The sequence below is a fragment of the Saccostrea cucullata genome, unplaced genomic scaffold (assembly GCF_032062105.1).
Source record: "Saccostrea cucullata isolate Sc308-1 unplaced genomic scaffold, CSIRO_AGI_Scuc_v1 ctg10592, whole genome shotgun sequence".
Lineage (NCBI taxonomy): Eukaryota > Metazoa > Mollusca > Bivalvia > Ostreida > Ostreidae > Saccostrea > Saccostrea cuccullata.
The window spans coordinates 11,832-83,920 of NW_026938179.1; the positions used below are offsets into that span (position 1 = coordinate 11,832).

At 32.2% G+C, this 72,089-nt stretch overlaps 7 protein-coding genes and 1 long non-coding RNA gene across 10 annotated transcripts in view; 2 read left to right on the plus strand and 6 right to left on the minus strand.

The window, feature by feature from the left end:
- Positions 1-4,281, minus strand: part of LOC134249569 (uncharacterized) — a 6,518-nt gene extending 2,237 nt beyond the window's left edge. Inside the window, exons 1-2 of the mRNA XM_062731900.1 lie at positions 4,098-4,281; positions 2,947-4,005 (exon numbers count right to left, since the gene is read on the minus strand). Of these exons, the coding sequence (XP_062587884.1) occupies positions 2,947-4,005; positions 4,098-4,281 (1,243 nt within the window). The remainder of the gene's footprint in view (positions 1-2,946; positions 4,006-4,097) is intronic.
- Positions 4,282-18,006: 13,725 nt separating this feature from the next.
- On the minus strand, positions 18,007-27,711 carry LOC134249564 (uncharacterized). Its single transcript, XM_062731896.1, has 4 exons — positions 27,489-27,711; positions 26,644-26,715; positions 20,986-21,072; positions 18,007-20,908 (listed from the first exon to the last, which is right to left on the minus strand). Exons 1-4 carry the CDS (start codon positions 27,709-27,711, stop codon positions 20,367-20,369), a joined length of 924 nt encoding a protein of 307 aa, XP_062587880.1. The 3' UTR covers positions 18,007-20,366.
- Positions 19,702-20,298, minus strand: LOC134249571 (uncharacterized). Its single transcript, XM_062731901.1, has one exon. It carries the CDS (start codon positions 20,296-20,298, stop codon positions 19,702-19,704), a length of 597 nt encoding a protein of 198 aa, XP_062587885.1.
- Positions 27,712-28,266: 555 nt separating the features above from the next.
- LOC134249566 (uncharacterized) lies at positions 28,267-29,907 on the plus strand. Of its 3 annotated transcripts, none has more exons than XR_009988312.1 (3): positions 28,267-28,378; positions 29,081-29,218; positions 29,530-29,907. It is a non-coding gene; the product is annotated as an uncharacterized LOC134249566 (long non-coding RNA). The 3 variants fall into 3 exon arrangements; XR_009988311.1 differs by lacking the exon at positions 28,267-28,378 and adding an exon at positions 28,726-28,926; XR_009988314.1 differs by lacking the exon at positions 28,267-28,378 and adding an exon at positions 28,726-28,821.
- A 1,781-nt stretch (positions 29,908-31,688) lies between these two features.
- LOC134249565 (ATP-dependent DNA helicase RecQ-like) lies at positions 31,689-37,572 on the plus strand. Its single transcript, XM_062731897.1, has 3 exons — positions 31,689-32,859; positions 36,821-36,962; positions 37,211-37,572. Exons 1-3 carry the CDS (start codon positions 31,960-31,962, stop codon positions 37,570-37,572), a joined length of 1,404 nt encoding a protein of 467 aa, XP_062587881.1. The 5' UTR covers positions 31,689-31,959.
- Positions 37,573-39,582: 2,010 nt separating this feature from the next.
- Positions 39,583-43,548, minus strand: LOC134249562 (uncharacterized). The gene is made up of 3 exons (XM_062731895.1): positions 43,471-43,548; positions 42,711-42,855; positions 39,583-41,284 (listed from the first exon to the last, which is right to left on the minus strand). The coding sequence occupies exon 3, from the start codon at positions 41,257-41,259 to the stop codon at positions 39,583-39,585; it is 1,677 nt and encodes a 558-aa protein (XP_062587879.1). The 5' UTR covers positions 41,260-41,284; positions 42,711-42,855; positions 43,471-43,548.
- An 11,188-nt stretch (positions 43,549-54,736) lies between these two features.
- On the minus strand, positions 54,737-56,526 carry LOC134249567 (IgGFc-binding protein-like). The gene is made up of 2 exons (XM_062731898.1): positions 56,339-56,526; positions 54,737-56,249 (listed from the first exon to the last, which is right to left on the minus strand). Exon 2 carries the CDS (start codon positions 56,085-56,087, stop codon positions 55,002-55,004), a length of 1,086 nt encoding a protein of 361 aa, XP_062587882.1. The 5' UTR covers positions 56,088-56,249; positions 56,339-56,526; the 3' UTR covers positions 54,737-55,001.
- An 8,991-nt stretch (positions 56,527-65,517) lies between these two features.
- On the minus strand, positions 65,518-66,511 carry LOC134249568 (cerebellin-2-like). The gene is made up of 2 exons (XM_062731899.1): positions 66,309-66,511; positions 65,518-66,017 (listed from the first exon to the last, which is right to left on the minus strand). Exons 1-2 carry the CDS (start codon positions 66,400-66,402, stop codon positions 65,608-65,610), a joined length of 504 nt encoding a protein of 167 aa, XP_062587883.1. The 5' UTR covers positions 66,403-66,511; the 3' UTR covers positions 65,518-65,607.
- Between the last annotated feature and the right edge of the window lie 5,578 nt (positions 66,512-72,089).

Below are 72,089 nucleotides of genomic sequence, written 5' to 3' on the forward strand. Positions count from 1 at the left end.
TTCATACCAAAGCATTTTTTGTTTCACGGGGAGTGGGGGCATATACTTATATGCAAAACCTACAAAAATGGTAATTATTTCATCGCTTTCAAGGCGGTTTACAACTAATGTTAAGGAAGGTCAAAGTTCACATTCTTGGTACACCGTATTGGAAATCTAATTGTGACGTCATTGAAATTTAACAAGTCACAAAAATTAATTAACAACATTATCATGCATAAATAACAACTTGAATTTATTATTTTTTTATCAATTATATATAAAATCTTGTAAAATTGCAATACTTGATAGCAAAACAGTCGAATAATAGAAGAAAGTTTTTCTTCAAATATGACGTCAACAGCCTTGATATAGCGCAGCACAGGTAATCCAGAGGACTAAATTCATTGGTTTAATAATTCCAAGAATGCCTAAATAAAATGATATAATCGCTAATTTTTAAACCTAATCATTAATCCTAAAAGAACATTTATTAAATACAATTTGTGTAGAATAGGAATTTATCTAGTAGCATTGGTGCTACACAGGGAAAAGGAATGAAGAGAATATCGCTGAAATTTGGAATCCTTATTGCTTAGATAGCGTATGTTTTGTAAAGTGATGAAGGCTGATCCTGGTCTGCATGACATTATTTTTATTTAAACAGAATTTATGCGGAGTTGAAATTTTTATTCATTATAAGCATTTTCGGCAAAATTTTTAGTACTTCGCAAAGAGCACAGACTAGCTCCCAGCACGTTTTGGATAGAGGAAATAAACATTTTATAACGCGTATCAATTTTGCTCTTGAAAAACAAGCGTATACCCTTGCACTATAATCATTTCCTACGTTGAGCTTAATAATTCTGTTTTTATACAAGTCACGTGACAAACAGCTGATACATGCGATATAACTGTAATAACTACGGCCCATTTCTATCCATTATTGATTGCTGTATTACATTTTATACAAGTATTCAGTTGCTTTGTCACATTTTTTAAAAAGAAATATTACATATTAAAACGATGCAAAGGTCACATTTTCCATATCGGTCCTTAACATAGCTGAGATATATGTTTAATATTATCTGCGTAACACATAAGAAAAGATTTTAGGAACAATCGATCATATTCAAGATTAATAAGCTTCCTGTCACCTTGTCTTTATATAACCAATACCCTACTATTCCCGCATAGTGTTCTAAGGATTTATATAGCGTAAGCACACTATGCCGAAATAGTGCACGCTTTCCATTTCTGAAGATAATTAGACCACGCCCACGCCGGGGAGCAAACTCACGACCCCGACATTGTCAGTCTGACGCGCTACCGATAACGTCACGGGAGCCATAATCTTCATAATTATACTATAATATATATAAACTTGGTTTCAAATATTTTACCAGTAAAGAAGAAAAAGGAATAAAATAAATTTCTAAAATGGTTTCTGGCAAATTTTTTTCCTTTGCTCAACTATGATTCTCTAAAACTATATGTTCATTGTACCAAATGCTTGAAATATTCAAAATAAAAGAAAACAGTTTTTGACGTATATGTAGCACAACATGACGTCATAATAGGGCTGCACAAACGAGAATGTGAGAGGTGATGAAAGATTGGAAACGGAGAAAATATTGTTGTTTTTATACAACAGTCAGCATAATAATAACAATAGTGTTGTGTTTTGCGTGCACTATGCCTAAATAGAAGTCAGGGTTTGACACATAGTGCACTCGCCTCCGGCTTGTGCACAATGTGTCAAACCCTGACTACTATTTAGGCATAGTGCACGCAAAACACAACACTATTATATTATTAATTCAAAATAAGCTGATGCTTGAAAAACCGATAGAAAACATAATCTACCACCTTTTTAAGGGCTAGAATTTGGGATTATTTTTTATCTAGCGCTGGTTTCAAAATAATTAATTAATTATCATTGAACAATTCTTCGTATTAAAGAAAGATTTAATGGCAATAGTGCTATTGATATTGATGTAAATGGGTGCAAAATATAGGCAGGAATCTCGAGATAGCCTACGTTTTCCAATATTGCAAGGGCATTAACAAGTTTAAATATTTATTCAATTGATAATTCTTCTCAACACTGTATGTACTTTGTGAAAAGTGTAGCGAACCTCTAGATCCCACTATTTAATTGCTAAAAGTTCATTTGTAAGACATCAGGTTTAATATTTTTATTGTCAACTTCATTGAATGTAGGTGTAATTAATTTATTTGCACGAACTAATTCATGAGGTTCGCAGCGCTTTTCAAATACCTTAATGCTTTTTGAGTTTATGTGTAAAAACTTGGCACGATACATTGAGGATATGCCGTCGCAATATCGATTTATATACATGTAGGTCTTTTTAAAACTTTTTCAATATATCGGTATACAAATATACGACTGTCACAATATAACTTTTCTGGAGAATATGCAGACAGTATATCAATAAAATAGTTAAAAAAAAGACATTGCATCAAAGTTTATTATTTACACTCTTTATGTTAATGATAAAAGTGAAAAATGAATATTATATCAGGGTATTCATTCCGTAAGTAAATCAAAAAAAATAAACTGAGTAGTGACATTTATGTTAATTTATTCAAGTTATCCAAAATAACTCTCATGATCTTTGACCCAAAAAATCATTTTACTCCGATGAATTTTTGTTTTCAGTTTTCTTATCTGTCTAATTTGATACAAGACAACAAACTACTTAAATGAATCGATGATTATGCGTACATTGATACATGAACAAAGAGTAACGGATGACTTCAATTTCAAAAGTTAAGAAGTCTAAGTAAGTACGTAATTTCCAGCATATGCATATCCGTCCCGATACTTATGTCCATAGACAATAACTCCAAATTTGGCATTATTGGTTGTTGATAAAACTATTGTTCCATTGTTAACTGTAAATGTAAGGATGCTAAAAGTATTTTGTGAAATGATTGAACTACTCTCCTGCACAGTTAAATAATTTTCTGTAGAATAGCCGTTCAACAGCAGGTTGTTTTTAAACTTATGCTGTATAATCACACAAAGATAATTATTTGTATATCCGTCTGGTACAAACACCTTATAGAAGTCGAGATATTGATGGACACCTGGAATACCGGTCATATAAGGGCTGTTTATGCTCGAACCCATTCCAAAACCAGTGACCAATATAGGATTTTCAGACTCTAAAAGAGTTACTTCATTAGACTTTATTTCCAAATTTCTGTATTCGTCAGTCATGTTCCACGTTGATACGCCGGTACCGATACTTACATTAACTGAACTATGAATGTTACTTGCAACCTGAATCAACGTTGCCACATTATTGTAGAAGGGAGGCACAATGTACTGATAATCAAATTCGTTAGTAGGGGGAAGCTGAGCTATCATGTGACCATAGTAACTACCTTTTAGATACTGATATCGATTTCCAGAGAATACAGCGATAGGCTTTGTAGACACAATTAAGGTTCCACTGAGATCACTAGTGTGTCCTATTTGAAAAGTTTCCAATTTTTCTAAAGTAAGTGTGAAAACGTCTTGATTTTTGTATGTTCCACCAAGTAAAGCAATTGTAGCTGTGGTTTTTGTTTTGAATTTAATGTTTATATTCGTTCTGTCATACAAGGCTGCAATAGCAAACTGACTATAATAGTCACTCTTTGATCGATATGGATTTGTTGCAATATATTTTGTTGACAATTTGTTTGTTGGAAAAACCAGTGTTCCATCGTTCCCATCAAACATGGATATGGTGGACAATTGAGATATGTGCAGCAGTATAGCTTTTGACTCAACTTTGAAGTAGTCACATGACAATTTAAAAGGAAATGTAATTTTTGAAGACGTGGTAATATTTGTTATTCTGTCTGTTTGCAATTTAATGGCTGCATCTAAATTAGGTGAAGTGGAGATCGTTACAGATGAATTACTATCTGTTGTAATTAATACTCTCATTGGTCCTGATGTTGTGGAAAGTTTTCCCATGAACAAAATAAGAAATTCTTTGCCTCTGCTACCTAAAAATATTATATTCAAAATGTAAAAGCAGATAAACAAAATTTTCCTATTAATTTCCTAAGAATCTTGAGGTAAAAGCACAAAATTTTACCTATTGTTTGTGTGGTTGATGTTGCTCCTTTTGTCGCAATCGTGTTTGTTTTCTGTGTGATTACAGATTCAAGCTTCGCTGATGTTGTGTATATCTTTATTGTTGGACTGGTAGAGAATTTTCTAGTTGTTGATAAAGATGTGGAAGTTGGAATGTCATCTGCAAATTCGATACCCCGATCCATAATTTTATTTATGCATGTTTGTAATGCTTTTAGGAAGCAATATTTTGTATGACGTGAAGTAAGTCACATGTTCAAGTTACAGAAAATTTTATCACGTACAAGCTTCAATTCAAATCCAAATGAAACATTAAAATGTCATCATATTTCTTATATTTATATCATTATTTACGTAACAAAGAAAATCAAGCAGAGTCAAGTTACGGTCAGGTTATTCGACCTGCCTTTTGTTTAATCGACACATAACAACCACCAAAACCGCTATTAATACAGTAGTTTTTAATAAACTTTACATTTACCGTAAAACTGAAAGAAACCAATTGTGCAATTTGTGTTTTTTACCAGTCAACTTTACGTTTTTGTTCCTTTCACTGGCGCATGCGCAGGTTGTTAGATCAATTTTATCGTGTGGTTCTCATGCTCAATGTAGACAGGGTATGAAAGATAAACACTCTGATAAATTCAATGACAACGAAAATTAAGGCTGTGACAAGTGTGCAGTGGAGACATAGAAGATAATAAGTTTTTAATGTTTACGTTCATGGGGTATCGTCATGGGGTATCGTCATATGAGTTTCAATAACTTACGAATTATAAGACAAAATCAAATTGGATTTTGGTTTATTTTTCTTGAAATTGTTTTGAAAAGTTAAATAGGAATACTGCAAAAAAATGAAAATAAAAATAAATTTAATTCACCTTAACAGTTTATCATGTTTTTTATTTTCTTTTCAGCATATATTGCATGTGATTGAAGATTAAGGAAAGTTTTTATACTTAATTTGTTAAGCTTAAAGTTTAAATTTTTTATGTAAGTTTTTCCATAATCTGCAAAATATAGTTTCTTTTGACCGAAATGTAGATTTTTGTCACTGCCAAACTATTCATAAAGCTAATGTGATTTACTTTTGGTCCTAATATTAACGTACCAAGGAATGATGCACGTCTTTGACGCTCATCATACTTTATAAGAACCTGTTTCGCTTCCAATATCATACTTTCCATATATGAATTCTTTTTTATACATTATTTTTTCAATCAACGCTTTCTATAATTGAAAATGTATGAATGGTAGAACAAATCTCTTGATTTCAATGAGCAGAATAGAATTCAGATAATTCGGCAAAATAAATGTGAAGGCAAGTCGGACATATTTTTTGTGTAGAGATTGGAAGTAGTGTTTCGACAATTGGCATTTCGAAACAATATATAAAATGGGTTAGGGAATTATCATCGATTTAGTCACATTGAAAGCAATTTTCTTTGATGACTAGTTATTGGGACATAATCAGTTATTGGGACAAATTTAAGTGTTAAAGTTCGAACCTAAAAGGACATGTCAAACTGCAAGTGATAGTTCATTGATTTCAAGTTGCTATAGAAATAGAGCCCATCTTTTCACATGTACAAAGGGGTTTGGGAATGTAGAGTCTAGTTTGGTTCAAATCATGTAATCATAGGATGGTAGTATTTTAAGTACTGTTAATGGTTCCTTATCGTTTCCATACACAAAAAAAGATCTAACGCGTTATCTATTGACATTAAATGACGCTGTAAGTAATCTATCGTTGCGTTTATAATATAGGGACGAATGCACATTTTGAAATTCAAGAGGACTAGCATAATTGTGTTTTAACCAAGAGTTTATGCATATTAGTATTATATAAGCCTTTCAACTAATTTTTCAAGTTGCACATATGGTAAAAAACATTGTATAGATAGAGTTATAGGTACATGAAATTATCAAAAAAGATAATTACTTATGCGAACCTTTAATTACATTATTAAAAAGTTTAATAATTTATAATTGACTTTTCCGATGTTGTGTTTAAGGACAGGTAACTCAGGTGTGAAAAATGACCATCTTAGTGCCGATTTTTGAGTTATCGTTTATAGGAATGACATATAGGCTGCTTCAGCATTGGTATTGTTATTATTGTTATATACACAAAAGGGTTCCTTCCATTGTTTTGTACACAAAACGTTTGACCAAGAGAAAGAGAATGTCTTCACTCTACCTGAAATAAAAGGGTTAAATGAATGGGGAACAGAGTATATTCACTAGTTTTAACTCTCTTTGACGATTATTATGAAGAAGAAAATTTAATGTCATGTTTTTTGTTTTCGCGCTTTTTCGCTTCCTGTGTAGATATATATATATATTTACAAATAAATGCAACAATTGATCATCTTATTTGTGTTACTAAGCACGAAGGGGAACGACCGAGTATAAAACTTTAATTAGTATAGAACTGAGAAGGAGGGTAGATTTCACTTTTTATTTTAATTTAAAAATTTAATTCTATGCAGTAAACCGATGTCTGCAACTAAACAGTAAATAAGTTTAACATTGGTGCTAAATTTTAAAACCACTGGATTCTACTGAGAGCAAAGAAAGACTTGAAAAATGCTAAAAACTGTCTTCCGTGTAAACAGGTAGATACCCCGAGCCTGCTCTAAACAAGTTTCAGCAGCGAGTTATCGTTCATAACATCGACCCCTAGCGGCAATTGAAAGGCCTATATTATAAGTACGCGATGACATTCTGGTAAATTTTTACCAGTTAATATCTTTTTTCTTTGGAGCTAAAGTAAGAGTTGCAACAGACTCCGAACAACAATGCGCATATAAATGTGATTACTTCTTCAGATTTATAAAGTCTCAGAAGCATAAAGGATATGTTTTAACTTATGGCGGATTGCTAATTTTGGCTTATTTTTTGTTTTAATGAGAGTCCGCTTAAATTTTAATCGCTGAAATAGTCAGTATTTTTCTTAGTGTCCATCTGCAATTATTGAAATCCTTGCGTACGCTAAAATAAATTTCGCCAAAATTATCAGCATGCTTAGCAGTGAACAAAACGCCAAATTTAACGCCCGCAAAGAAAACACGTCATACAGTATCATCCAATGGAGTTAACATATGCAAATTAAGATACATGACGTAGCTGCATAATTTATATATGTTAAACTTTCAAAAACTGAACCATGTGCTCATGAAGTTACATTTTAATATTGTTATTATCTTTTTTTTTTAAATTTAAAATTTGGCAAATTAAAACTTGAAGCTTAAACATAGTAAGAGTTTAAATAAAGAGAATAAATTCAATGTTTTAAAAATTAGAAATGAATAAAAATAATAATAGTTATTTAAAATAAATCGATTTTGTACTTACTTAAAGAAAGTATTTGATTAATGGAGTAAAGTTTTTCCTCTAGAATTTGCAATTGAATTGCTTGCTCCTTTACTACTTTCTGCAAAGCAGTAACTTCTTTTTTTAAAAAATCCAATTCCTCTGTCCCAGAACATGTTTCACCCACCAGTACATCATATAGTATTTGCCCTTTAGTCAAATTTGTCCATGATATTAGCAGGGTAATCCAAATCAAAGTGCTTTTTATCACAACTTTTCCCATTGAATTATTAACTTGGATGACAAGTTACCTATAAAAAAGAAAATAGCTAAAATATGCAGTAATATTGATTGATTGTAAACGGTAGTTCCATATATTCCAAATTTCTGTCAAACTGATAATATATTATTTTGAATACCTTGAATAAGTCATGAACTAATTAAAACACCCATTAAAGACATCTCTTTTCAGGTTAATTTTCTAACAATATGTCCAGTGTACCTACCTCTAAAAATTCAACGACCAAATTGAAAATAAAGATATGTTATATAGAGAATAATACATGCACATTTCCATACCACATCCTGTATCAGCCCGAGACACCAATAACAGCCAGAGGACTGAAGGCTGATATTGGTCGAGGGCTGATACAGGATGTGATGTGGAAAAGGGTATGTTTTATTACATTTATTACATACCTAGTAATAAAATAGAGAACACAATAAGTCGATAAGGAAATAAGTACATAATCATTCACGGACTTCTTAAAATGTACACAGTCTATTGTCTCATACAGATTCGGTTTGTTTCTGCATGTACTTCTATTCCAAATGTCCCCAATCCGTAATTTTAAAATAATCTATTCTTTATCAGTTAGATTATCATTACATTCAAAAAGTTGAATTAATAAAATTAACAGAATTATGGTACCCCCAAAATATGTGTATGATCACAATTACAGATTTTAAGGTTTAATTTACTAATGTGTGATATTGATCCGTATCAGACCTGCACGCAGCAGGGCTGATAATCTATATCAGCCCGGCAAATCAATATCAGCCCTGCAGGGCTGATACGGCTATTTTGACGTCAGCCATAGCGCATATGCAAAAAATTATATTTATTACTAAGTAAGTACAGTTTATTTAGCTATGCACCAAATCACCTCAATTTTTTGTTAAAATTTATGAATAAAAAAAAATATCATTTTTTCAAGAGAATATTTAAACTCTTTATCGAAAAACATGACTAATTGATGTTGAATCTGTTTATGTCTATCAGATTAAAAAAATCTTTATTTTTAGTAATTCTCAGAAATCCAATTTTGTAAATTCATTTTTTTCTGTACTAGAATAAAGTTAACAAAAACACACTTCATTAAGGTTGACCAGATAACACAGGCTAAAAAAATCAATAAAAACTTATATCAAGTTACTCTGCATGAAGAAATTTAAAAAGCTTTAGGTCCATGGAGAAAATTGAAAATTGTGTGTCTGTGTAATACTATGTAGTATACATGTAAAACATATATATCCTATGGACAGCGTGCAAAGTGTTAATTTCTATAAATAATATAAGTTAAATACTTTGTATCTACAATGTCAATTATAACCAACAAATATAAAAGAGATTTATTTTTAATCATTTAGATAAATATAATTCAGTAGAAAAGTGATAATCAGAATTTTGGATTTGTGAGTAAAATGAAAACAGGATCGGTAAACGTATGGACTTTCCTTAACGTCCCATTTTCCATCGTTGCATTCAAACTGTTGCAACGCTGGAAAAGGTAGCCATGGACTGCATAAAAAATGAATAGAATGCTATTAAGAACATGCTATAATGACAACATTTAAAAAAAAAATATTCATTTCCACACCTTTATTCAACACGAACATTAGAAATATAACAAAACAATACTTAGTTAAAATGTACATTGTAATCACATGATTAAAAACATTTTATCTATATTTTTTTTAAATGTGATTCGAAATTATTGGTCGAGTAGGAGTTAACCGAAAATAGAATAGTTTATTATTTTGTTTTTCTTAAACATGTAATTGACTACTTCCCTGTGTGTTTTTATACTTTCACTCTAGTGATGTTAATGTAAACATAATTTTTATAATACTTGATGGACCTGAGAATCATAATAAAGTTTATTTTACTATTTAGGGATAACAGTTATATCATATGATTTTTTACAATTAAAAAAATATATTTAAAACTAAAAAAAGGAGAAAAACTACGGATTTTTTCTTAACTTTTCAATTTCTGTTTAAACCTGAGTTTGCAATTACTTCCTAATTTTTTTTCCATATTAAGTTCTCCTAAACAGAAACAAAGAATGATTTTCCGGTCAAATGCAGTACCGGTATTCTAAGCACAACACATATTTACTATCTGTTTGGAATCGTCACGTATTAAAAATTTAATAAATACTACAAATGATACCTGTAAAGGGTTGTTCATTCCCTCACTAAGTTTCAAAGTCAGCAGTCATTTATACTTTTAATGAAGAAACAAGCAAAAGAAATAATTACATAGATTTTCCTTTAATCAACAGATAAGCTATACAAAAGGCATACGTATATTAGTATTTATACATAAAATAAAAATATAAAACTTAAAGAACACTTCTTACCCAAAATCAAAAGTTAGTAAGTAAGGAATCACAGTGGTTCCAATTTGAATAATCAGGTTTCAAAAGCATTTACGCAATAAGCTCTAACAAATACTTGTGGTTCTGCCTGCGCTATGAGGTTTGTCACAACATTTAAAATATTTAGAGATTTAATTTTGTGTTTGTTAGAGAATTAATTTTGTGTTTGTATAGAAAGAACTGTTTGTTTGGATAGTGTTTTTCTTAAACAAACTACGTACATGTAATTCTCATACTACTAATTTATGTCACCGTTCTGTGTATTGATGCAGTAATTTGATATGTTTAAACAGAGAACAATGGCAAATATTGAACTCTTGGTTTTGGGTTCTTAAAGTCACGATCTAGTAAATGAAAGATGCCTGCAGATTTCTAAAACGTTTTTTTCAATGTCAGAAGGGAGAAATATATCGGTTTTGCCTACAATCCCTCAGAATTTTTTTTTTACATTTCTAACGTTTTTAAAAACTATATTTATCTCAAAGGTAAATACTGGATAAACAAAGGATAAATAAAGGACTGTGTGTTTATTGTATCCTCTTTCTTATGAGACAGATCTATAAACATTTCATTATCGTTTGTCTTTAAGAAAACACAGTCAATTCAATAGTGAAAAATTATCCGTATATCGTTATGATCTTTGCAAACGTGCATATTTTTTTTCCTTCTTTTAATCATGTCACGTGACAAACAGTTGATGTACGTTAATTCGTTATGCTGAACTCGGTTCAAACCCAATACATAGATATTCATTAGTACAATTTCCCTTATATGAAAATCCATGCTAGTAACAAAGATATCAACACATGTCTATTCTATGGTCAATTCAATGGGCTTGTAAGCAAATACAATTTTAAATTAAGTACAATACTGACTGATGTTTTTCAAACTAATTTTTACGCCATTGATTACACAATGTATAGTCGACAGTTTTTTTTTTCCTGCTATTTCCTGATCGTTACAAGGTGTACACGACAGATAGGACGGGTCGGCAGGTGGTGTTCATTCATCCATGGCGCCTCATTGATGTTATTTTCTCATAAGCTGCCATGGATGAGCAAGACTATCTCCGTTTTTACGTCATTTTGCCATACTTGACCTCAAAACTATAGAGCCAACTGTTTGTTTGTTTGTGTTTTTTTGGCTGCTTTAAAAATGACATTTTTATGACATAATTGCGTGGCAACTAATGAGGAATATAATGTAAATATAAGAAATGAATTAATTTTTGAAGATTTATGCGGTATATGTTCTTCACATCGGCATATTTATCATATTGCTTATAAATATGCAGGTGCGAAGCGCCATAGTTCATAACCTCATAAATAATCAAAAATTAAAATCATTTCTTAAATTGACTATTGAGCTTAAATACTGTTTGCTCTATACATATATTTCATTTTGCCATATTTCAAGTTTAATCACCATACATTTCCTACCGATATTGCCAAACCTTTGAGCCTACTTTTCAATTCTAAACGAAATTAAAAATGGTCCGTGTAACACTTAACAATTCAAATTTCTAAATCGATTTAGAGTTTTAGAATGTTAATATATTAGTTCAAAAATCTAACTTTCAAAAACTCAAACTGATTTGGTATATTGAAATTTAATATTTTAGTTCAAAAATCTAAATTTTCAAATTTCCAGATAGGTTTTAGAATTTTAATATTTTAGATATTTACCTTAAATTTTCAAAGTTCAAATTACCAAAAACGATTAATGGAATTTAATAGTTTGAGTTTTTAGTCTACCGTTTGTTCAGAAAGTTTACACTTAACAATCTAAAGTTCGGTAATATTTTTCGTCTTTCAATTATTTGAAATTAGCTTCAAACTTCTAAAATTCTACTTTGAAACGTTTAAGATTTTTAGAAATTTGGAATTTTGATTCAAATGTTCAAATTTCTAATAACTTAACACTTTAAGTTTTTAGAATTTTACTTTAAATATCCAAAATTTAAACCAGGTATAGAATTTTTTATTTTGGATATTTAAAGTAAAATTCTAAAAACTCAAAATGTACAAACGTGTTTTGTTTATTCAAAAGTTGAGTTTTTAAATCAAAATTCTAAATTTCTAAAAATCAAAAGCGTTTGAAAGTTGGAAGTTTGAAGTAAATTTTAAATAATCAAAAGACGAAAATGTTATAGAATTTTAGATTGTTAAGCGTAAAGTTTCGAAACAAACGGTAGATAAAAATCTCAAAAGTTTAAAATACAAAATTTGTTTTTGGAAATTTGAATTTTAAATATTTAAGGTGAAAATCTAAAAACTAAAAATGTTGAACCTGTTTTGAAGTTTGAAATTTTAGATTTTTGAACGAGAATATTAAATTTCAATATACCAAATCAGTTTGAGTTTTTGAAAGTTAGAATTTTGAACTTATATATTAACATTCTAAAACTCTAAATCGTTTTAGAAATTTGAATTGTTAAGTGTTACACGGACCAAAAATTTCGATCTAAAACTCAATCTTTTTGATTATTCTTATGTGTTTTATTCTTTCAGCCGGACACACCATTACTAGTATTTTCATTAAAGTTCTATTGAGTCCTTAGATATTTCATTTTAAATGATACAAAATACGACAAGCCGAAATCTTCAGTTGGCGAAATAACTTCAATTGCATTATGAATTTGTTCCAAGACTATGCAACACTTTCTCAGAATGGATTAAATGGTCATGTCATTTCTACGTCGATACGATATATCATTGAAAGTTTGAGATAACACCACAGAGTCCAACACAACTGTTTCAAACTTGGATATTTTACTTGAAAAACACGTTAATGGAAATCTAACATCCAAGCTATATGATACACGTGATGCCTTTAACTTTTCTAACGTCAACTTCCCTTACTTATGCAGCAATTAATATACCTTAATCACCTGCATATGGAGTATATATAAATATAGTTGAACTGATATGCAAGACATGCTCTACGTATGAACAATTTCTAAAACGAGGTAAATTATTGACAAGCAAGTTGATGAGAAGAATATCAGCAGTGTCGTATAAAGTCATCATTTTGTAAGTTCTATGGTCGATACAACGACATTGTCATTAAATACAAATGATCCTTTGTTCAAATGCCGACCGACGTTTTTCATACTAATTATAAGTCCATTATTTTAACACCGAATCGACTACAGATTTTTCAGTTATTTCCCGATCTTGACAAGCAGCACAAAGCGGGTGTGACCGGTCAGCAGAGGATGCTCACTCCTCCATGGCACCTGATCCCACCTCTGATGTTTCGGAAGTCCCTGTTTGCTCTGCTACTAATTTGTATTGTTTAATATATTTAATGTTAAATATTTTAATACTTTGAAATTGAATACTGTTCGTTATCTCCATATCCATGTTTTTTAAAAAGGTATATATGAATCTTTCTAAGATATTAAGACTGATTTGCGAACCATGTGTTATTTCATTTTAACTGAATCGAAGAATTGAAAATGCCATTTTCAGTAGTTTGTCATGGTTTGAGCTAACAAGTCATGTTAGAATATCGTTTAATTTTGAGTACATGTGCTGCTAAGTGATTTTGAGACTTCTTGGAATTTCCTGAACTTTTTCATACGTTGAATTTCTTTATCAGGCATTTGCTGAAGGGGATTTGGTCCTCTCCAGTCGATTCTTCGTGAGCTGGGCCCGATATTTCTAGGCTAAATAAATCTTCGTGTTTTCCGAACATTTATGCAAGGAATGGTTTATTGTTTTTACTAGAAGAAGCAAAAAACAAATAAGCACAAATTCATTGCTTCTATTAAATTCACTTTCAGTTGAAAATTTTACTGCGTAAACCGCTCATAAAACACGCAGCAATTTTGTTACGTGAACCTGGCTAAGTATTTTTTAAATATATTTTATCCGAATGGTAATGGTTGCTTATAGGGTATTTTGATATCTTAATTGGTCAACTGCTACATTGAACAAAAATTATCTTAACATTTCTCATATATTTTCTGGAAAAAAAAAATCTCTTCACACTGTAAGCTTCTTCTCGCAACACAGGAAGTAATGCAAATCTAATGGAGAAACGGCAAATTTTAGGATCTCTAGTTACATACCCTTAAAATAAAATGAAGAAACATTTTCTCCCCATTGCCAATGATTCATTTTTCCTTAACATTTATGAAAGTCCAAAGAAGAAATGTAAAACATAGAAATGAAAGATTAATATTAGTAAGAAGAGTTAATTTTGTAAGTCACGTTACGAAAGAAAATAACCATGGGTATGCTCTGCACAGGAGAAAAACAAAGTTAATAAAAAATAAATTAAAAGATAAAGGAGTATATATGATAAGATCCAATTCTGGCCCCCTAAAAATCGACATTTTAGAAATTACATTCAGATATGTTTAATTGATATTTATTTTGAAGAAGAGATTATGTTAGAAATATTTCTAATATATTTTTCATATTTATAAATGTATGCACTCTCTAGCTGTAAATGACATGAGAATTAATTCTATTTTTGCTTTTTAACAAAAAAGCCAAAAATATGCCTTTTTCTTGATGTTTTTTCTTATGGAAAACATAGAGCGCAGTGAAGAACATACATAATTTTTCTGTCAGTAATCAGTATTGGATAGATACATCTTTTGTAAAAATATAAAGCTTATTCTAGGCTGCGCTCTATATTTTCTGGAAGAAAAACTGCTTGGAAATAAGCAGTTTTATACAAAATATGCTAAAATGGCGTGAAAACGTGATCTTTATGATGTTATATTTCTAAAATAACGGCATTTTGATAACAATGAAAATGACCAATAAAGGTCGCATATATAGCTGTACAAATTAAAACTATATATAAAGAAAAATTACGGTATTCATTTTAAGGGGCCAATTCAGACACTTACCATATATCGCTCTTTAAGGATGTTTTAGCAACTAAGAAACATTTTTATTAAAGGAGACTAAATAGGTCTCTTGAAAAAAACAAAATCGACGTTCTGCAAAAAAGTAATCAATAAAAAAGTAGACTATTTATTTATTAAATAGATAAACACAAAGATAAGACTGACGGTATTTTCTTCATAAATGTTATGTAAAGCAGTAATATTTTACAGAATAAGCCTGAAAGAAACAACGAACAAGGTTTCATCAGAGTTAATCGTGCATCAAAACAAAAAATATGTTAAGGAATTGCAAGTCAAACTAGATATTACAGAAAGTGTACAAATAAAATCATTGCATGATAAATTTTAATGTATTAAAATCTTTATCCGGGATTTAAAAGAAAATTAGTAGATTAAAAGTGAGATACAGTTATTTGTACATTAGTTTTAACAGGGGATTGTTACCTATACATGTTGTAATGAAATTAAATTATTATTTATCAAGCACATTTTACAACAACTCTTAAACTAACATAACATAACCTAACAAATAATTGTATCTCACTTCTATTTTCAATAACCGTGTAGTGTAGGACAGCGCCGCGAGAACTCCATCGGCATCGAAAGCAAGTTTTGTTTTAACTTGCCTAGATAGCCGAGCTGTCTAGCGCGCTGTTCCTGCACTGCTAGGAGGCATATTTCGAAGGTTGAGAGTTCAACGCCGGGCTGGGGCGGGAGTGGGTATCCATGTAAAAGTGAATTTCTTTGTGCTTTCTATATTAATATTTCTTCACTTATGTTAGTTTAAGAGTTTGGATCAAACTTTGCAACTGATGAGATAAATGCAGTTGTCAGCATGACAGGACAAATTCCCTAGTATTTTGTAGCTGCGGTCTGTAACAGGGCTGTTAAACTGTCTGTGTCAGTGCTGTGCTTACAAAGAAGACATCTTCTGTCAGAGCAAGTTTTAAAGCCCCCGTAAGTTAATGGGTTGTCCAGTCTGGTTCTTACTACCATGTCCTTTATTTTCCTAGGGCGTCTGTGTGTAGCAAATGGGGGTTCCTTAAAGATCTCTGCCATTCGTTTGTTTGAATTGATAATTGGTAGATTCTTTTGAAGGAAACCGCTAAGGTTATTAAGGACGGGATGTTATGTGGTTTCCAGAGGGACCCTGTCGCTATTGTCTTGTTTTCTTGTAGCGTAATAGGTTTTGCTTCTCATCAATAGCTGCTTGTACGGTGCGGGCATTGTAGCCTCTTTTGCATAAGTGGGACTTAAGAAGATCACTTTAATCCTGATATGAGGCAGGGGACGAACAGTACATATGAAAATACAAAATTTGACCAATTCTTACACTGACAGCAAATTATGAAATCAGGTAATATTATGTGCAGAAACATGTCGAGGTTTACAGTGCAATTATGTAAGCACTAAAATAATGTCATACTGTATACAGGGTTATTTTTGCCCCGTGTTTTTTTTCGCACTTTTGTACTTGTGAACAATTTTGCCCCTTTTTAAATTCGCCCAGTCATAGTTATGCCTAAGAAAGTATGCTGTGTAATTTGAATTCGCCCCGTTTTAAATTCGCCCAATCAAGGAGAGGTCGAAAAGGGCGAAAATAAAACGGGAAAGAAAATTTCCCTGCATACAGTATTCATATGTATGTGAAATGCATGCTTCGCATACGCAGCACAGTTAAGGTTACAGTAAGGAGGCGGGGCCTAATTTGTACGGGAAATGTTAACTATGACGTCACACATAATAGAAGGTCTTCAAAGTACCACAAAATGAAATTATTTGCTATTTCAAACAGCTGGATAGCTGTATACTACATAGAAACTTACTATTACATGCAGTTTTGTCGTTTGTTAAATCCCACACAACAGTATATAAACGATGCATCGATTGCAATGCACTTGTCAATGTGACGTCATCTCGCAAAAATGACGCAGTTTGTACACAGTGAGAGGCTGATCAAGTCACATTTTGTACGATGAAAAATGTCTTTTTTTCTCAAATAAAATATTATTTGCAGTAAAATAAAAAGCCGTGAACTTGCAATGTCTATTTTAGTATTTTATTTATAAACTGCACGTGCATTCTCCAGACAAGCGATACTGTCGTGTGTTTGTATGCAGTTTCATTGAAAAAGTAATGGAGGGGCCCTAATAAATCGATTTATTGCAAGGGCATACCCTCAATGTATCTTTTCAAAATTTTACACATAAACTCAAGAAGCATTAAGATATTTGAGAAGTGCTGCGAACCTCTTGAAATCTTGCACATAAATTAATTATAGCTATATTTAATGAAGTTGACCAGCAAAATATTCAACCTGCCGTCAAACAAATTAAATTTTACCGATTAAAAAAGGGAATCTATATAAGTTCGCAACACTTTCACAAACTACAGATAGTGTTGAAAAGGATTATAAATTAACTAAGATTTTTAACTTGGTTATGCCCTTGCAATATTGACATTTATAGATGACCTCTAAAATGCAAGTATAATTGCCAAAGTCATGTGACGTCGACATCACATGTGAAGTCTAAATAAAAAATCTAAATGTCCCCAACATGTAGATTTAAACCACGTTACATTTTTTTGATATCAGAGAATTCCTAAAAATAGTCGCCCATCCTAATAAAGTATGTATTTTTCTTAAAAAATCGCCGATATTTCCATTTGTAACCCTAACTGTGCTGTGTACATATGATGGAATCCATTGGTTATTCCAAAACTTTGACCAATATTGACACTGACAGCAAATTATGAAAAAAGGTAAGATAATGTGCAGAAAAATGTTGAGGTTTACATTTAAATTATAAAAGCACTAAAATAATCTCATATTTAAATGTAACATGTGACATGATATATTGTGGCATTTACCAGAAATTTTATCACATGCATTTAGTGTTTTCCCTAATAACCGGCAACCGGTCAAATTAACCGCTTCAATTTACAAAAATGCGGCTTTAATATAACAATTTGTTGTAAGGTCCACAGGGATTTTGTTCATACACCTCATACCCTAGACAACTGATCTCTAATCCTTTACTTAAAAGGAAAACACTGATGCACAACCATATATCATCATATGTGCAATGTACTACTTATCCTTATTATCCCATTCAATCAGATGGGAGGCATGGAGGACAACACTTTTGATGTTCTGAAGGTACTTCTTCATAAACCGGTGGTCGTGGCGAACCCATCGTGGCTGCTGTATTTTAGGTGAACCTCATCAGTGGCCAAGTATTTCATGTCTGGGTTCCACGAACTGCAGTGGTGCCAAATTAAATTATTGCTGGTGAACTGGTGACATTGATCATGTGGAAGATTATTGTTGTCTATCACTTTAATTGTAGGGTCGCCTGCTTGGATGGATGTCTGCTAACCAACTTACATAATTCTCTTGAGCTGGCTAGCTCGTGGCCCCAATTAACAATTTAAATGTATGTTCATTTAGCCGTGAATTATCCAAGTATGTTTCTTTTAGTCATAAACACCCAGTAAACTCTTCAAAGAAGTAGAGTGTGCGGTTTGGGATATCAGGTTTTTACCTCCATGCCTAGTTATTGATTGAGACAATTGCACAATCAATCTAACTGTTCAAACTGGCAAATCATCTGAGGTTGTGTTACAGGAGTAGAAAATATAGCTTCAAATGAATTTTATTCATCTCTCAAAATTGACAACAACCTCGTTTTTCCGCAAAATTAAATTAATTGAGCACTCGATCCCGATCAAGCCGAACCCGATCCAAACATGAGTTCGATCCCGATCTAGTCGATCCCGTTCTTAATACATAAAATACATAACAACTGCAATTTTAATCTAAATATGTCAAAAACAATGTAAAAAAGTGTATATAAAACATTTTATGAAACATAAAATTCTATTTTTCCGTTATAGTTTGACTTTGGGGGAAATACTGTTTCTTACCGAATAAAATCCTTTGAAATCTGCACAATTGAGAATGTTCCCACATAAGTTTCAAATTTTCTGGCACATTACAAGGCGTTCTAGAAAAGAATATTTTTAAAATATGCCACTATAATTTTCACTATTTCTTAAGTATCTCTCCTTCAAAGAGGCTGTAGCCCTTCCTTTGAACAAATTTGAAAACCATCCACTCAAAGATGCTTTGTGGCAAGTATGGTTAAAACTGGCTCATTGGTTTTTGAGAAAAAGTCGAATATTAGAAAGTTTACATACAGACAGGCAGACGGGCGCACTGCAGACAAAATGTGATCCGAAAAGCTCATTTGAGCTTTCAAATCAGGTGAGCTAAAAATACTCATTTTTGAGCTGCATGATTATGATAATCTCTTTCAAAGTAGAGGTGCGTGAATAATTCTGATATACATACCCGCATTAATGATAGAAATGATCAAATTTACATTTGCTGTCGCCTTCCAAAATGAACAACTTTTTAAATAAATAAATTAACCCAAAATTTAGCGGAACAACTTGGTATTGGGTGATTAACTTTTTAACGTATTGTCACTGCACACTGCTGCGTCGTATATTCCATTCAAAAATAATTTAGTAACGGTTTCAATTTTCATGAATAAGCTTTTTTGTGCGCGTCGAAACTGCTAAATAATGGAGCTTTTTTTTTTTTTTTTACATGCAATGTACACATAAAGTAGCTTAGTATTAATCTTCAAACAAGACACAAAAATACTTAACATCCTTGAAATAAATTAAAATACCAAAAGAAAAACGATACAAAATTAAGAATTCACAAATTATCCCTTTTCATTAGAAGCTTATCAATGAACAAAATTTCCGGCAAAACCGTAACCGTCATTGATTCGATGACCATTAACAATAAGTCCAAACTGTGAAGCATCGGTTGTTGACAAAACAAATGTTCCACTTTGGATTTTAAAGATACGAATACTGAAATGTTTAGTTAGGGTCACTGCGGCCTGGTACACAGAGGTGTAATGAGAAGCTGAAAATCCGTTAATCCGTAGATTGTTCAGTGATTGTGATTGAACAATCACGCAAATAAAATTTTCCTGATATCCTTCTGGTACAATAATCTTATAGTAATCGAGATACTGATGAATTCCTGGTACGACCGTCATGTACGGATGATAACGATTGGATTTAGAACCCATTCCGAAAGCAGTAACAAGCACAGGCTGATCTGATTCTATAACTGTTGTCATATTTGAAGTAACTTCAATGTTCTTGTATCCTTTTTCATTTAAAAGAAAGTTTGAAACACTGTTACCGACACTGGAGTTAATGGAACTACTATTCTCACAAAGTACTTGAATTAATGTCCCGTCATTGTTATAAAAAGGTGGTACAATGTATTCAGTATCTATCTCGTTTGTCGGAGGAAGCTGTGTTACCATGTGACTGCAACCATTTCTCAAAGTTTGACATCGATTTCCAGAAAAGACTGCAATAGGATTTGTTGACCTTATAAAGGTTCCGTGGTATGTGCGATTTGTAATGTTTCAAATCTTTCTAATATCACGGTGAAATTATCCCCGTCACTATATGATTTACCCTGTATAGTGAGAGGAGTATTAGCCTTAAATTTGAATGTAATCTCTACAGTTGTCCTGTTATAGAGTGCTCCGATAGCAAATTGACTGTACCTATTTGGATCTGTTGAAGAAATGATATATTTGTTGGAGAGTTTCTGTGTTGGAATAATCAGAGTCCCATCGTTTGAGGACGTATAAAATCTATCAAAGATTGTTACAGTTGATAATTCTGAAGTCTGTAGTATTAGACCTTTAGGTTCAACAGTTAAATATTCACAAACAATGTCGCGGGGAAGGGTTAGTGTGAAGCTGGAGGTAAAATTATTCACCAATTTAATGTTTGTATTCAAATGAGGGGATGTTAATATTTTAACTGTTGTTTCGTCGATTGACGTTAAGTAAATAGTCAAGTTCCCATGTGCAAAAGGATGATTCATCATAAATAGGATAAGAAACTCACTGCCTCTACTACCTGTAATTGAATTTTAAAAAAACGTAAAGTAGATAAAGTATGTATTTGATTGAATTTTCCAAATTAAGATATTTTACCAATTATCCTTGGTGCTTTAGTAGTTGATGGTGTTACTGTTGTTGTCGAGGAAGTTGAGGTTGAAGAAGGAACTGTCATATCACCGCCTACACATAAGAAAATTGCGTGTACATTTTTTTTTTTGAAAAAATATTAATTATTAAACTACCTACAATTCAGCGAATTTTACGACATTTCAATTCGATTTTTATAATTGTTTAAAACTATTTAATTTTAACAATATAATTTTGCATTCAATCTATCAAACGAGTGAGTTCCATGTATCACAATACTCACAAGTGTAATATTTAATGCTTGTACTAATTATTATTATTATACTTTCATGTTAAATACTAAAATCTGATTGGTTTAGACACCGTTAACAATCTGTTGTATTACCTTCAGCCTTAGCAACACACGTGACAACGGGTAACACAACGGTAATGCAACATGCGTGGAAATTATGCGCGTACGGTTCACCATAGAATTCTCAAAACGTCAGATGCGCGTTTGAAAGAACCGGAATAAACATGACGTCAATAAAAGCTTGCGTTCGATGTAGCTTACTGAAAACAACAAACGCCAGACGAAACGTACTTGCAAGTGCAGAAATAACAAAACTTTTGATGATAAAGGACTCGTAGAGTATTAAATAAACAATAAAGAGGTCAGTAAATCTTTTCCAAAGTAGCGGGGAGTTTGAAAGCTTTCTAAACGTGAATGAAAAGGCGATCGATGATTTTTATTGCTGACATAGTAAATCAAGAAGACGTCATTCAGTATAATAAAATAAATGGTGCCTGTTTTGGAGGGAAACAGTTGAAATTGACACCCCTCGGAAAACCATTCTCAACCTCCGCTGACGCGTCGGTTGACAATGGTTTTCCTTGGGGTGTCAACTTCAACTGTTACCCTCCACATCGGGCACCGTTTATATAATGTATAATACGAATTGTATTGTATTCCTGCTTTAACATAATTAAAAAAAAACACTTATGTCTCCCTATTTAAACATGTTTTCATATTGATAAAATTTATCACAACCCTCTTGTTTTTCTGAAGAAGTTTTTTTCTATTATAGGTATATAATCTCTTTAAAGCTTAGCTCCCCTATCTAGGACCGATTCTACAATCAAGGTCATGATCTGAAATAAAAAAAGAAACTAATTGACCTCTCGTATTAGAATATACAAATTCTAGAGATGGTTTGGGGGTTTTTGCAGGCACTTTATCACTGACATGTGTACTTTAATGGAATATTACTTTTATCAAAATTAGAAACGTAATTTGCAAGATATATATCTGCTTTGTGAGTATGGGTAACACATTAACATCTAAATCCCATTGCATTCTGAACTCGCTTCAGTTAAGGAAGCCCTTGAAAAATGTAGATTAGCAAAAAAATCAGCAGGGTTTTGATTTCGCTCTGTTTGCCATTCTTCATTTTTCGGCGAATTTAAATCCATCGAGAATATCACGATTAGTTTTTAAAAGCGTTTTAATGTTTGTACGAAATTTTGAAGTTATTTCTTGCAGCATGAAATTAAAAACATTGCAATTGGTACTTTTTCAGATATCGTGAAATTTTAACACCATGGAATTAAAATGACTTACAGAATAAGGACTTAAAAAGGTACATTATTTCGTCTGACTGGTTGCTGTATTTTCTTTTACATAAACTTATACATTCAAGGGGAATATTGTTTCTAACTGCACTAAAATGTTCAAGTGGTGATTTAGACATTGCCTAATGATTAACAGATTGACGATATATTTATTTTTAACGTAAGAATAAATTAATAGCATAATTGAGACACTGACGATACCTTCCGATTGACCAATTAGGTAAATGAGTTAATTGCATAACAATAGAGTACCCCAAAATACGAAATTTTTATGCTTAGAAAAAAGGCAATTTTAGCTTTTATCTGAGAAACAGAGTCTAATGCTGACAGACGTTTTTCATACCAATTGTTAGTCACCTAGGTTTACAATGAATTGACGACGGATTTTTCCGATGTTTCCCGAACATGACAATGAGCACACGGCGAGTATGACCCGTCGGAAGGCGATACTCACTCCTTCATGGCACCTGATACCACCTCTGATGTTTTGGAGGTCCGTGTTTTCTCTGCTCCTGTTTTGTATTGTTCTATGGACTTTTGATCTTGAATATTGTTCGTTATCGCCATACGTTTCATGCAACACTATATACAATTTCACTGCTAACAATTATAACAATTGATTTATAAATGTACTTCGTTCAAAGTTTTGTAAAATCTTTGGTTTGCAACTTGCTTAGTCTACAATTTTTCCGAGAAAAAAAATTGAGGTCAAAGCTTATTTTTCTATTGATCCACTTAGCTGAAATTTTCAGTAAATGTTTATTCATCATATTTAAGTTCATCTTCTTTGTCGTGAAGAAACTAAAAAAAACATTTAATGCATTTGCTGGTTTTGGGGCTATTTCCTAGGTAGTTTGAATGAAAAGTGGTAAACGAAAAAAGGCGACGTTTGATGACGTTACGGCGCACCGGAAAGCAGTTCATTTAGATGTAGTAATGACGTCCTAAGAAACATTAAACGATGTCACAGTGTAAACAATGTTACAGGACGATTCACTAACTCAGAAAAATAAAAAAAAAACTCCATTAAAAAATTTCGAAAGGATTAATTCATTATGTAGACACTTAGAGGGGTAATATGGAAATATTTGGGGTCCTTGAAAAAATGCATACTGGGCGAGGCTTATATGTTTTTTTTTCAAGGACCCCACATATTTCAATATTACACCCCAAAGTGTCTACATAACTAATAATGTCAGGTACAAACTTACCGAAGACATGTTCAAAACAACAAGATAAACCATCACACATATAATTCATAAATTCCATTTTGGTCCCGTGTCAGAGACTTGGATACGGTGTATGTTTATCCATGTAATGTTTTACTGATACACGTTGCAGTAGATAGTTCCCGATAATTAAGGAATGTTTTTAAGTTTTATGAAAGTGTGTAGATCACACAAACTTGTCACGTAGGCATATTTCATAAATCGCGCTAATTCACATTTCATAATTCATATTTATAGTGATTTAAAAACATTCCTTATATTTACATTTCACATATTTAAAAGCATAAGTAATACACTCAGTATTTGGATTTCTCGCTGCCCTATATCGTTGCATTTTAACTAACGTCGATGTAACCTTATTGTGACGTCACGTTGCCGTGCATATTTCTATGCATGAGTATACTGAAGGTAGGTCGCGGGTTTGCTTATGTCATCAATTTTGGTACACAATTTAGACGGTTCGAGCGGTTGTTTTGTGCACATTTGATAATGACGTCAGTTACGTCACAAAGGCAAAGTTACGTTGTTTCTCGATTAATTCTCTGCAAATGACTTCAAGTCTGTATGAATCAAGTAGATTTAGTGCATGCTATTGTACGTAAACCTCGTACAATATGTACATGTTTTATAATTGAATTTCAGTCTGAATTCTGATGTTACTATGTTATATCTTAGGACTAATTAAATACAAAACCAAATGAAAAGAAAAAATTATATTGTAGTCTAACTAAACTGGTAAAAGACAATCAGATTAAATCAGCATTAAAGTTAGGGCACACAGAAAAAATTTATCATGAATAAAAACTGCTAAGCAAAAAATTTGGGGGGGGGGGGTGGTGGCGTTATTTGAAACTCAAGTGAACATGCGTATTGCATCATGACTGCCAATCCAATCGGTGCGAAAATTTGCCTATACTTTTCAGGATGGAATCAATCCTCGGCACTATAAACGGATCAAATTTAATTATGTTTTTTTTTTAAATCATCATCATCAATTCATTATCATTATTGTTTGGTTGTTATGTATTTAAATATCGTGTATTCTCCTGTTTTGCTGGCTAATAAATTATGAAATGCATTTAAAAATCAAATTATACAAACACCTTGACTGTAAGACCTATAAGACACAGTTAACAATTCACAAGTATTAGTATCATTATATATATATAATATATGATATAAATAATATATATATCACTTAGGGCAATTATGTTAGTGTAAGAGTTCTTGTATAATGTGCTTTATAAGTAATAATTAATTTTATTACAACGTGTATCGGTAACAATCCTCTGTTAAAACTAATGTCCACATAACTGTTTCTCACTTCTATTCTCAATGACCGTGTGGTATAGGGCAGCGCCGCGAGAATTCCATCGGCATCGAAAGCAAGTTTTTTGACTAGCCTAGATAGCCAAGTGGTCTTGCGTGCTGTTCCTGTACTGCTAGGAGACAGGTTTCGAAGTGCGAGAGTTCAAGCCCGGCCTGGGGCAGAAGTGGGTATCCATATAAAAGTGAATTTCTTTGTGCTTTCTATATATATATTATTATAAAAAAGCTCAAAGTGTGAAAGATAAATGCAATTGTTTTCCATTTTGCATATTGAAATTTGAGTAAGAGAATTCGAAATTAACAAATGTTTGAGATTTAGGACAAATACTATAGCTTGTGGCTAACATAGAAAGAAGATTGCTGGTACCAGCCCCCCCCCCCCCCCCCCTACACACACACACTTCCGCTTATTTCCTCAGTATCGGGATGTTTTTCTTACCGTTTTCGAAAAAAGAGTGTTCAATTTTTTTGTGTTACGCCTGAAATTCTATTGACCATGAATTTTCTAGAATTGCAGGTCCTATATATTTTATCAGTCACGTTGTTGTCGCTGTATATTAATTCTCTTGCTCGAGAAATGTTTATAACATCCATTCTGACTTAGTGATTTGCTTTAATTTCACATTACTACTGAAAATAAGTTGCTGGTCATCCTAATATATCACCGCAATAAATTAAATGATAAAATTAAAGTTTGTATCGAAGCCATGTTTTAAATCTTGCATATTCTAAAGGTCAAGATACTAAACTGGTACTGTAAATGTGACAACGTTCAACAAATGACGTTGTAGAAATAAATGACGTCATAAATGCAAAATTTTGGCAGTTTAAAAGAAAATTTTGAAATTATTTAGCAAAAAATCTAGCGAGAAGACATATTGATTTTTTAATATTAATAGTTTTAATTTTATCCCATCTTGACATTCTTTAATTTCTGACTAATTCGTCTACGTCTTAAAAAATAAACTTTTTAAACGAAATTATTTTCACAAAATTGGGTTATATACGTTTCTCTATGTATATTTCTACGCTTGAGCGTACACAAAATTGGTAGTCAAATCAATTTCACAGTTGGCTTTGTAGAAAAACACAGCGAATGTTAATATTATAAAATGACCTCCTTTCTTCCAATCCCTTGCACGAACCCCAGTAAAAAAAAATGCAAGCATAATATTTATGTTTGCACAATGTGATTTTAATTTGATGATTGCATGTACTAATAAAAAATACTTATCTTTACAGGAATTACTTTTCAATGAACAAAAACAATAAAACAAGAGAAGACTTAAATAAATGAATGACATTAATTTCAATGTTCAAGAACTACGACAAAAGCTAGACGTATTTAAAAAAAAAAGATGGAGAGAAAAAAATCTGCGAAAAGGCACAATGTCTGCAACGTCACATCTTTATGACATTTGTTCGTTCTAAAATAATTGCCATAAGAAACTTTTTTTACCTGGTGATAGTCATTAATGTTTTAAAATATCGCTACCTTTCTCTGGTTTTGTTGAATTTAGTGTGTCCATTGGTTCTATTGTCTTTGAAGAAGATGTAGTAACATCACCTAATACAAATGATAAAATATATTTATAATAAATTGAAAGAATAATATGTCTTGTAGACCAACGTGCAAACCAAGGATTCTTTTTCATTATAAATGTCTGTTCTTCAAGGTAGCTTAAGGATTGGTTGTATAAAGCGTAGAAAAGTGATATGTTTTGATGTTTTTCATGATTAATTATTTTTTCGAAAATTTAAATTTCGTTAAGTTTTTCTTCTTGAGTCTTTAAGAATCTTCATTTGATTTTTTACCACTTTTAGAATGCTAAGCACGACGTCTCCGATCAAATGAGGACTACCCATAAGAATGATCACTTTCCTTACACATAAATATGCAATTCACAATTAAGAAAGAACAGTGAATGATAACGCAGAGAAAATTATAAGTATTAGTCAATCCGTATATTTTACATTTTAAGAATGAATATAAGAAAAATGGTGTTCTTTATATATTCTATTAAAGTATACATCTAAGGAAATAGTAATCTTTATGCAGAGATAGATTTAACGACTATTTCGCATTTTCGAAACAAGCATGCAAAATTTCTTGGATGGAAATTTAGGAATGTCTTGTGATTTTGCAAATACACAGCGGGTATCTGGTTGTAAATGTTATTTGTCATTTTCTTTCTCAATATTTTAAAAATATTTTTAAAGCGAAACAAATATCTGATATTGCTGAAGCCCTAAAAGTGCAAAATTTTGAAACTTAAATGAAGTTATTATATGAATATCATGATTTCATCATGAAAAATAACAGGAATTAAGCGTACTCACATTGTGATAACATTTTCTTTACAGCAGAAAGTTCTTCCGCAAGGTTCTTCATTTTTACATCTTGGTCTATAATGTGTTGTTGCAAAAGACTGAGCACTGTTTGAAGAGTGTCTGATTCACTTTTTTTAATGTCTGTAGGAGATGGCCATTGATCACAACGAGAACACGTCACGAGCATTTTTAGAAAGAAGGCCCGCAGCCAAACTGTCTTTTTTGTCTCCATTTCAATTAATTTTTTTCACACCTAAAGTTTGAATAGAACAAGGAAAATATAATGACTGATTAAACATCTTTTTCATTTAGTTTCTATATTTCTTTTTATCCTGAGTCGGGAGAGGTCAAGCAAATTTTATCTTAGATATTGTTAATATTAAATCTTGAGAGACGTGGTACATGTGTATACTTTCAAATATAAAAAAGTGACTGATAATGTATGAACACATTTTGAACTCATGTAGTTTCTTACTTCAAAAAAGTGAAAAATGAGATAAAGATTTTTTGTCGATGGTAATATGTCTGTCTATGAATCACTCATATTATCAACTATCACGTGCTTCTAAAGTTTACAAACCAGGGTCTAATATATATCATTACACAGAATAGTTGTTTATTTGATAAGTGGGACTCCAAAGTGCGATGGTCTCACCAAAGTCTGAAAGTCTGCATTTATCCACAATGGTGGCGTGCAGACACTAATCCTAATATCCCTGGAAGGTGCAAACAATAAGCAGGAACAATAAAATTGATTGCTAGCTATGACGTCACAGCCTACTCCACTGCGTTACGAAGGCTATGCAGCGGCTGTAGACATTGTGACTGTTGCATTTTGGGAGTAGGTGTCTAACATAAACAATATGGCGATGTAGTATTATAAGATTAACCTGACAAAGGTAAATGGTTATGAATTGAGAGAAATCTAAAAAAATGATTTCATTGAAACTTTACAAGCGACAGTGCAACAAGTGTTGTAAGTGACTTAAGAACTTGGACAAGTATAATAATGACGTCTTTAGCGGAAAATGCAATGTTTATGTGCGAGAAACAAATGGGATTTTTATTTTCGAAGCCCAAACCAATTTTTACACGTATAGAATCGATGTGAATTAGTATTACCCGTGACTACTAGATCTACCGAGGATAATCATAATGATAAAATCTAAACACAGAAAATGTGTCATTTCATAATGACAATTCGATTAAGAAACAAGTTTTGTCTTTGATCATTTCTGGCCTGGCAGCATTTGATATGGATTGGAATTAATAAAACACAAAAAATGAAGGAAATGTATGCAAGTCGACAGGAATCATAATTACTTACGGATGGTTGATGCAGGTGTGCCTTAAAACATTTACTAATTTTTGTCATCAAAACTACACGTATTTACTAATCTGGATACCAACTAAGATTTTAATTTGTAGACTCCCAACAGTTCACCATGTATGTATTCCTATAGATATATCAAAAGGACATGTAATCTTGTGATACGAAGCTGTATTTCATGCTTTTGTAAAAACTAAGTCCTTTTCAACCTTGTAATAAATACAGCAGTTGATACTATATACATTATCTCTGTGTATTAATATTTTTATAGTTATGGTTAATAATAACCCATCATAAAGGACCATGACTTTGACACATCACATGGAATTGTGAGACAACTATAAATCCATTGCAGTATGGGAAAGAAGATGTGGATATAATTTAACAGCCATCAGACAATTAGACTAAGGTGATCAATGTTTTATTGATTAAAGGCAATTTACAGTAATATAATGAAATCATAACTTTTGAAAGTGTACTTGATATGTTATACATTACTTTTAAAACAATCTGATTACAGAAGTAGTTGCACCATCTAATCTGTTACTGTTTCAAGTATAATTGATCTACAATGAATAGAAAAACTAATGACATAAATCTTTCCATGAATAAGTCTTTTCAGTTTGAATCATATCAAGTGCATATATTATAATAATACTTCTACAAACTAAAAAAAAATGAATAAAATTAAAGAATATGTTCAAAATTATGTTTTTGTAGAAAACCTGGCAATTTAATCAAGCATTAACAGCTGTGGTACTATTTTTCATCACCTATAGATATAAAAGTGTTGGATTTTGGATGGTTGTACCTCTGTCAAGCTCTACATGAAATATAAAAAAATTTCAAGCCGTGTGAGAATCAGCCAAGAATATTCCAATGATGGATCAAGATACGCTGTAGTAAAATGAACATCAAATAAATGATTACTAGTATTTTGAAACTTTAGAAAAATCAATGTTAACTTTGAAGATCGATATTTGAGTGATTACATGTGTTTTTAAAAATCCACATAAAAATTGAAAATTTTTAGATTGTTATTGTTATTCCTGTAAGTGTTATTATCAAATCATGTAATAAATATTTTATATATTTATATTAATTTATCTTTCACTATACAAAATAGTAATTTATAATCATTATACATGTATAAATATAGTAATTGACTGAAAGTGACTGGAGAGCTACAGTGCCACCCATTGAAAAAAAAAATGTATATTTATTGCACAAAAACTTGCGCTTGGTAATGGATTAATTCGTCAAAATTCTTACCTTAATTGCAAACAATTTAGATTTCAATAAATATACTTTTTTTTTTTCAATGGGTGGCACTGTAGTAGGATAGTAGCTCTCCGGTCTGTCAAAATATTTTTTTCGGAGAGCTACAGTTCTGCAGCTACAATGTATGATGGATACTGACAAAAACTACTATATCAATGCATTTCTTTTTTAACAAATAAGAAAAGAGATTACTTGGGTATGCATGCCTGGAAGATTTTCTAAAAATATATACACTATATGCATTTTGAATTCAATATTATGGCCCTGTTCTTGCCCCAGGAGACATACAGATGCATGCCAAAAGTGAAGATAATTTTATTTCTTCTCGATATATTTCATTGAAAACGTTTTTACAATCACTGGCAAATGGTCAATAATTATTTTTTAAATCGAAAAATGTGTCAAAAAATAACTTATCTTTTTTGAAAAGTTAGGTTTTAGTAAAGGATAGTTCATCACAGTGACTTAACAACAGTTCTTAAATTCAAGATCAATGTTGAATATATAATTCATTGTAAGTATGCGACTTAAATTAAAATCTGTTAAGAAGTATTGCCATTCCAATGATTTTACAAAACATTGTTTTCAATGAAATATAAAAGAGAAAGAATAAAATTATCTTCTTTTTTGGCACACATCTGTACTTAGGACAAATCTGTGTGAAATGTAGATTTTTAAATTGTCCAAATCAGGGGCACCTGGGGGTAGGGTTAGGCTATAATAGAAGAACATTGTGCTATATGGGAATATATAAGGCCAAAATATAATCAGTCTGTTCATTTGGAATTACCTCACTTCTCATTGAAATATCCCTCCTTAAAGGAGACTCTTTTCAAAAAATAAAAAAAATAATGTATTCATTTCTTACAGAAATTCCAAATGAACATTTTTGAAGGATGGCCTTAAGAGAAAACTATGAATATTTTTTTCTTAATAACCACAGGGCCAGAAAAGATGAAACTTGCATGTATTTATTCCCTGATGTTAAGTTTGGGTTCTAAATTGTTCAAAACATGGCTGAGGATAGGGTGTGTCACAATGAGAGATGAAAGTCTTGTTAGCAGATTTTTTTTTAATTCACAACAAGTGCATCCTAAACAGTGGTACATGATTTGAACAAACATTTATACATAACCTACACTATAAAAGATGTTTTGAATTTGAAGATCAATTGTAAACATTGCACATTTAATTTTGTAGAACCTCAAAATGATATCCTAATGTGACCCCATTATTCTTCCAAGTGCTATAATGAAAATTTTATTCAGCATTTCTATAACTACTTTTTATTCTTCTCAAATCTCAATAACTGGTTCTTGACATGAAATGAGTTTTAATCCTTTATTTTGTTTAATACATTATATTTCAAAAATCTCAAATGTGATAATTCTGTAAAAATTCAATTAAAACCAATTCACATTGATATTATCTTTCTAAATGATCTACTAAATACTAAATGTCAAGATTTTAAAGCTGATCACCCTATTTTGAAACACAAGCAATTTTCTTCTATTCATTTTGGAGAAATTTTGGATTGGTTTCAAGAGTTATGCCCCTTTTCCCAAAATAATGCTTTCTCCTCCTTAGATTTTCTTAAGACTTTTTCTACACACTTTTCAAATAAGTCGCAAAATATTTTGTTGCAATTAGCATAAATATATGCTAAATTGCTTTATAAGCAATATACATGTGGAATATAAATATACCTATTATATGCCTCTACATATAACAGTGGCACTATTTTACATAAATATTATAAATGCATAAAGTTTGACATAAAATCATTAAATCATGAAAAAACTAGTTATCAGAAATTGAAAAGAAAACTAATAATTTTAACAATTTGATTATTTTCATCTTTTTAGATCAATGGATGCCTTAATCAGAGCAAACAAACTTAAAAGAGCTGTACAAAATTTCAACTTAAAATCAAAAGGACACCCTGTTAATTATTTAAAACCTCATCAAATTAATTCATTGTACTCCATTCAAACCACTGACACTTTTGTTACTTTACCGACAGGATACGGAAAAAGTCTCATTTATGAACTTTCACCGTTCTATGCACAAGAGCTTGGAATCAGACAAAAATGTGTTATTATCAGTCCACTGAATGCCATAATTGATCAGGAAATTGATAAGTTAGGTCCCCTTGCAATCAAACTTTCAGAGGACTATCAACACTGCAATATTTCTGATGTCAAATATGTCTTTGGTCATCCTGAAGGTATTATTTCCAGAAGTGGTTTTGGGAGTCTGTCGTCCATGATCCAGAAGGATGAAGAAGTCATTGTGTGTGTTGATGAGGCGCATTGTATTCTGGAGTGGGGGAAGGAGTTTCGGCCAGTCTTCCAGAAGATAGGTTCACTTAGAACACTTCTAAAATGCCGGTTCTTGTTTTTGACAGCGACAATGACAGAGAGAGGTGTCCAGGAAATAAAAAAGCTGATCGGACTCAAAAATCTAACAATAACTGGCCAAAAAACATGTGTAAACGAAAACATCTTTCTCTCAATCAGGCATCGTCCAGCAGCATCGGGAGGGGAAAATAACGTCACCAAGTCTTTTGAAGCTTGCATTAAACCTCTCCTCATCGAACTATTCTGCAAGCAGGATCAATTCCCTCTAACTATAGTCTATTCAAATCTGAAGTGGTGTGGATACGGAGTGGTTGTGGCAAAGCGTATTCTGAAAGAAAGAATGTACAATGGTCTTCCACTGCCACAGAATTGCAGAGTAATGCAATTTCATGCACCACAGTCAAAAGAGGTAGGTATTGTATTTAAAGTCAGTTTTATATATTTAACAAGACAAACTATGACTGAAATACAAATGCAATTTTGTTTGATTAACTGTGAAAAAAAATACCTTAACTGGAAATTCCATGATTAAGCCAACATATTGGAATCCACTATTGAGGAATGTTTCATCATTTACATCCAGTACCTCTTCTGAAATAAAGCAATTCTCAAATAATTTAATATATAATTATACAAAATTAAATAAATGTTTAAATGACAAAGTATATCTTCAAATTACCACTGTCACTCAATTTAGAAGTTTACAAAATTTTAGATGAACCCTTTCTATTATTGCATTATTTGAATATCCTGAATCCTCAAATACCTCATAGTTTTTTCTTTGTCCCATCAAGTTTGAGATAACAAGGTTTGACTGTATTTCATTTAGTGATGCGAATCTCAAGAAATTTAACAGACTTACAGTTAGATCAATATTGATTAACTTTGATAATCAGGCAATTATTTTCATAACAAAATATAATAATTATAGAATATCCAAGAACTGAATAAATAAAAGTATATTTTGGGCAATCTTGTGTGTGTATTCATATTGACTATAAACTTGTTAACTTTATTTTAATTACTAAAAATCTTTAGCTTAATTACTAAATTATGTAAAATGCTTGACATGAAAAACGATGTGCCCGGTGGCAACTAACTTCAAAAATGCTATTTTTAGCATATAGATCAAGGTCACAAGGTCATTGACCTTGGTGTCTTTTGAAAGAGCTTATAAGTGAAGTATGCATAACATATGAAGTCTCTACCCCTTACTGTTCAACAGTTAAGCAAAAGTTGACAACAGCCAGAGAGACAAACAGATAACAGACAAACTGATAAACAATCAAACAGGACAATTTAAAACAATATGCACCCCCCATCTATTGACCCAGGCACATAAAAAATAATTAAACAGTAAAAGATTATGCCAAAAATTATATAAATATAAAAAACAGGATAACATGTATTTACTGTTAGTTGCATGCAATTAAAAAACTGAAAGTCAATAGTCACAAGTGTAACATCTTCCTTTTTTCCCTGCTTTATTCTTGCTATAGTAACTGTGAGTTCAGGCAGAAGCAGGTGTTTCAAGAAGCTTTTTAGCATATACAGTACAATTCAAATACATTATGTATTTTTTTCTTAAGCACTGTTACAAAACCAACTGGATAAAAACATTCCTATCAATATATTCTTTTCAACCCAACTACTTTAATAAATAGAAAACCCAAATATCCAGGTTTGTGGACAGAAATCCAAATAGTATTTATTTTTTATATTCATTTAATATGTACATGTATATAATTATATTCATGTTCAATACTGGCTATGAGCAATTCAACACAAAAGCACACTTACAGTACTAACTAAGGTTATGAAGACTTGTTAATGTAATAGCCTTGCTACTTTTTCAAAGCACAAATTATAAAAGTAGTTTAAATAAAAATACAAATTACATGTATATTTATTAACTTTCTGAAGGCCAACATTGTCATTGAGCAATGCAACACAAAAGCATGCTTACAGTATTAGGCAATGAAAACTTAATAGTTACATGTTAATATAATAGCCTAGCTAGTTTTTCAAAGCACAAAATATAAAAGTAGTTATAATAAAAAATACAAATTAACTTTAAAAAAAAAAAAGTCAATTACGCAGTTTGCATGTGTTTGTGAAACACTGATGCCCCCGAAACTCAAAGGTCAAGGTCAAAAGGACAAAGTGCTGGTACCCATTACTACCCAACGGAAGCTAAGTCTTGTTTCGAGGAATACACCTATGAAATATAAAAACCCTAGTACTAGCTGTTCAAAAGTTATTACCAAGGTTCAAGTATTTAAAAAGTGGGTCAAACTCTTATGTCAAGGACAAAATTATTTATCCCAGGTGAAAAGTCTTGTCACAATGAATACACATGTGAAGCATGAAAACCCTAGCTCAAACTGTGCAAAAGTTATGGCCAAGGTTAAAGTGTGGTATTTTTGTAAAAGTTGAATCCCAAGGTCAAGAGGTCAAATTTGGTGGTACCCAAAGAAAGGTCTTGTCACAAGGAATACTACTTTGAAATATGAATGCCATAGCTCCATCCACTCAATAGTTATAGTGTATATAAAAGTTGACAACAGACAGACAGACAGACAGGACAAAAACAATATACCCTGGGGATCTTTCGATCCTGGGGCATAAAGTGTGAATGAAGGCGAAGCATTCTCTGAAATTCAAACCCATTTCATTTTGCCCTTAAACTACCTGTAAAATTCAAAATACACATGTATATATGTACAATATGTTGATTCTAGATTTCATTCGTATACAAGTCTTTCACAAGACTGTAGCTCTACTGATCTTTATTTAATTAACAAACTTAAGGTGAACTTACATTTCAAACTATGGTGACAGCAAAAAAAAATAATGATCCTTGGATTAGTCTCTTTTGGGTCAATTTTTAATAGCTATGTGACTAAAACTAGTATTAAAGAGTAGCATTTTGAAAGATTTTCACAGAATTTGCTGTTCTTAGTAACCATGACACCATTCATTGAAATTGAAACTAATGAAAAAAATTAGGAATTTTTTTGTGTAGTCTACCTATGTACCTGATATATTGAAATCAGACTTTAAAACCTTACTGCACATCTACATGACACCACCAACCATCTCCCAAAAGATGATTAGGCTGCTGAGTAAAATGTAGGAGGAGTTCAGGGAAGAAAAGTGTCAGAAAAAACGGACGGACACCACCAACAAAATTTGGTGTACGGAAAAATAATAATAATAATAATAATAATAATAAGAAATCTCTTCCAATTTAGAAGAAGTTCAGGGAAGAAAATTGTGACAGAAAATATAAACGAACTTTCTTTAGAAAGTGCGGGTATAAAAATTAATTTTCATAAACCATGGCATCATTGTTCAAGGGAATCAAAAAACAATAAACAAAAAAAATTACCGTTAAGTGTAGTCTATTTGTGAACCAAGTTATATTGAAATTGAAACAAAGATATAGGCGGAGTAGAATTTTGAAAAAAAAATATTTACAGACAAACAGGCAGCTAGAAGGACGACATTACCTTATTATGGCATATTAAATAAGACATACTGTAAATATTGTACCAGCTACCACATAATCATGCAATATTCACAGTTCAGGTAAATTGACAAAAATAAATAAATGAATGAATAAATAAATATCTACCATTTAGCAGATAAATGACTGACAGACAATTTTGATGAGAAAAATAAGTCAGCTTACCAGATCTCCTCCTAATTAAAAATTTAAAAGAAAAACAAGTTATGAATAAAAGTGTTCAGTTAGAGACTGACATGTCTCCCACCGTTCACCATTATTCAAAGTATCAGGGGAGGGGGAGGGGGGGCATGAAATTCAAAATTTTTGTTCCTCTTCACCTGCAGACACTATATGCTAATTGGTTGAGCAGTTTTAGAGAAGAATTTTAAGCCAAAAATGTTCTAATGTTAACACTATGACAGATGAATACAGATAGCAATAGGTCAACTTGGCAAAGTAATTAGAGCACCTGCTCTAGAGTCGTGAAGGAGTCAATCCGGGTTCGAATCCCACTGCAGTACGTGGAGACCGGTCCTTCGGATGAGACCGTATAAATCGAGGTCCCGTGTCGCAGTTGGTGCTGGCATGATAAAGATCCCTTCCTGCTCAATGGCTCTGAGTGCCGAGTAGGGGACAAAATTTGCAACTCTCCATTGGCAAGAGGTGGTGTCTCCATATGAGTGAAAATTCTGGAGAAGGACATTAAACAATATACAATCAATCAATCAATATAATCAATATTTCCTGTCATTTAAAAGAAAATTTATATTCTGCTAGCCATGTATTAAGAAATCTTTTGTATTTAATGCTTAAAGCATATCATTACAAGTTTAACACTACTGATATCTTTACAACACAGGTAAACAGTTACATCCTTGACTGTCTCAGAAATGGAAGTGTCAGTGTCCGCCTCATATTTGCAACAGTTGCACTGGGAATGGGTGCAGATCTGAAGCATGTAAGAAGAATTGTCCATATTGGAGCACCCTCAACATTAGAGAGTAAGACAGTAAACATTTAATAATTTTTTGGGGGGTGGGAGGGGGGATCTGAGATCAATAATACAAATGTGTTATGAAAGGGAGATATCTTCAGTTTATCACTTAGTCTTCCCTGTATTATATAAGTAAAAGACAAGAGACCAGATTTTCACACACTTCAAATTGAACATCAATCAGACAAGCATGACAAGAAAGACAAACGAACAAAAATTAATCAGGATGAATAAAAAACATGCATATTTTTTCAGCATATGTACAAGAAGTAGGCAGAGCTGGACGAGACGGCGATTCAGCTGAAGCAGTGCTCTTTTATAATGCAACTGATGCTGCTGGACAAAACATGACAAAAACAATGAAAGAATTTTTGGTTTCCCAAGTCTGCAGAAAACAGTTCATAGCAGATTATTTCGGAGCAAAATATACTGGTAGCCATCAATGTTGTGACATATGTTCACAGGTCACCAGTAAAGTATTGCCCGTAACCTCTGATGAACAGCAACAAACTTGCAAGGAGCTTTTGAGACAGTATGTTATCGCTGACCATTCTGGAGAGTTGGAGTTCTGTTTAAGGGAAAAAATTGACTGTATAGGACATAAAAAATTGACTTAGTGATGAAATACTTTGACCTACAACCTGAGGTAGCATATTCCATAATGACCATTGTTCAGCATTGTCTGCACAATTCTAACTGAAAACATTGTACCATAAGGTAATCAAATCAATTTTCTATTTTTTCAAGTTGAAAAAGTTATTCCCCTTTTTAAAGATGCTGAGATAGACGTTTTTGTTAGAAAAACATTATATTTCTTCTTAATTTCAATACATTCTGAATGGCACTCATATCGAAAAATTTTTACACTAAGGCTACTGTGGACTTTATATACCCACCATTTTCATCTTAAAACAAATTTGGTTGAAATTGGCTAAGAGAAAACTGGAAATTTTCAAAAGAAAACATTGGATAGCAATAAACTGCCGTATTTAATTTTGAATTTAATTTTTTAGCTGAGAAACTATTCATTTATTTTTGTTTGCCTAAACTATTATATTGATGAGAATTTCTTTGTACATAAACACTTTAATCGAAATTTCATATCAGTAAAGGATTTGTCTTTCAAAAACTAATATGAGTGTAAAGATGATATGATTGACTACATGGCACTGAAGATCATTGGCTATATCCTGAGATAATCTACCATTGCCAGCCTACTACTGGACTGACATTATGTCACAGCGACATCAGTCAACCTACATCTTTACAAATTCACTCAACATTGAATGTCTTTTAAATATATACATCATTGCTGTACAGTAAATTTTTTCAAGACCCAATATTCAAAATTTGGACGTTTTGAATTTGATGAATAATTAAAATTACTAGTAACTTACTTACATAAGCAATTTATTGTATTGAAAGATGATATGATTGACTACATGGCACTGAAGATCATTGGCCTATATCCTGAGATAATCTACCATTGCCAAAGTACTACTGCCCTGACTTTATGTCACAGCGACATCAGTCAACCTACACCTTTCATCTAATCCAAATAAAAAATGTTCAACAATTTAGGTATGTATGTATATAAATATAAAAAAATCTGATTTCCAACTATCCATATGTGAAAAAATACTTTCATTATATGTAACAAGTAAACAATATTCAATGGCATGAACACAAAGTAGGAGAAACAGACGACCAGAGTGATTCCTGACAACTAAAAATCAGATTTGACCATTTAAATGGAAGAAAACTTTTGAAAAAATTGACATTAAAGACTTATCGAGTGTTCAGTTAGAGACTGACATGTCTCCCACCGTTCACCATTATTCAAAGTGTTAAAAAAAAGGTGATGGACACTAATTTAAAGGGGAATAATTCTGAGGAATGACATATGTTCTAACAGAGCAAGTACACATTTTATGCATCTTCAAAATCTAGCAAATATTTGTGATGGTCTATCCAGGCCTCAATACGATTCTTGTCCAGCTTAACATTAAATGGTGCAAGAGCCTTTTCAAACTGTTCAAAAGATCTACCATACTTGGTGTCAAAGGGCCTGACCTCTCGAAGATCTTCTATAATGTCTATCTCATCATCATCAGCAGATCTGACCTTGTGTTTTGAGTACCTTACAAGAACATTTGCCTCTTTATCAAAATTATTTGAAATAATGTCCATGCCACTTAGCGCTTGCGTTTTCTTTAGTGTAGATTCTTGTTTGCAATTAGGGGAGGAATTCTTCAGCAATTGCTTGATTCTCTTAACAACATGTTCCATCTGAAGATCTGCTGGAATATTAGAATCAATTTTGCCTTGACTATTGACAAATAAGCCATAAAGAACCTCATGTGCTGTGCGCAAGCTAAGAGTGGACTGCTGATGTGCAAGAAATCTAAGAATTTCAAGTGCATACTTACTTTGATTGTTGGCCGTTTTAAAGGCAACCATCATGTATTTTAAAGTAATCAACAATCTATCTCTATCAGGTGTTTTGCACACATCTAGGAACTGCATAAAAAGCAGTCCAAGTTCTAGAACTAAGTGACCATAATGTTTTACCCTATCATGTTGTTCATCTTCTTGAACAAACACAGTTCTTGTCTGTACAGATGTGATCACAATATTTGCCCCCCCCCTGGAAGTGTGACATTTAGAGGAACAGCTCTGCGTTCTTCAATTTCATGCATTTGTGAAAGGGAAGCATCTGATTTTTGTGCAAAAACATATTGGTCCAAAAATTCATCCAAAGTTTTCTCTACCCAATTTTTTCTCTCTGCCTTAGATAAATCTGGAGGAAAAATGTGTTTTGTGGGATTGTCCAACTTTGTATTCATGCCAAAGAAAGAGCACAGAGCCTCCACTACATAAGCTTTGAGAAAGGACAAAAAGAAGTCCTTATCCTGGTCGTAATTGTTTTTGACATCTTCTTTGACATTATCCCTTTGCCTCAACACTCGCTCACCTTCAATAGTACCTTTGTCACTGCCACATTTGTTGTACAGTTGGGCAAAAATCAATTTTAAAAAGTTCATGGCAGTATGCCATAACTCAAAAGTAATAGGAGAAAGGTGATCAAATCTTTCTTTGGCGGAAAAACAACCCGATTTGAGACTTTTGGCCCCAGAGAACCTTTCGCGAGTTAGCTGATCCCCACCAATATGAATTGGTCTAGCATGATCAAGATCAATGCCTGCTTGTCTGAAGATGTTCTCTAAAGTATCCTCATATTCACTAAGAATTTTTACGCAGTCTGCATAATTTTGTTCATTCAGTGGCAGAACTTTGCTGGGCATAACAACATTTTTCTGTTTGTAATAATGAGAATACTGACCTAGTATATGTTTGGGCTGCCCCTCGTAGAGGAATGTTAAGTGGGGAAGGAAGGTCTTGGCTATTCTTGAAATGAGGACTTTGTAATCGTCTTTCAATTTTCTTTCATCGTTTGCTGTCGGTAGGAAATGGGAAACATCTAGGTCTCTTGTCCTCCCCTGTGGAATGTCTAACAAATCTGGAAAAGTTAGTGTCTGAGTGATAAGACAAGATGCAAACCAATTGCAAACTTGAGGTTTTGAATCTTGTCTTTCACTCTTGACACCAACAGTAAAATTAACATTATCCCCAATAAATCTAAATGATTTCCCTGCATGCAACAATGCTATTACTTCATTGTTAAAATGCCCCCCAAAATCATCAAGTAGTCTGGAACATACATCAGGGGATGTTGAAACACCTAATTTCTGTAGTCTGTCAAAAACCTTTTCATGGACCTGCTCCTCCATCAAAACTGTACTTACAACTCTTTGCAATCGAGATAGCTCATGGAATCTCGATGACATTAAAATGCTGTATATGAGACCTAATTTTGGAAGGAGGGAGGAGACAGGTTTTCCTATTCGGTTGCTAGGGACTGCTACTGCTAGTAGGAATTTGAGGAGATCTGGTTGGCACTGACTCATTTCCTGCATGACATTCTGAAATGAAAATTGTTTAAGGTCATCATAATTCTTGCTGAAAAGATAACTATCTGAATTTCTGATACATTTAGTTGATGCATTCAACTCAATTTCCTTTGACAATTTTCTTGAAAATTCTGATTTAAATTCTGCATCACGAAATAAATAATCAATAAAATCCCCCTTTGTTTTGCAGTTTAAAATAACATTAATACACTCCGATTTTTGATCACTTGAAAACATAAAATCTGAACCCAATCTGTCCAAAAGAGAGGATTGTACTGATTTTTCAGCTTCAGTGGTGGTGTCTGTGTTTTTAAAAGTTGGAAGCTGCTCCATTTTCAGGTGAGGCCTAGGTTCCAGACTGGAAATGAAACAGAGAATAAATTAGTATTTCCTTTTGTTCCACATTTTTATAACAAGCATAACACATGAAGTATAAATATAAGAATGCAACAATTATCATTAGATATATTCAATGGATATAAATTACCACTTAAATTGCAGAAACAATATATTACATATACTTTCCTCCTTTTACTCCAGAATAAAAAACATGTTTAAAAAAACTGAAAAATGTATTGTTTTAACTCACAGTACATGCAATCAATCTTGCAAACAATGATGATTGTGAAATTTTCATGAGAAGTTGATGATGACAGGAACTTTTAACTCATGTGGACAAAATGCAGCCTTTTTTTGATGCCATAAGAATGTCATTGAAATACAAGATCTATTAAATCACTGTATTGACAAAGACATGCCACAAGCATCTGTATGTGGGAAACCTGACCTACAGAAATGGGCATCTCAGGATTCAGGAACCTGAATGTATTTACATATGCAAAATATTCATAACATTTAATGCCACCGATGCATTAATTCACACAAGATCCCACATACCATTTAAAAAAAATAACTGCAGTGAATCCACAAAACTGAAAAATGAAACATGATAACAAAATAATTTTTGTACAACAACCACTGAAATGAATAACTATTATTAATTCCAGTTAAGTGTGTCGTTTTGTGTTACACTGTACGACTACGTCATAACCTATAATGACAGCTGCACTCAAGATAAATAGTACACGCCTCCTAGTTTCTTTTTATCTGATTGGTTGCTTGTACAGCAGACTATTTCCATGTCAATGTTGATAAAAAGAGTTGACCAGTAACACAGAGGGGGCGTGAATTGTTTACGCTGGGTGCATCTGTCGAAAAAGATTGTGACGTGATGGAAAATGGCACACTTTACTGGAATTGATAATATTTGTTATTTCATACTTTGCATTTGCATTACTACAGAGTGAAACATCTGTCTGTGAAAACTGATCTACTAATGTATGCATGCTGTCCTGAGTAGATTCAAAGTCCTCCATTAAATTCTTCACTTTCGTAATTTTGCAACGGCACATCTGGGCTAATGGACAAATTTCATTCATATAAGTAAACCTGATGTTGAGAATGGATTCATCCCAAAGCATGTCTATTAATTTGTTAAATGCCTGATTTATAAAAATATTTACACCTTTCTGTGTTTAGAGTTCAAAAAGTACTTGAATTGCACATAGAAAAATTATTTAGAGGGTTGTCATTTATAATTCAATTCTTCTAATAATGCAGTATTGACACATCAACACATCCAGATATCAATTTTTGTTTTGGTAACATGGACTTCCAACATATGTTATTTTTATTATGTTTAAGGTTGTGATAGACTGAGATAGACAATAAAGTAGGTTTTATTTCAGTATACATAATAATTTTTTTAAACTTTCATTTGTTACCTGTTCTTGCTGTATTAAATGTTTTGTTCAGATCTTCAGCACATCCCTCCCAAAATTTCATAGTGCTGGCTCTGGGAATACCACCTGCTGTTTTAACATACTTCTCCAAAAATTCTTTTTCTTGATCACTCCATGGAGTTCTTGTCTTTAAAATTATTACATTTCTTGATACAAATATATGTCAGTGAACATATTATATAATGTGAAAGTCTAAATCATATGAATTTATGAATACCTGTTAACTCGATTAACATGTTTAAGATCACAATGAACACCTGAATTAGAATATAAAGTGATAATCTAAAAACTATACTTTAACAATTAAAAAAATTATATTTCAATACCTACAGTTGCTGTATAAGCCAACCACAGACACAATATATTTACCATGTGGTAAATATAGAATATACCCTGGGGCCCGCTTTACAAAAGGACTTATGACTTAGGACCAAGTTTAATTATTCATATAAATTTTTAATTAACATTATAAAAATTATTTTAAACCTTTTAAAAAGAAAAAATTTTTACACAGACAATTTCAAAGAGAATTATCAATTTTGCAAAATTTTACAATAACTGATTTCCTGTTTTTACGAAACAAGTGCCTGTGAAGCCAACTGTGAAATTGATTTGAATACCATTTTTGTGTATACTCTGACACATGTAGTGCACTTCATGAGAATCGATACATACCAAGTCTGTGTGATTCACACACCATTAACTCACACAAAACTTAAAAACATCCCTTAATTACACTCACAGATCTCTTCGTTTCCTGAATTGGTGTTTCACCAGTAGGTGAGGATCTCGCTCTTTTATCTGCCATTTTCTAGATCTTAAAATAATATATTGTTAATCTCAAATTCAAGTTCAATTTTTGTTTTCAATAATTCAAAGTTCATAATAATTTAATTTTGTTTGACTTCTGGCCTGTCATTGATTGAATTCCAAAAAGGAACGCAAATTATTCTGTATAATCTGGTTCGGTTTCGTGGATTATAAAGGGTAAACTGACCCAAACCAGGTTTCATAGAACAATTTGGCCGAGAATGAAAGTCATTCCTTAAATAACCCAGTCTGTAAATATAATATTATAGACACAGTGTATTTTATGGTAAATAAAAAACTGAAATGAACTATACATCATGTACATTTTACCATGTAAATAGCAACAAAAAAACCCAAAAGGGTCCCATCAATTACAGTATTTTTCTACAAAACCATTTCGCTCTTATAAAAATCCTTGATTGCTGAGTAAGATGGAACAATATACTACTTTAAAATCATATTTTCAAATCTAAGAGCGGGCACTATTTTTTTTTATGAGTGGTCAATTTAGATACATTGCATAGAATGCCGACCATGGTGCAAAGATATTTAGATATAAATCTCTTAAATTTTTTTTTTAAAATGTGAATCAAATTTATGGTATTTACTTTCTTGAGATCTTACTTTCTCAGTGCAATAGTTTTTTCAGGTTCTGGGATGATATAAATCCTTAATATTTAAAATTTATGTATTCTTGCATGGTGTCTTGTGCCATTTGTGGGGCGCTCCGCCACATTTCCCATGTTGATTTCAAGAAAACCTTTATGCTCTTATAAATTTGGCTATACTTCCTTGAAAGCTTGTGGCCTCTAAAGTTCAAAAACTCTAATGACACATCTAAGAGCAATTCGGTTAGATTTTTAATTTCAATGAAATGCCATCGATCCTCCTCGATTTTCTCGCAAAATGGATTCAAAACTGCAGTATTTCATTGTGAAATGTAAATCAATGATTAGCTAGGTTGTGTTATAAGAAATTAACTGATTTTATTCCAGTCTACAACAAATTTTACTTTCTCGTGTAGCTACAATACTTTGAAAAGTGGACGAAAACATACCAGACCCCCTCTATAGGAGGTATTTTGCTACAAACGAGAACGCTCTCTCTTCATACGAGTCCGTTACAAATGGCAAATTGTACTGAATATAATGTTTAAACTTAGCTGTAATGAATAAATATAGAAATGTCCCTCGGAACAATGTTCCTGACCTTCGGACTGAAATTAAAATCCACCAGTCGTACTTATTCTGCCGTCTGCTCCTCCATTTTTTACCCCTGTCACGTGACTTCCAAAATAAGTATGGCGTCAGCAGCTCTAAGGCCTCGATATCCGGTGAAGCATGAAGCGGTTCGAGGACTTATGTACTAAGGCAAAATTTCCATAAAACATTACAAGACCTTGTCAACGTTTTGCTTTCGATAAACCATTCTTGCATGCAAATTTTATTCTTTGGCACAGCCTAAAAATCTGTTTTAACAATCACATTGTCTAAAACATTTCCATTTCTTTTTTTCATTTGCTGAAGTGGATTGTTAGAGTGTTGTTAAATGCACTTTGTTGCGGTTCCTGACCTGATTTACATGTCTGTTTTTATCAAGTCAAAATTTGACGTTTATTTTCAATCCCCCTTTTTCGTTCTTATCCGCTTTTGCATGTGTAGTTTTAGAAAAGAAAGTAAGTTTAAAACAAGAAATGCATATCAGAAAAGGATGATAGACAGTCCATACACCCTTCACTGGTGTAACATAAGGTCTCTTTATGAGTGAAATATTCTCAAACGAGGCCTAAATCAACATATTATTAAACAATCATTGAAATCCCCATCCCCTGTAAAAGGTGGTTTACGGAAATTAATATGATCTATCAATTGTAAGATCGAAAAAATGTCCAGTAGTCCGAAAAAAAAATCAAATAGCTGGAAAAAAAGGAAAGAAACTGATCATATTTCAAATTCTTACCGTGAGATCTTCGGAAAATGACCCTTTGTGATTTTTTTTGTTGGGGGGGGGTGTATTGTTAACTATTAGTTAAAGGTTTATTCAATTAAGACTAACAAAATTAATGTACAAAAGATTCGATAAAAATAAAAATGAAGTGTTGTAAATAAAGAGCGATTTGAACGAAATCAGAGAAAAATACACAAAGCGAAAATATTTCGATGTGTCCTGTACTTAGATTGGTACATGAACATTTTATTGAGTTGAAATCCACATGACCAACAGAAATATTTGCATATTATTTTGGTATAACTTTTATGCATATTTTAGGTTAATTATCAAGTGTAATGGATTTTATATTTTTCCACAAATGGGAACAATTCAATTTAATTTATAAGCTATCAAATTTCTTTGTTTTAATAAACATAAAAACCGACTAAAATAATAATGAACTATTTTATGCATTCTTGTTAATGTTAGGTACATGTATATAAAGTCGTTAAAATTACCTGCGAGTGAATTTCTCTCTCTCTCAAAATTTTAAATCAGCAATGCAAATATGTAGTGTTTCACGTGATCTTAGATCATCTATACTGTGTTCTTGTCAAGTTGTGATTCTGCTTAAGTACATGCTTCGCACCACTTTAAGTTTCTGTGTCGCACTTAAATATGACCATGACTTTTTTTTGTGGCTCATGAGGACAAAAACTTTTCCTACAGACTGGTGTATTTGAAGTACTTGAATCATATTTTACACGTTCTAATTTTAATTGATAAGAGCTTTCAAAACCAGCCGTTTTATAGATTCTTCAAACTTGAGATTTGAACAGATATAGAAGCCTACGTATTACAATTTTTGAAATTGTCGCTTGAATTGTTTGAATAGATTTAAAGAAATGTTCTGGGTTATATGTATATAATGCCAACACATTTGGAAAGGTTTGGTGCAAATGTATTTATCATAATAATTTTTTTCGTCAAGACCTTAAATAATTGTTATCTGCTGTGACAGTGCATCACTTGATCTCAAAGAAATATATACGGATATATAACATTTTTGAATACGTTTTCCTCTTATATCACAAATATAATAAGTTTCGCTATCAACCCTGAAAAATACCGAGTCACACCGGAAACAGTTATGTCCGGCCGGAAACAGTTATGTCAACCCTCGCCGGAAACAGTTATGTCACTATTTCGATCACGTTCGCGTGTTTTTACGTTACGCATTTTTGCTCGGGTTCGAGATGTTATGACGTCGGTTGCTAAGCAAACGTAAACAACGAAGCGTTATTCTTAACGTCAAGAAAGCATTACTGGATTTTTTGTGAAAATTGCAACGATTTTAAATGATTTAATTTTTTTTTTATTTTAAAAATGTCATATAACATATACCACATGACTTCTCGGGCGACTATACCAAAATATTTGCCCCTCGGTGACAGGAAAGCCCTGGAGTGTTATGTAATAATAATAATAATAATAATAATAATAATAATACTTTATTTATAGAAGGTAACCCGATTAGTGCAAGCACTAGTCTTCCTCGGGGCCCTCTTTATAACACATATACAATGTATATACACAATAAATACAAATCACAATAAGGAGACAATAAAAAAAAATGGACAGTACATGCATGTTACCAATAGATAAATAAATAAATAAAACATACACACTTCACCATAGAGAGAGAGAGAGAGAGAGAAAAAAAGAAAAAAGAAAAATCACGTAGAACCATTGCGTTTCACAAGCAAAAAATTTTCAACACTTTTTTTAAATATTGTAAGGGATTGGGAATTCCTTATACTTATTGGTAGCTCATTCCAGATTATAACTCCTGAATATTGTAAAGAATTTTTAAATAAGTTAGTTTTATATTTTGGTAATCGCAGTTCGGAGTTTGTTTCAGAGCGTAACATGTATGATCCAGAGCTTTGAAATTCAAAAAGATTATGCATATAATCGGGAGACATACCATTAAATATTTTGAACATTAGAATGCTTTTCTGTAAATATAAAAGTTCATAAACCGTTAACCAGCCTAAAGTGTTAAATAAAGGCATTGAAGGTGTATCATATTTTTCATTTAAAATAATCCTAGCCGCTCGTTTTTGTAATCTGTAGACTCTATCCACGTGCGTTTGAGGACAGTTGCCCCAAATGGACAGACAATATAAAATTGATGGTAGAATAAAAGCATTATAAAATAGTTTTCTAGTATGCATTGGAAGAAACTTTTTAATTTTTCGTAAAGTGAATATTTTATATGTAAGAGTTTTGCAAACTGCATCTACATGACAAGTATATTGTAGATTATGATCGATGTGAATGCCTAATAATTTGTGCATTTCTACATTTTCAAGAGTATGTCCGGAAAGTTGTAAATGAAAATTAACATTTTCTAATTTAGATTTCTTTTGTTGTGTTCCCATTAACATACACTTTGTTTTATCAGTATTTATAATCATCTGATTTTGTTGGCACCATTTTTGTAGTTGATTGAGTTCATGATTTAGAGTTGTTTCAATATGTGAAATACTATTGCCATGAAAATGCATTGTAGTGTCATCAGCAAACATATCAATATTACAATGTTCAACACATAATGGTAAATCATTAATATACAATAGAAACAACAAAGGACCTAAAATAGAGCCCTGTGGCACACCTGCTGTGACTGGCAGTGATTCAGATATATATGCACCAATTTTTACACTTTGTGTTCGATCATATAAGTATGATTGAAACCATTTAATTGATATTGGATCGAAATGATAGCATTTAAGTTTTCTAATTAGTATATCGTGATTAACAAGATCAAATGCTTTGCTAAAATCCAAATAAGAAATGCCAACAAAATTTCCTTGATCTATTGCATGCAGCCAATTATCGGTTAGTTTTGTGAGAGCTGTCTGACATGAGTGAAATTCTCTAAATCCAGATTGTGCTTTCATTAGTAAATCAAAGTGAGAAGTAAAAATACGTATATTTTCTTCTACATGCTTCTCTAAAATTTTCGACATAGTTGGTAAAATTGAGATTGGGCGATAGTTTCCTGGGTCTGATTTATTGCCCTTTTTGAACAGGGGAGTTACTTTTGCGACTTTTAACTGTGAAGGAAAATATCCTTTGATTATGCTAGAATTTATTAGGTGTGTTAGTGGTTTGGATATTACACTGGCTGAAAGTTTAAGCAATCTAGGTCCAAGAAAGTCTATGCCAGCAGATTTGTTTACATCTAGTCTTTTTAACATTTCAGATACCTTTTCTTCATTAATCAAGGGAATTTTAAAAAAGTCTTGATCTCCAAGTTTCGTCTCCGTTTATCTTTTCAATTTGTCTGACTCAAATGTAGTAGACGAAAGATTATTCAACAATTTTTTCGGAATTTGGGCAAAATGTTCATTAAAGGCATTTGCAATATCCTGTAAATTATCAAGATCTAAGCCGTTATATATTATATTGGAAGGAGACAAGTTTTTGTCTGATTTCGAGGCCAGCTGATTTAAGTGACCCCACATTTCCTTTGAAGTAGAACTATTTTCAATCACTTCCTTATAATATGTAGATTTTGCATTATTTATTAAATATGTGACTTTGTTCCTCCAAAGCTTAAAATTCTCCATGTCTCCCTGTTTATGATATTGATCTCGTAAATTCCTAGCATTATTTATTTCTGGAGTTTAGTGCGGAATTCAGATTTCACACGCTTAGTTTTTACTTTTGCATGCTTATTGATTACAGCATTGAAAATATCATAAAAACAGTTTAAAATGTCATTAGGGTCATGCAGTAGAATTAATTCATCAAAATTTGCATTCGGCATCGGGTGACATAACACTCCAGGGCTTTCCTGTCACCTCGGGGCAAATATTCTGGTATGTCACCCTCGAAGCCAAGTGATATATGTATAATAACAAATACAATTCAAGCTCAAACGTCCATTCGAAAAAAGCAGGAACAGAGCATATAAAAACCTCTAAAACATCAAAAGTTGGATAAGATGCCATGTATAAGAAAACACTCTTTCAAACAGGTCACATCCACCATGTGCTTATGACCCAGATATAACTAAAAAATCGGTAAATAATTCACTGCGTTAAAAATATAAAAAGTTCAACGCTTTACAATGGAATGTATTTTTGAATCATTTTGAACCATTTTTGATCCAGTATTATGTGTGTCTTTGATGTTATGTGTTTATTACATTACAGACACTGCAAGCCATTTTGATTTTAATTCAACAAGTGCTGATATTAGAAAAGCCGTGATCTGTCAGAGTATGTAAAATTCACTTAAATCTAGCTGTAAAGTAATATTCACTTTAAACAGGTCTAGGGAAAAAGTTTCCAGAGAATTCATATTTGTCAATACTATAATGGCGATACACAATTGTTCTGAAATTTGTTTCGTCTATTGTTGTTAAAAATAATTCGAGACCTAAAAAAATACAGACAACATAAAATCCGCTTACATATACAAGGCTCTTGTACACAATTTGGTATTTGTTAACGATTATTTATTTAAAGATTATTTATTTTGTTTCGTTGAATTACAATTCAAAAAAAGATTAATTTGATTTGAATCCGTTTGGTATCTTTATCATAAGCTTTTAGTAATTGATATATTAATGAACACCAGGAATGACCGTCATAAAAGGATCGTTACGTTTATAATCCATTCCGAAACCGGAGACTCCTACCTTGTCAGGGAGAGTAAAACTATCCTTTCATTTGATGCAAATTCAATGTTCCATCCTTCTGTTCCATCCAAGGTTCAGTTCGTCGTAATGGTTCCAACACTAGAGCTGACATAACTCTGATTTCACCTTATATCTGAATTATTTTTTTTTTGGATTATGAAAGAACGGGGGATATATCTAATTCCATGGTAGGTGAACTGAGATTAGATACATGAACTAATTCATTTTGAGCTGTTGACATATATTTCCACAGAATACTGCTATACTGTTATAGTATGTCCCATTCAGGTCGGATATAGGGTTCACTTGAGAGGTTGCAAATAAACTCTATTATTTGGAAGATATCCCCTTTTGAATATGTTTTCCCAAAAAAGTGTAACTGGAATTTTTTCTCTAATTTTTTATTTAGTATTGATTTTAGTTCCCTCATAGATGGTCCCAATAGCAAATTGACTCTTATAATAATCACTCACTGAACACTAGACGGGTTTGTTAGAAAAAATTAAATGTTAAGTCGCCGGAATGTTTCTTGGATTGTCTCTCAAATATAGCAAACTTTGATATAATTCCAAAGGTTGTAATACTACAGTCTTTGCTTCAACTGTCAAATATATATAAAAATTATTTCATAAAGAAAACTTATCTCTGTGTTGGCAGCAAAGTGTTGTCTGCTGTAAATTGCTGTTTTAATATTTGCTTTGAAAGAAGGACTTTGATATAATTCCAAAGGTTGTAATACTACAGTCTTTGCTTCAACTGTCAAATATATATAAAAATTATTTCATAAAGAAAACTTATCTCTGTGTTGGCAGCAAAGTGTTGTCTGCTGTAAATTGCTGTTTTAATATTTGCTTTGAAAGAAGGTGTTTTTTAACACGTTGGCATTTGGCTCTTTGTTATTTGTAAAGTAAATAGACAAGGATCCTTATGATTCATATTATGCATTAAAAGAAAAAGAAATTCTCAGCGTTGACTACCTGTAAAACACTATAATGAAATAGAAAGTATAAAGGAAAAATGAATCTGTATTTAAATACGCAGTAAATATTTAGGTTAAGTTTCATTTCAATCATTATTTTACTATTAATAATAAAGATTACATGACAAAAGTGCCATTGGCCACAGACAGACAGACAGACAGATGGACGGACAGACAACACGAGATCAGAAAAGCTCACTGGCGCTTTCAGCTCAGGGGATTTTGAAGAAAGAAAAGAAAATGTGAATTCATAAAAACAATATTACTTGGTTCATAATAGGGGTAACTATTAACACACCATTTGTGTTTTCTGGAATACACAATTATGTAATTTATGCCTGAACATTTTTCCTTGATCAATAATAACTATGCATAACCAAATGCATATGTAAGCAATAACAATTGTTCAAACGTAAACCTATAAGAAAACTAGAAAAACACATCCATTTTTTTTTAAATCTTGACAGTATTCATTGAAAGCAACATTTGTTATTTAAATTTTTCCAAAACAAAAAAGAGGAACATGTTTATCAGTTACATGTTTTGGGATCCAACTTTGTTTTTTATTTCGTGAAAACTACATCATAGAATCTCTTCATTTTTTATACAGTTATGTGACTTTAATTGACATCAGTGTACATGTCAAGTTCAGGGAAAATCTACCGTCTGGGTTTTATATATTTTTAGGGACCGTCTTAAACATGTTAAAAGGCAGAAACATTATGAGTATTGGAAATTGATAGTAATAAACATGAAATTACTTTGTCTAGTTTCTAAAGGGGGGTTTTAGATTGGCAAAATTGGAGTACTACAGAATATGAGAAATTCAACGGATTCATGCAAAACCAAACCTAAGAAACATAATTGCAAAATTCTCAAATGTTTATGTTTAAATTTTAAGATTGATTGTGTATTTTTTAACGTCCCTCTCGAGAATTTTTCACTCATATGGAGATGTCACCATATTCCGGTGAAGGGCTTCAAATTTTGACCTTTACTTGGCACTCAGGGCCATTGAGCAGAGAGGGATCTTTATCGTGCCGACGCCTGCCGCTGACAGGGGGCCTCGGTTCTTAAAGTCTTATTTGAAGGACTCGCAACTTTCACTTCAAAGTGCCGAGTGCATGGCGAAAGAACAGTTGCTCCCAATTTTAACGACTAGGTCAGTCGCGGCCGAGATACGAACTCACGACCTCCCGATCACGGAGCGAGGTGTAGAACTTTTGGAAATTCAACATATTTAAGGGAGAATTTTGGGCAAGCCTGCGCTCGGGGTAAACTTTTTGAAAAAGTACAAAACACTGACAGTTTCCTTCACTGTTTACGGGTATTTACATGTCATTGACCTCATTGTTACCTGTTTAATATTCCAATTTACCACGTGATTTGTAGACTCAGGTAACATTGTGAATACAAATCAAAGTACTCAGAAGTACAGAGAGCCGGGCTCATTTACAGAGTAGAATCGATTTCTTACTTTAAATCTATCAATATAAATGATAAGACACTGACAGTGAGTTTTTCAATCCTAATACCATGGTCCGATTTTGTCAGAATCAGAAATAATCTGGTACCGCAGCTGAATGTAAACAAACAGGACAGTCTGGTTCCCTCTCCTGCTTTACCTCGTATGTGTAGAAAACTACGGTAACACTGATTATCAAAAATCCTTACGCTAATGAACTATGTTCTTTGACTTATGAAGTTTTCAAAGTCATTACTACTTATGTTTATTTATATAGATAACACTTCGTTTTAATTTTGTTGCTTTATTTAGCGTTTGTATTATCTCAAAAGCGGTTGAGAGTAAGAATCATATTTTTGCACGTAACTTCAAAATGGCGAGTATGGGGTCAACATCCTGCCTTGAACAGGATCACATAAGCCGGCAATTGCTCTTTGAGCAATAAGCCCGGCTAAAATCGATAAACCACGTGGTTGTAGATTCCGTCGAAAGGCGTCCAACTTAGACCGTTTACATGTACATTTTCAATCAATCAACATAGAATTATTTCTTTTTTGTCAAGTGTTTTAATAGGGTGTCGGAATAATAAATTGGAAAAAAAATGTAACGATATTTTATTTTTAGTCCTTGGATTTAAGGGGCACGTTTAATTAGAGGCTCAACGAGTTTCGAAGATTTAGCTCCCATCTTCGAAGTAGCATATCATTCCTCAGAGTATTTTTGATTGTAAAAAATATAAGGACACGGGATAGAATATGTAGATTGTTTAACACTGGCATGGATTCTCACTGGTACCCCCCCCCCAAAAAAAAAAACAAAAAACAAAAACAAAAAACAAAAAACAAAAAAAAAACAAACAAGCAAACAAACAAAAAAACAGAAAAAAACCCAAAAACATTTTATTAATAAAATTGTTCTAGTGATAAAATATCACCACATGCAGCATCACAAAAATATTCCTTACACCATTATTTGTGAGAAGTACGGAGTATTTACTGTACTTTAAAAAGTACGAATAGAGAGAGAGAGAGAGAGAGAGAGAGAGAGAGAGAGAGAGAGAGAGAGAGAGAGAGAGAGAGAGAGATGTTTAAAATTGCAATACGACACTAACCTTTTTAAAAATATAGAAGTTTTTCTTAAATATGGTTTTCCCCGTTTTCATATACAAGTAGGCTCGGTTTATTTAATTTAGTGTTAAATTTCCACCGAGAAACGACCACAAGATGGTGGATCTGGATTTATAGGGATCATATACATCTCAAAGATCCTCCCCCAGTACCATTTTCGTAAAAAAAATTTAATTCTTGAAAATTTCTTTGTGTTCATTTTGCTGTATACAGTTTGTATTTTGTATCGAATTCCAAAAGCCATTATAACTGGCTAAATATTACATGTTTTCAATCGATCGATGAAATGCCCCGCCCACACTGAATATTTATGTGACACAATTAAAACCCAACTCGGACATGCGCAACATTCCGGAATTAACATGAAGTATATGGCTTTTAAAATTACCATTTATAAAACTAAGATGCCGTTTTCAGTGTGGATTTTTGCAATAATATACCACAAAGATAACAAAGTATGAGTTAGGTGTAAAATAATTAACATTTGAGTTAACTAGATAAAGTTAGAGGGGTCCGAAAAAGGGGCCACGGCACTATGCTTAAGTGGAAACATTCTTTGTTCGTACTAGGAACTCGTGGGTAACTCATACATACAGGAGATTCAATAAAAAATATGTTGACAAAATAAATGTTTTTGGGGATGTAAATTCGTGGATAAGGGTGTCCCACGATACCCCAGGAACATTGATGACTCCACAGTATGTATTTCTATGATTTCATCTTTAACTGCCGTTAATGTTTAAAACACATTGTTTCCCACTTTGAAAATAATTTATAAATATAACTTTATACAGTTTTTGTCCGACATGATTAGTAAAACATGCAATAATGATCAGGTATTCACATATAAGACAATTTAAGCTAAAAAAAAAAGCGTATTCTACATTACACATTGTAAGTGACACAGTGAAAACATTTACATAAGTAATACAATGAATTGGTCATAAATGAATATCAATCAAAAAAGCATTTAAACTGCCTTAATAAGTATATAGTATAATAAAATTCTTGTCATTACTGTTACATACTCATTACTGCTACAAAAAGGTTACATTACCGCTTCATTGCCTCTACTTGTCTGACAAGTAGAGGTCAAGTCGTTTTGATTACGTTTGTTGGATTGTAGCAGAAAAAAAAATTAATCAGTCTTTCAAACTGTACTAGATACAAAAACTATTCATATTAGAATAGAATTATTTATATTTAACGAAATAAATTTGCCAGGAAGTAATCTTCATCGTCGAAAAGTTTAAGAGAGTAAATAATTCCCGGTGAATGCATATCCATCATATACCCGATGACCGTAGACTATTAATCCAAATGTTGAGTTATTAGTTGTCGATATAACAATGGGCCCGCTGTCTACTTCAAAGGTACGAATGCTATAAGTAGTCTCGAATGATAGAGAGCTGTGACGCACAGTTTTATAATGATCTGTAGAGGAATCATTTATTTTTAGGTAATTTGTATATTTTTGTTGAATTATCACACAGATATAGTTATTTACATATCCGTCTGGTACAACTACATTATAGTAATCAACATATTGATTGACACCTGGAATAACGGTCATATAAGGATCATTATTTCTGGAACCCATTGCAAAACCAGTTACAAGTACAGGGTTATCTGACTCTACAGTAGTAGTTTCCACTGATGTCACCTCAATGTTCATGAATTCTTTTTCATTCATATGCAAGGTTGATGAATTCCTACCTTCGTTGATTTTAATAGAATTCTGGCTTTCTCTTATCATTTGAAATAATGTCCCTAATTTTCCGTAGAATGCGGGGATGATATATTGTTTATCAAATTCGGTAGTCGGGGGTAACTGAGAAACCATGTGACTACATGCTCGGATTTTCAGCCGCTGACATCGGTTCCCTGAGAACAAAGCTATTTGTTTTGAGGACTCAATAAAAGTCCCAGTAAGATCAGAAGTATGCATAATTTGTAAAGTTTCATATTTATTTAAAGTTGTTGTTAGTACATCCTGGTCTTCGTATGTTCCACGAAGTAGAGATATTGAAGTACTGGTTTTCATTTTAAATGTAATATTAACGTTGGTTTCTTCATATAAGGCTGCAACAGCAAACTGGCTGAGGTAGTATTCGCTTAATCCGTATGGATTCGTTGACGACACAAGATATTTTGTTGACAATCTGTCAGTTGGAATAATCAGCGTCCCATCGTTGGTTGTCTCATAAAAACTATCAAATATTGATACGGTGGATAGTTCTGATGTTTGCACAAGCACAGCCTTGGATTCAGTCGATAAATAATCACAGCTTAGCTCGATCGTAGGGTAGTGTGATATTGGAATAATAGGAGACATTAGTTATAACGTCAGTTGCTAATTTAATGGACGCATTAAGATCACTTGAAGTTGAGATATTAACAGACGCATTACCGTATGTTGTAATGTATGTTGTTAGGGATCCTTTTGCAATTGGGTGATTTTTCATGAAAAGAAATAAGAATTTTCTGCCTCTACTACCTACAATAAATATCAACATTGAATTTGAAATAAAAAGAGCGTACAATTATCTATTTTGCGATAAAATTTAAAAGATATTAAAAAGTTACCTATTGATCTTGGTAACTGAGGAATAGATGATGTTGATTCATTAGGGGGGGTGAGAGTGGCAGATTCTGTTTTTGTTGTTTTTGCTGATTTCATTTTTACTGTTGTGTTGGGAAATGTTCTTGTTGTGTTTTTTGATGTCGGGGTGGAGGGATGTACAGAAGTACCGCTACAGCCTAAAATGTGATATCCCAATGCTTATTTATGCCAAATAAAAGTGTAACATTTACAAATGTAATAATTCGTTTGCATAATTTGCCTACACTATGGAGAACTAAGACGAAAACAATGGCAAAAAATTTTTTTCGGGTGACTTAAATAGCTTTACATAATACTTTTGACTGCTTTTTTTCAAGTTGCACTTTGTAAAATGTCTCAACAACATGGCTTCTTACTTACAAATTTAATTAGAAATTAATATGGCTTAAATTGATTGTTTTATTCATTGAAAGACTAATATAGTAAATAAGTACAGTGGACCTTCAGATATCCGGACGCCAGATATCCGGATGCTTCAGTATCCGGACGATTTTTCATCGGGACAGAATTTAATGTTACTTTGTCTTATTTAACTGGTGATTCAGGTATCCGGACGCTTCACAAATCCGGACAAATTGACAAGGAACCAAAGCGTCCGGATAAATGAGGCTCCACTGTATTCCCTAAAATTGAATTTTCTACTTAATCAAAAGACAATATAATTATAAATTTATATTTTATATATTTATTTTTAAGGCGATCAACTTCTTTTTATTCAATGCCAATTGTAGAAGAGCAAAGAAATTGACATTTATTTACTGACTAACTCTGACAATAGTTAACACTTTTGTAGCAAATTTATCTTTTCTTGATAAGAATAAAATCTTTATAAAAAGATTGACAATATGTATACAAAACTTTGGATTAAATATATGAAGATTATGAATAGAATTCAAGTTCAAGAGTCTATTAAAGAAAAGACAATGAAGCAGCACAAACACAGACCTCCGAAACATAAGAGGTTAGATCAGGATATAAAATTATGAATTCTTTTCCATTTAATGTTAGATGTCTAATGTGCGATAGGATTTCATTATTCTATGTAAAAAAAAAAATATTCATTTTTTTTTTTATAAAAAGCAAATTGTTGCATAAGTATCGCATGACAATTGTAAACGGAAATTCAATAAAACAATTAAGTAAAAAAAACCCTCTCAATTTGACATTTTTTCGCTAATAAGATTAAGTTTCCATTCGATGCTCTCCATTTTATTGGCGTTATCTTTCTCAAGCTGCTCCAAAGCACCGAGACGTTTCAGAACGTTTCTGAGAAGATTCAACTCCTCTCGTCTTGAAGACATTTCTGTGACAGAAGGTTGTTCAGCATAGGAATGTGTTGAATGCATCATGAAGAGAAAAATCCATGTCCATGTCTATTACGAAAAAAAATACTTCCCTTCCCCAAGTGTCCCCCACTTTTTGATTTTACAATAAGACTTTGTTAGATTAATGTGACATATTCTCTAAAGTTTGATTCAAAATCTGTTAATTTACCTAAATTTAGAATATCGTTAGGAAATCAGCAATTTACTGCTATACATTCATTTGCCCTTTTTGCTTTAAGTAGTTTTACTTGAAATAATTCATATTCATGTAAGCTATTCTTGATAATTTTATTTTATTGGCGAGAGCTTGGAACGTTCACGGAATATTTACATAAGATGGGAATACTAAAACACCAGGGTTTAAAATATTACTGAAATTTACTTAAGACATACAAATTTATAACACATAAATAGGGGGAAAACATACTCATTCAATATTTGAGGAATAAAAGGAATTTTATGGTAAGCCGATTAGTGTCTGACTCTTAGGTGGGAAATAATGAATTCTTTGGGAATTTCTTTATAAATTTGTTAGCATTTTCAGTAGAGGAGAGTACCACTAAAAATGCTAGGGAGAGCTGCATATGAGGCCATGATGACAGTAGAATATAACAGATTTGGAAGTATGTATTTAGTTAAGTTGAGTACACATAAATATAAACTGGCCCCGGGATCATGAAGCATCTTAAGCTTAAGTCAAAAAATGCCTTAGATGCTAAAATGAGGTCATGCAGCCCTAAATGAAAAGGCAAATTATGAGTTTCCTTTAACAAGTTTTAAAGATTTTATAGATAATTGAAATTTTGACTTAAGTTTTAGTCTGTTTCATGATCCCGGGGCCAGGTCATACATGTAGTATGGATATATTTATGGATAAAGGCAAAATTTTTGTTTCAATATTTTTCTACACGTAATTTATTATTGATGAAACCAGAAGGCAATTATTTAAATGACTTTAATTTTTTAATTGATTTTTCTAGCCCCACCTGTTTAATATTCATAGATGTGACCAATTGAAGGTGATGTATTCCACAATGGCAATTTTCTTTGATCTTCATTAATGTATCAGACATCTAAATTTTATAAACATAATATTAGATTATAAATTTCATTCAAAACACATAAATCATACAGTAAATTAAATCTGCGTATCCTATATTCAACAAAAAGGGGAAACCCTTGTTATAAGATCCAGTGGTAGATACATTCTAAATCCAACCCATTGGAATTTCACCAACAACTTCAGTAAGGGAATAATTGTAGGAAAATACAAAACAGCTGTTATTAATTGATTTGATATTAAAGCATTTGTCAAATGTTTCAACTAGCTGTGTCAGGTTCATGCCATTTAAACTCATTCGTGCAGAGTCAACGGCAAAATTCTATATGTCAGCCATAAGCTTCATGTAGAACACAATTTAAAATGATATATACATTTATTGAACAGTACGTTTTGGGTGGTATCTTGTTCAGTGTAAGCCTTTATTAAGAAAGTGCTTCCTTCTGATCACATTTTCAATGAAACAATGTTTTCCATAAAACAATACATAATAGTAGCAGAGCAAACACGGACCTCGAAAACATCAGAGGTGGATCAGGTGCCATGGAGGAGTGAGCATCCCCTGTTGACCGGTCACATCCGCCGTGTGCTCCTTGTCATGATCGTGAAATAACGGTAAAAAAATCCGTCGTCAATTCAGTGAATAAATAATGGACTAACAATTGGTAAGAAAATACACAGTCAACATTGACTCAATGATAAATTGTATTTGCTTGACCATAGAACTTACGAAATGATGACTTTAAATGAGACTGTTGATATTCTTGTTTCATCAACTTGCTTGTCAATAATTCACCTTGTTTTAGAAATTGTTCATAGGTATAGCATGCTTTTGCGTATCGAATCAACTGAGATATATACACTCCGTATGCAGGTGATTAATGTATATTGCTGCATAAGTTAGGGAAGCTGACGCTAGAAAAGCTAAAATCTTCACGTTTATTATCTAACTTGGTTGTTGGGTTACCATTAACGTCTTTTTTAAGTAAAATTTCTACGTATGAAACAGATGTGTCAGACTCTGTGGTATCTTTTATCTCAAGGTCTCCTGGATATATCATATCGACGTAGGAACTGAAATATCCATTGTTAATTGACAATACGTCGTCGATAAAACACATTTTAAATGAACAGATTTGAAGAAGTTTTGGTTATAAGCACCAAAATACAAGTCACAACTAAGGACAACATGTCTGTCAATTATATTTTTAAAGAAATTGAAGAGAGTGAAATGTTTTTTTTAATATTTGGACCTAACCCGATCAAAATTAATACAAAATGATTAAAATGCTAATTTTTTGCCTCTTTGTGAATTTACACTGAAGAAATCTACTTTTTGTCAAGTTTAATAATGTTTTAACTCTTATAATACCTAATCAGACTAATGTTCTTGGGGAAATGTTATTTATTTCCAATAAATGTACAATTATAGTTGTGATCGGTTGAATTTTGATCAGGATTGGCAAAAATAAAATCTCTACAATTTGGCTATTTCGTTTCAATTTCTTTTATAAATATGATAAATTAATATGTTTTCCCCAGTTGTGACTTTTTTAAAGAACATTTTAACCACAAGTTTAAGAAATATTTACAAATTATGTTTTATTTTCATAAATATTTTAAAAATAAAAATAAGTAATATCTATACGGCTTTTCTTTACATATTTTATTAGGTATTTATGTGATGTATTCATTTACAGCAAAATTTTTACAAGAAAGCATCTTATTTGGATATAAATAATTTTTTGAATTTCTTTTGAAAAAATACCAAAAAAAAAAAAATCATAAAAAACAATTAAGAGCTAATATCAGTCTTTCAATGCTGAAACAATTGTTTAAAAAGGATGACTCAGAGATCTATAAAATAAAAAGTTGGTGTGGCATTCCTATCAAATTTTCATAACTTTACATATTTAAAATATCATTTAAAACAAATAGAATATTTTCAGTGTGTTTAATGTTATTATCTAGGAGTCGTACAATTTAGGAGCACAGGTACTTGTGGACAGGACCCCCCACTTAGCCCCCCAACCCCAACCAGATATTCAACCCCGGGGCTTATTGGACATTTTTTTCAAAAATTATATTTCTTACACTTATTCATTATGTGTACAATATGAAAAAATCGTCAAAACCCAAAAACAATCGCTCTACAAAAAAATACCCCACTATGCATTATAAGGGAGAAAGGTATGCCACTCCGGTTTGAAATTTCCCTATTTAAAAGCAACGGAAGTGCATAGAGAATGTATGATTAAACCCGAGAGAGATTATTACGTCAGTCCAAAGCTCTCTCGGTTTCTGTGTAAAATATGTACATTTTTATCAAATTTCATGCACTGCTTTGCTTGCTAAAATAGTTTTAGTAAAGTTTGCGGAACGTTAATTACATACATGTAAAGTTTATTTAAAATACATAGAATATAATAGTTAGGGTTGTTTGCGGTATACGCGTAACGGCCATTATGATGCTCATTATAAGAACGTGTAATATTATGCTTTCATGTTGTTTGCTGCTGCTTCTTGTTGTAATTTGGTGTCGCTCTTTACGATTGGCAATCCCTTGCTGCTGTTCAATAAGCCACTACGTACCAACAATCGGCAATATCAAAATCAACGTGTATTAAATCAGGTTTATTTTATTTTCCTCTATATAAACATATTAAAAATTATGAAAACAAAAAAATATTGATTTTCTAAAAGAATTTTTGAAGCCTTTCACTGGAAAACATGAACAGACTGACAATGAAACTGCCCCGGTCCTTCAGAAAAATATCACAAAATACCTTAATTTTGACGAATTCTTAAAATCTAAACGGATTAACTGCCATTTTTTCTTTGAAATTATTTAAAATTATAAGTTGAACAAAAATACATATTTTATCATGGTAGAATACATATTTTTATCATAACCGAGTCAACCTTATTCTGGACTCCAGCCTAAATTGACTTCTCTATACCTCAACCACTGAAGTTTGAGATGGCAGAGTCCCAAATCACATTGATCAGATTAAACACTTTATTTTTATTCATATAACCCGGGATCGTTTGTTATGCCAGTGAGTAGAATAATTCTTATCATCATTGAGCTTGGTCGGAGTGACCCAGCTCTTTATTTTTACGAAATGACACTGAAATATTACAATTCCAACTTCCTTCAAGGTCTGAGGACCTTTCCACACCAGAGCGGCCCACAGGCGTTAGGGAGTAGCTCTGTTTCCCAACCACTATAAATGTAAGCAGAGACAGATAAAATCAAGTTTCCGACTTTTATTTAATTTAAAAAATCATTTTTTTTTCTATTTATGATTACAATAAATAATTTCACACAATATACTAAACATCATAATAAACCTTAATACTTATAAAATATATCAATCAATAAATAAAATGAGCCATCTGAAAATTTTAATATTTTTTTATAAAAACGCGCAATTCTACAAAATGATCTCATCTGCATAAAATGTATGCAGAGACAGTCACAATCCTTTTCCGACTAAACCGTGTCCGCCCGGCCGCTCATTTTAAACCAGAGGTATCCTTGTAGCTTTATATCTCCATAATTATTTGTAACTTCTTCGAAATTTGCACCGATTACTTTAGATTATAGTTTGAATTTTAATTACCATTATTCTGTCCTCCAACAATATAATTTCCTAATGCACTTAAAAATATTTTTTTAATTAACAAAATCTACATCAAAGTTATTGATCTTCGTAATTGAACATGAAAAAAATTAAATGTACACTGTACTATATATTATTTGAAAATAAAACAGCTACAGCCACAATAAAAAAAAACATTCGAGTACAAGACGGGGAGGGGGAGACTCATAGAAATTTCTTAAAAAATAATCGGGCGTTATTATTAAAATCAAGTTAATCATGAGAATTTACAGTTTTGGAATTTTTGTTTTGTTCTGGATTTTTTTCGTGTATTTAATCATGTTCAAAAATTTGAAATATATTTGTTAAAGAATCATTTCAAATTAATTTCATTTATATGTGTGTGTATGTGAAAAAAGGGAGGGATGTCATGAAGCAGTAAAGAACACAATCATTTATTTGAAAATAAAATGAGCAAATATATTTATTTATTCTTATCGGGGGAACATTTATTATTTGTATTGTCATTTTTTTTTCAGTCTGATTAAAATCAGATCTTAATTTGTTACGCTCCGAAATTCTGATAGTCGCTGTACAAAGTTGTACATCAGAATTTCGGAGCGTAACAAAGATATGATTTTAAACAAATTGTTTTCTTTTTATATAAATTGTGAGGTAAATATGTATTATGAACATTTATGTGAAGCTATATGAAAACATAACTTAACATTTATGCAATATGTCTCAGCTTATTTGCAGATAATATCATAAATCACTTGTTTGTCTATCAAACATTTAAAACTATTATTTAGCAAAACAACTGGAATATCAAATAAATAAAACTATTTAATGCATGAATTTGAAAGATGTTTTGTTTAAATGTTCTCGTCAATTTCACTAGAACTCCATCTGATACAATGAAAAAAATCAGCACATTTCTTACTCTTTCATATTTTTCACGTTATAAGTTAAGATAAATAAATGCCAAATAGCCTGCTGTGAAATAACTTGCAATTTCTCAGGATAATATTCCGAGCGCTGTGAAACCAAGTAACACGGCATCTGCTATACATGGACATTGAATGAGCAGTGGAATTCCAGAAAATTTGTTGACGTTCCCCATTTTGTCTCTTTATACATAATACATGTGCAGTGTACATGAACCGATAGTTTCAAAGCGAAACCGGGAAGCGAACACCGGATTCGCTCAAGCGGACCAAGAGCTGATCCCGGAGCGATCCAAAAGTCATCCAAGGTGTACCCAGAGCGGTCCCAAAATTTCTGAAAGCGGACCCAAAGCGAACCACAAGGAAAACCAGGAAGCGAACTTAGATTACCTTTGGTTTCGCTCTGGTGTTAGGTTGTGTCAGGTCGGTACTGTATATAATTGTTTATTTTAGTGTCACTGAGCATATAAGACATTAAGTATACATTATTTATGGAAATGAAGACTTTGCACTCTGCTCATTGTAGCTATGAGTGTTATACATACGTACACAGACATAAAATTTCTAATTGCCTGCATAGCCCAAGATGTTTAGTATTTTACATGACTGTTAAATTTGATATCCCAATAATAAGCGTTTACATGTTAAAAAGATTGTTTTATATAATTAATTGTAACAAAAATGCATAAAAATAAGAAAGTAAAATAATTTCCTATAATGTGCTCAGAGAGGTATCAGATGTTAACTCTATTAATAAAAAATAATGTTAAATGTTGATACGATTCCAAGAAAATGTCTTGGAATGCGATAGTTTAAGTTAAGTTGTTTGTCTTATGATATATTTGCTTAGGAGGAAGGAGCAACCAGTCAGTTTTCTTTTTTCCTCTTTTTCTAATAACAATTGTAATAATAATAATTATTAGATTTATATATCGCTTTCTAGCATAAATGCTACTCAAAGCGCTTTACAATCATTATTACCCCCATCGTCGGAAACCCACGGGTGATCTCGTCTTTACTTATCACCCGTGGGCAAACGCGCCGAAAAATCATCGTATGTAATTTAATATGCATTGGTCATTTGATTGGCCGCATTACAGAGTCGCGATGCGTAACAACGAACCACATTTTACGTTACGTATGCAAGTTCGGCATTGCCAAAAACATGAAAAACTCCTTCCGTAGTTAACACAGCTGATAAATCAACTCACCAGTGCATTTTGCAGTGAGAAAGAGGTATATCCTTCATAATATCTGACGGATATTAATGTCAGTGACCTGTACGAATTGATTTTCATTGTTTTAAATCAAACTTCGCACGTTTTAACGAGTGTCAAAATATTTACCATAAATAGCAAAGTAATAAACGTATTTTTCAAAATTGAAGAGTTCCAACTTTCTGATTGGTTGACTAAAAACAACAAATTAGCATATTTTACCGCGATGTTTTGGCGAGTTTGCCCACGGGTGATAAGTAAGGACGAGATCACCCGTGGGTTTCCGACGATGTATTACCCCCAGCAGACCATAACACTCCAGAATCTGTCTCAGTGCAAGCAGCCGTTAAGGCGCTAGAACACTAACATTCTTACAATATCTTTCACTGTCTATAGCCAGGTACCCCTTTTACACTTGGGTAGAGTGAGGATATTCGTGTAAAGTGCCTTTCCAAAGGACCCAACGTCGACTTGCCGCAGCAAGAATTCGAACTCAAAACCTTTCGGTTAGGAGTCCTGCACCTTAACCACTAAACTACCAACGCCACTGGATAAGCCCTAGCGGACCCCGAGCGCACCAGAAGCGAACCCGGGCTGTACTTTGGGTTCACTTTCTGTTATGTTGTGTCCAGTCGGTATACTGTACTTGCTGTATTATAAAACAACTTTAAAAAATTCTTTTCTTAAGGCAGATGATAACAAGAATTTTGTAATTGGTGTTTAAAATAAAACAGGATCCGTAAATGTATGGGCCTTCCTTAAGCATGAGTCTTTCTTTAAATGACGATTTTTTTTTTCTTTTCGCGAGCCATTTTTTTTTCGAAAATCTTTATGTACTGTAGAATGCTACTTTTGTCGCAAAAATAAGAAGTCGCGGATGGTTTCTGAACCAAAAATCGCGAATAGAAGTTCTCGTTAATAATAATTGATTTTCACTAGCCCTGTGAAGGGCTTTAAACTTAGACATTTACTCGGCACACAAAACAAGTGAACAATGAGTGCTTTTTATTTTGCTAACGCATACAGTATAAATAAATTAAACTTAAATAGCAAAGACAGAATAACTTAAGAAAACAAACTAATAGGAATGAATAAGAAACCCAGAAAAGGTATTTTCTTGATATTTCATTGTTTCCCCTATTGAGCAATCTCTACCTGCTCTTAACCAGACCCTTTCACCTTTCGAAAGATATAGAACCACAAAGGTGCTGCCATCTGTTGGTGCAGAAGAATGACTTCCAGCATATGCAAGGGAGTGGATTTTGTCACCATTACTAGTCAATTCTACCAAAGCAAATTTGTCAATTAGTGTGTGGATATTATAATAAAATCCATATATCCCACTCTTCGGAGAAGTAAATATTCCAGATTTTCTGTCGTAAGCATTTCCATGATTGGAGATTACATGACCAAAAACAATTTTTTCATTCTTTTTTAGAGTATATAGGGATTTATTCAAATCGAGTTGAGTGGTGAAAGCAATGCCTCCTGAAAAAGACAAGGTTTGTTGATAACTAACCAAAACTACATGGTTGCATGAAAGAAAAACACACACAATTTTAAGAAAATCAAAATAAAAGGATATCAAACTTTTCAAAGTAAACTACAGGCATTCAGACTTTAAAAAAAAAATGAAACATCAGAAGTCTTATGAGCATTTGTTTTTAAATTAATGAAAATTTTTAGTTTATTCACGCAAAATATATTTGATAGCGTTTGGTATTATCAATAATTACTTCAAGGGCTAAAATATGTCTCTCTTAATTTCTTTCTACTTACGATCTACTTTCCTCTCAATCGAACTTTGCTTCGTTTGGAATCCGTTCATAGTACTTTGCTGACTGTTGAGTTTACTTTGAATTGATGAAACCATGTTAGAAATTTTGGCCAGTCTGTTATCAAAAGCTGTATATAGAATGGAATATTTTCTCCATGAGATGTTGGTCAGCTTAAATCGATTTGTATTAAAAAAAACGAGACGATTACTTAATTGTATGTTTGTGTAAGTGTGTTTGTGAGGGGGAAGTGTGTGTGTGTGTGTGTGAGTGTGTGTGTGTGTGTGTGTGTGTGTGTGTGTGTGTGTGTGTGTGTGTGTGTGCGTGTGCGTGTGCGTGTGTGTGTGTGTGTGTGTGTGTGTGTAAATTGTTGTGTAAGTGTGTGTAGGGTGTGTGTAGGGTGTCCCTTTTGTTGTGTGTGAACAAATAAAGTTGAACCAATAAACTGATGATTTAGATGGTTGAATAAATTTAGATTAGAATTGAGGAAAAATCCTTTATCTAAGTTGCTATCACAGTAATATTTTTCTTTCTAATTTTGTTGTTTTTATAAGATCCAGTGATCTTACCAAACTAACGAATTTCTTAAAAAGTAATACATCTTATGTAAATTCCTAAATATACGCGTGGAATTAATTATCGTGTAATTTTGCGAGAAGCACCACTCGCAAAATAAATATACATGCTTTTATTTTTATAGCGCTGAAATCCATGTAATCACAGATGAAAATATTTTTTGCGAACTGCAAACTGAAAATGTCGAACAAATTAATTTGGAGAATGTTTAGTCATCATATCGTAAGTTCTATGGTCGCTACATTGACCTTGTCAGCGAATACAATTTATCATTGAGTCAAATGCTGACTGACGTTTTTAGTACTAATTGTTAGTCCATTATTTATACACTGAATAGAATTGACGACGGATTTTTTCCGTTATTTCCTGATCATGACAACACGGCGGGTGTGACCGGTCGGCAGGGGATGCTCACTCCTCCCTGGCACCTGATCCCACCTCTAATGTTCTGGAGGTCCGTGTTTGCTCTACTCTTATTTTGTATAGTTTTATCGACTTTGAGATTAAATACTGTTCGTTATATCCATATCCTTTCTGTTCCAGTTCAACATGTTCAAATCAAATGTGGGAAGGGTAAAGCGATATCCTGACACTTAGGTTAAACATTGTTATACTGAGATGTTAGAAAAAACTGGTCTTCCAGTGTTAAAAAAAAATAAACCCATTCAATAATTTATCGCAAAATATTATTTCTGAACTTATTTCTATTTATGTAAAACGGTACTGGTCACTGTTCTTTAAATATGCCTCTCTCTCTGTACTCATGAGTACTATGATTTTTAAAGTATTCATAGTTTTGTAAGACATTGCAGTCAAGAAAAAGTATATATTAGACAATAATGAAAGCGCTTACATTTTAACCCGTGTAGTACAGAAGCCTATTAGTGCAAACCAAAAAATAAAAAAAGAATATCGAAATTGTTAAATAAAGAATAACCATATTATTAAATAAAGAAAAACGAAATTATTAAATAAAGAAAAACGAAATTATTATATAAAGAAAACAGAAATTATTAAATAAAGAAAAAAATACGAAATATATAAATGGAATTAGCTGAAACTAAAATACAGACATTCAATAGAGGTCATAAACTGCTCGAAGGTCAAGACCTTATGTATCGTTATACTAGATTCCCTGAACTTAACCTAGCAACCTATCTGTGTACCCATAAATCTTAGGTTGTTAAAACTATAAAGAGACAAATGATTTGATTACTTTGTGGGATTTGTTATGTGCAAGTGTGTGCATCGTTTGTTCACAAATATCACAGACTTATCAATACATAGATATAGATTATTTGAGAATTAATACTATAGTAGTCAGTACCCCTGACTTATAAATAGCAAAGATTGAGAGTTTGACATTTATAATACGTGAGAACAAGTCCTAGTAGCCATTACATAGCTTCTCATTATTCTTTAATAAAAGGTCCAAGAAATCAGAAGTGTTTTGCTTTATTTCTAATATAGTTGGTAATCATTAAATTTACTTATTTTAACCATTTTGACTTGTTTTAATTTTTGAACTTGTTTTTCTATAAACAGTTTTTATAATATCAAACAAACTCAGGAAGTCCGATCGGTAAAAGATTATTTTACAACATTTTCTTATGCATGACATGTATTGTGTGATAATTAATAATGAGCCAATGCCATGGGAATTTCCTAAATGTTAAAAAATCAACAGTGCATTTGATAAACAACAGAATCTTAACATTCATGTATATCCAATTTGTGGTTAATCTCATTAAAGTTTCATGTCCATATTCATTATTTGCCGATCATTTAACTTTTCGAGCAGAGAGTTTAAGAAAGCTATAATGTTTACCAATTTATAACGTCAACATCTCTTCGCATTACTGGCCAAATTATCAGACTGGTTAAAGTTCACATTAATCATGTTAATGTAAGATAAATCATAAAACTAATCATATTACTGTTAGATACCAAAGGTAAAATCCCCCCATTCATTTATTGTAATAGTTACCAGGGTATGTATTCGATATGGGAGTAGGTGAGTGTAAAGGCAAACATCACACTTGTTTATTGTCGAAACAAAATCTGATCTATCAGACGCGTTTGCTAATGATTAATGAGTTCAGGTACAAAAGACCATAGGGCTCATTAGAGATTCGAGTTTCGAAATTCAAGATCAAATCTAACCAATCAAAAGCGGGTTCAACATTTGATTACTAGTACACCACTTTATTATGTTTTTAATACATTTACTAAGAAATCGTCGAGTGTATTGATACTAAATTAGTCATTTGCTAAAATGATAATGCAAGAAAAAATGTTTTATATAACGAAATAAAATTCATTTGAAGTGAGACATATTTACTTTTACTTTGTTTGACCCTAATAAAAAGCATTATAAAATTACACGTGATAAATACACATAACACACAAGACCAAATCACCGAGGTCTGTCTGGCGTATGGATACAGGGACCACGCCATAACAGTTTAAACAAAGCGAAAAAAAATTGTTTTTATACTATTCATTTGTATTTCTTTGTTGCAAAAATATAGTTTATCATTTTAGATTGAACAAGATGTGTTTGTGAAACACTATGCGCCCGGCGGCAACAAATTAAAAAAAACATATTTTTAGCATAAAGGTCACAGTGAAGGCCACAAGGTCATTGATCTTGATGTGATTTGAAAGATCTTCATTAGTGAAGTATGCGTACCAAATATGAAGTCTCTATCTTTCATGGTTCAAAAGTTATGATGAATGTTCAAAAAAGCTATTTTTAGCATATAAGACACAGACAAGGTCACAAGGTCATTGACCTTGGTGCCATGTGGAAGGGCTTCATTAGTGGAGTATGCATGCCAAATATTAACTCTCTATCTTTTATGGTTCAAACGTTATGGTGAATGTTCAAAAAAGCTATTTTTAGCATATAAGACACAGTCAAGGTCAAAAGGCCATTGACCTTGGTGTCATGTAAAAGGAATTCATTAGTGGAGTACGCATGCCAAACATTAAGTCTCTATCTTTTATGGTTCAAAAGTTATGGCAAAGGTTAAAGTTTGCAATAAAACCTCTATTTTTAGCATATAGGTTACAGTCAAGGTAACAAGGTCATTGACCTTGGTGTCATTTGAAAGAGCTTCATTAGTGGAGTAGGCATACAAAATATGAACTCTCTATCATTCATGGTTCAAAAGTTATGGCGAAGGTTAAAGTTTGCAGACAAACAGACAGACAGACAGACAGACAGGACAAAAACAATATACGCCTCGGATCTTTCGATCCCGGCGCATAAAAATAAAGAAAACTTTTTTTTTTTTGATCTCTGTTTATTATTCACTATTTTTGTTTATGAGCAAACGAACTCTGGCGGGAAGTTTGGATTAAGGTGTTCAAAAAGCTTTCTATCAATTGCAACTTACATGACGGATAAGGCGGGAATTTTAATTAAAAAAATCAAAACTGCTGAAAATGCAGGGGCTAAAAAAATGGAAATATAAGAATTGAATTATCATTTTTTTAAAGATTCTCGTTACTCAGTTTGTTTGCACACACCATTGCAGTTATGAGACTGTATCTTTGAAAAACTGATTATTCAATGCTTAATTGATTGCTGAGTCTACGTTTTTTTAATATTTATTTTTTTTTCTTTTTATTTTGGTTTGTCAAGAAATTTCTGGGTTGGATTATTTATGACTGGGTAGGAACCCCCCACCCCACCCCACCCTCCCCCCCCCCACCCCCCACCTCTGGAAAAAAATCCAGGATCCATGTCTGGTCTGGTTTCACTAGTATATTTTAGTCCACCAGTGCATCGATTTTTTTTCAATAATTTTAAAGAAAATTGCATTGAATTTTTTTCCCGGCTCACCGATTACAAATTTTTCTTAGCGATTGCCATATCATTCCTTATTATTTCCTATGGGCCTGAATAAAAAAAGATCCTTATCTTTACATATTGAGGGGGCTGAATTTTTTCTATTGGTTTCACAATCTTGGTCACTGACCACTTTCAAATACCATGTCACAAACTCTATCTACTGAGAAACCAGTATTATAAAGTATCACAGAGACGTATCATCGATTTTTTAAGGGGCAGACAGAGATTAATATTTTTTAAGCCTTAAAAACCTGACAAACGAAAAAGGAAACACCGTCCAAACCCAAAAATCTTATTTCGAGGCGTGGAAGGGGAGGAGGATTTCGAACTCCATTCAGTACCTAATTTCTTTTCATTCACTACCACTAACCCTTCTCTGACTATACTGCACCATAAGGTAGAAGGTGGCAACCGACCTTTCAATGAACATTCTCATTATGAATGGAAAAATGGGCGGGATTGGGGTGGGGTTATTGTTAATCCAGAGACACTTGGCACTTTTAATTAAGATTATTATTCTGACATCAATCCTGTAAACAAAGTATATAAGATAAGATAAGATAAGATATTCTTTATTTCCTCCAAATTTATGGAGAGTTTGTATGAATTAACAGATAATTAACAAATTTACAACAAAAATTGCATAAAAAGAAAACATATATATATATATATATATAAGCTTAACTGAGGATTTTTGTGTTTTCTTTCTTACCTTTTTTTAATATATATATATATATATATATATATATATATATATATATATATATATATATATATATATATATATATAAAGCACTAAAAAACCAACAACACTGTATATCCTAAATGTCGGATCTACCAAGTAGATACAAGGTCATGGCTGGAAATTTATATAAAGCACTAAGAAATGACCAACGACACGAACAATAAAAATTGTCAAATTTTCGGGACGCCCTGTCCCTTCCTCAGGACAAAGAAAAAAGTTAAAAAGTCATAAGAACAAAGGAAAAATAGAAACAAAAACAACTAGCACTACTACTAAGCTACTAAACACTAGATATTTACATGCTTAATAAATTACATGTTGAATTCGAAATTGTTAAGAACAATAATAAAGAAAGAAATCCGGACCGCTATGAAATGCGTCCGGTCTATCTGGTATACTCGGGTGAAGTGCGATTTACATAATTGAACGAATTAATTATGCTAATTAATTACGACAATCAGTAAATCGTACATTGTTTCATTCTCTCAAAATGGCGTAACTTTACTTAATAAAGAATAATCAAAGAAAAATAAGATGGCAGGGATATTTAAACATATGAATTATGATCCATTATAAATTTTGAAATATTTAAAGACTTTTTACCG

What these genes read in the sequence shown, in the direction of transcription:
- LOC134249568 (XM_062731899.1), bottom strand. Translation starts at nt 66,402, where the DNA reads ATGGTTTCATCAATTCAAAGTAAACTCAACAGTCAGCAAAGTACTATG. An exon ending in GATTGAGAGGAAAGTAGATC is followed by an intron (nt 66,018 to 66,308) that starts GTAAGTAGAAAG and finishes TGTCTTTTTCAG; the next exon opens with GAGGCATTGCTTTCACCACT.
- LOC134249567 (XM_062731898.1), bottom strand. Translation starts at nt 56,087, where the DNA reads ATGTCTCCTATTATTCCAATATCACACTACCCTACGATCGAGCTAAGC.
- LOC134249562 (XM_062731895.1), bottom strand. Translation starts at nt 41,259, where the DNA reads ATGGAGCAGCTTCCAACTTTTAAAAACACAGACACCACCACTGAAGCT.
- LOC134249565 (XM_062731897.1), top strand. Translation starts at nt 31,960, where the DNA reads ATGGATGCCTTAATCAGAGCAAACAAACTTAAAAGAGCTGTACAAAAT. An exon ending in ATGCACCACAGTCAAAAGAG is followed by an intron (nt 32,860 to 36,820) that starts GTAGGTATTGTA and finishes TTTACAACACAG; the next exon opens with GTAAACAGTTACATCCTTGA. An exon ending in AGCACCCTCAACATTAGAGA is followed by an intron (nt 36,963 to 37,210) that starts GTAAGACAGTAA and finishes ATATTTTTTCAG; the next exon opens with CATATGTACAAGAAGTAGGC.
- LOC134249571 (XM_062731901.1), bottom strand. Translation starts at nt 20,298, where the DNA reads ATGGTAACACAGCTTCCTCCGACAAACGAGATAGATACTGAATACATT.
- LOC134249564 (XM_062731896.1), bottom strand. Translation starts at nt 27,711, where the DNA reads ATGGAGACAAAAAAGACAGTTTGGCTGCGGGCCTTCTTTCTAAAAATG. An exon ending in AAAGAAAATGTTATCACAAT is followed by an intron (nt 26,716 to 27,488) that starts GTGAGTACGCTT and finishes CATTTGTATTAG; the next exon opens with GTGATGTTACTACATCTTCT. An exon ending in TAAAGCACCAAGGATAATTG is followed by an intron (nt 20,909 to 20,985) that starts GTAAAATATCTT and finishes ATTCAATTACAG; the next exon opens with GTAGTAGAGGCAGTGAGTTT.